The 71,413-nt window shown below is 44.9% G+C and overlaps 3 protein-coding genes across 9 annotated transcripts; 1 reads left to right on the top strand and 2 right to left on the bottom strand.

Annotated features, from left to right (window-relative positions):
• The first annotated feature begins 16,684 nt into the window (after window positions 1–16,684).
• On the top strand, window positions 16,685–20,227 carry LOC136508016 (putative methyltransferase At1g22800, mitochondrial). Of its 4 annotated transcripts, XM_066502615.1 has the most exons (11): window positions 16,685–17,086; window positions 17,220–17,358; window positions 17,610–17,749; window positions 18,079–18,148; window positions 18,257–18,321; window positions 18,447–18,525; window positions 18,740–18,827; window positions 19,150–19,214; window positions 19,315–19,404; window positions 19,587–19,723; window positions 19,815–19,950. In XM_066502615.1, exons 3-9 carry the CDS (start codon window positions 17,715–17,717, stop codon window positions 19,402–19,404), a joined length of 492 nt encoding a protein of 163 aa, XP_066358712.1. In that variant the 5' UTR covers window positions 16,685–17,086; window positions 17,220–17,358; window positions 17,610–17,714; the 3' UTR covers window positions 19,587–19,723; window positions 19,815–19,950. The 4 variants fall into 4 exon arrangements, with proteins under 4 accessions (XP_066358712.1, XP_066358709.1, XP_066358711.1 ...); XM_066502612.1 differs by lacking the exon at window positions 17,610–17,749 and having other exon boundaries at window positions 19,815–20,227; XM_066502614.1 differs by lacking the exon at window positions 17,610–17,749 and having other exon boundaries at window positions 19,315–19,370.
• A 291-nt stretch (window positions 20,228–20,518) lies between these two features.
• Window positions 20,519–31,008, bottom strand: LOC136508015 (probable serine/threonine-protein kinase At1g09600). 4 transcript variants are annotated; one of them, XR_010771832.1, is made up of 10 exons: window positions 30,274–30,611; window positions 29,453–29,860; window positions 29,092–29,376; window positions 28,697–29,014; window positions 28,347–28,574; window positions 28,148–28,248; window positions 27,952–28,054; window positions 21,387–21,716; window positions 20,812–21,226; window positions 20,526–20,590 (listed from the first exon to the last, which is right to left on the bottom strand). XR_010771832.1 is itself a non-coding variant. In XM_066502608.1 (10 exons), the coding sequence occupies exons 2-10, from the start codon at window positions 30,298–30,300 to the stop codon at window positions 21,083–21,085; spliced, it is 1,944 nt and encodes a 647-aa protein (XP_066358705.1). In that variant the 5' UTR covers window positions 30,301–30,476; window positions 30,897–31,008; the 3' UTR covers window positions 20,703–21,082. The 4 variants fall into 4 exon arrangements, 3 of the variants coding, with proteins under 3 accessions (XP_066358707.1, XP_066358705.1, XP_066358706.1); XM_066502608.1 differs by lacking the exon at window positions 20,526–20,590 and adding an exon at window positions 30,897–31,008 and having other exon boundaries at window positions 20,703–21,226; window positions 30,274–30,476; XM_066502609.1 differs by lacking the exon at window positions 20,526–20,590 and having other exon boundaries at window positions 20,703–21,226; window positions 29,453–29,913.
• Window positions 31,009–31,709: 701 nt separating this feature from the next.
• On the bottom strand, window positions 31,710–34,008 carry LOC136508013 (pentatricopeptide repeat-containing protein At1g71460, chloroplastic-like). Its single transcript, XM_066502607.1, has one exon. It carries the CDS (start codon window positions 33,985–33,987, stop codon window positions 31,900–31,902), a length of 2,088 nt encoding a protein of 695 aa, XP_066358704.1. The 5' UTR covers window positions 33,988–34,008; the 3' UTR covers window positions 31,710–31,899.
• Window positions 34,009–71,413: the final 37,405 nt, after the last annotated feature.

The following is a 71,413-nucleotide window of genomic DNA, read 5'->3' as shown; positions in this document are numbered from 1 at the left end:
TTTTAAGAAAATAGGCAATAAATAATCGAAAGGAAATGACAAAGCAACACATATGCATATGCAATGCAATACTTGAAAGTAATTCTAGTTGCTTGTCAAGTTTGATCCAAGGTTAAGCTTCTTCAAGTGCATTACTAAAAATTAAACATGTTGTATATTACAATGCAATGCAAGGGACGACACAAGCTCATTTTCTAGTGAAGTTACTAAAATCAAGCACATCGAGCTCATTCCTCAACTGACAAAATGTAGCCTTATCTAGCAGTTTAGTGAAGATATCCGCCAATCGATCCTCGATCCTTACACCTTCTAGTGATATATCATTTTTAGCAACATGATCTCTAAGAAAGTGATGGCGGATATCTATGTGTTTGGCGCGAGAGTGTTGAACCAGATTATTATCAAGCTTTACCGCACTCTCATTGTCACACAAAAGAGGTACCTTTTCTAGAACTACACCATAGTATAGCAATGTTTGCTTCATGTAAAGTATTTGTGCACAACAAGCACCCACGGCAATGTATTCCGCTTCAGCGGTGGACAAAGCCACATTATTTTGCTTTTTGGAGGACCAAGACACTAGTGATCTACCAAGCAAATGGCACCCTCTAAATGTGTTTTTTCTATCAATTTTGCAACCAACATAATCTTGGGACTTGCTTAAGCCCATATAGTGCCTTAGACAACCTATAAACATGATTAGGATATCTAGGGTCTTCAAACCTGGAAGGTTGATCAATATGGACTAGTTCATTTATGAATCCATTTAAAATGCACTTTTAACATCCATTTGATATAATTTCATTTCATGATGCGATGCATATGCAAGGAGGATACGAATGGCTTCAAGTCTTGCAACCGGTGCAAAGGTCTCTCCAAAATCCAACCCTTCAACTTAAGAGAACCCATTTGCAACTAGTCTTGCCTTGTTCCTCACTACAATGCCTTGATCATCTTGCTTGTTGTGGAATACCCACTTTATTCCAATGACTCTTGCACCTTGTGGTCGCTCTTCAAATGTCCAAACTTCATTGCGAGTGAAGTTGTTCAGCTCTTCATGCATGGCATTAATCCAATCGGAATCTTGAAGAGCTTCTTCTACATTCTTAGGTTCAACACAAGGGACAAAAGAGTTATGTTCAATAAATGAAGCAAGTTTTTGAGAGCGAGTCATTACACCCTTTGAAGGACTCCATATGATAAGATCTTGTGGATGAGCTTGTAGTAGAGGTGAATTTCTTCTATCAACCACTTGAGGGGGAGGTTGTGGAGCATCAACATCTTGAGCTTGTGCCACCATTTGATCATGAGAGATATGAGTATCTTTATTTTTTACTCTCCCATCTTTATCACCGTCTTGTGGCACGATTGATGAAGAAGGTGGATCAATCACTTGTACATCATCTTCATCATCTTTAGGCTTGATGTCACCAACTGGAATATTCTTCATGGCCTCCCTCAATGGTTCATCACCTACATTATCAAGATTCTCATGTGCTCCTTGGGAGCCATTAGATTCATCAAATTCCACATAATATGTTTCTTCAACCAAGCTGGTGGTATGATTAAATACTCAATATGCTTTGGACTTTGATGAGTAACCTACAAGAAAGCCAATATCAGAACGTCTTTGAAACTTTCCTAGGTGTTGCCGCTTCTTGTAGATGTAGCATTTGCAACTAAACACTTAGAAGAATGAGACGTCCGGCTTCTTCCCATTAAGCAACTCACAAGGTGTCTTGCCAAGAAACTTTTGAAGGAATAGGCGGTTGGATGTATAACATGCAGTGTTGATAGCTTCCACCCATAGAGCTTTGGGTGTATTGTACTCATTAAGTATTGTTCTTGCAAGTGTGATAAGTGACCAGTTCTTTCTCTCTACTACACCATTTTGTTGAGAAGTATATGTTGCGGAGACATCATGCTTGATTCCAACTTCATCACAATAAGCTTTAATGTTTGTGTTGTCAAACTCTTTTCCATTATCACTTCTTATCTTCTTGAGCTTCACTTCAAATTCATTTTGTGCTCTCTTGGCAAACTTCTTGAGACATGATGCAACTTTGGTCTTGTCATGAAGGAAGAACACCCAAGTATATCTAGAGTAGTCATCAACAATCACAAGACAATAGAGATTTCCTCCCAAACTCTTGTAGGTTGTTGGTCCAAATAGGTCCATGTGTAGAAGCTCTAGCACTCTTGTTGTTGACATGTAAGCTTTTGTAGGATGAGTGTTTGCAACTTGTTTCCCGGCTTGACATGCACTACAAACCTTGTCCTTCTCAAATTTCACATCCTTCAACCCTCTCACCAATTCATTCTTCATTAGCTTCTTGAGTGAGCTCATCCCAACATGAGCAAGTCTTCTATACCACAGCCACCCAAGTGATGTTTTGATGAATAGGCATGTCTTCAAGTTGGCATCTTCGGAGGTGAAATCCACTAGATATAGGTTGTTGTATCTAAATCCCTTGAATATAACTTGATCATCATCTTTATTAGACAACCACTTCCTTCTCGGTAAATAAGCATTGAAAGCCAAGATCACACAATTGACCAACGGATAGCAAGTTGAAGCTCAATAAAGCAATATATAGCACATTTGAGATTGAATGATCATTTGATATTGCCACTTTGCCCAATCCTTGAACTTTGCCCTTTGAATTATCACCAAATGTTATCCTTTCTTGACCATCTACTTCTTCATCTAGTGAGGTGAACATACGAGGATCACCGGTCATATGTTGAGTGCAACCACTATCAATTACCCAATGACTTCTACCGGTCTTGTATTTCACCTACACACAAGAGATCAAGCTTGTTTAGGGACCCAAACTTGATGAGCGCCCTTGACTTTCTCAACAAGTGACTTTGCAACCCAAATTTTCATAGGCATATTCTTGTTGGGAGGTCCTAAGAACATGACTTTCATTTTTCCACTAGAGTCCTTTCTAAGCATGTAATGAGCATTGAAAGCAAAGGGTCTAGCATGCTTGGGCAAGGGTTATGGTGGTGGAGTTTGACACTCATGGGCAAAGTGACCTTCTTGTCCACACTCAAAACACCTCTTTGGCTTTGGCTTGGACTTGTGTTGTTGTTGATGTTGAGCTTGAGCCTTCTTCTCTTGATTTGCCAAATACCCAATGCCACTTCTATCCATCTTCATAATGGTCATGAGTAGCTCACTTTGGAGATATTGGCCTCTTGTGAACTTGCTCAAGCCGGTCTTGAGATGTTCTTTCTCCAACTTGAGCTTCTTGTTCTCTTCTTTAAGTTCATCATGATTTTTATCCATCTTGAGTCTCTTGTTCTCTTCTTTGAGCTTCTCATTCTCTAGAGCTAGATCACAATCATGGTCAAGGTTCTCTATCACAATTGTGTTGGTGGTTGATAGCTTTTCAAGATCTTTCTTGAGCTTCTCATTCTCATTCTTGATCTTGACATACTCATCATAGTTGTCGGACTCAACCACTTTCTTGCCTTTGCTACTAGAACCTTGCTCAATGCTCTCAATAATCAAATCATCACATGATGTAGCTATATCAATCTTAACAACATGGTTAGTAGCATTATGTGGCTCATTGGATAATAACTCATGAGAGACAACAAGATTATCATGATTAACTTTGAGATTGGTATACTCTTATTTTAGCATATTGTAGCTAATGGTGAGCTCATTATGTATCCCCTCAAGTTTATCATATTTTTCTTTAAGCTCCTTCTTAGATGATTTGAGCTCCTTGAGTTTGGATGACATAGTTTTATTTTCTTCTCTAAGCTCAACACTAGCTTTTTTTGCTATGTCATATTTAGCTAAGAGTGAGTCATTCTCAAGTTCTAGCTTTTCATTTTTAGCTCTTGTCTTTCTAATAATTTTAGTATATTGGTTTAGCAACTTGACAAGATCATCATATGAAGGTGATTCAAATTCATCATCACTATCACTATCATCATTGCTAGCATGATCATCACCACTACTATCATCATCATTTTGTACCTTTTGTTCACCCTTGGCCATAAGGCATAGGTGTGTAGAGAATGATGGCGGTGGTGTCAATGAAGATAGTGAAGAGTCAATCACAATAGCGGCCACCTTCTCATTCTCACTATCATCATTGGATGAGCAACTTGATGAATCAATATCCGTGAGCCAATCATCGACGATTTATGCCTTGCCATCCTTCTTGTATGGCTTGTTTTTCTTCTTCTCATCATTATCTTCATCACTTGAGTCATCTTTCTTGCCCTTGTAGTTCTTCTTGTACTTGTCTTTCTTGGGCTTGGGGCATTGATGAGCTAGATGACCAAGCTCTCCACAATTATAGCAATCCATCTCAGAGATTGGCTTCCTTCTATTGCTAGTGAAGAACTTCTTCTTCCTGCCATCAAACTTGACACCGTTCTTGTTGAGCTTCTTAAGCATCTTGGCGGTTCTTCTCACCATGAGAGCAAGACTTGCATCATCAATTTCATCATCACTTGAGCTCTCATGTTCAACTCTTGCTTTGCCCTTGTTCTCTTGGCTAGCCTTGAATGCTAAGTCTTTCTTCTTGGTGGAAGAAGAGCCATCTTATGGTGTGATGTGCATATACATCTCATGTGCATTGATCTTTCCCAATATTTGAGTTGGTGTAGCGGTGGAAAGATCACCTTGGTAAAGCACGGTCACAATATGCCCATATTTGTCAATGGGGAGGACACTCAAGATTTTTCTTACAACATCGGAGGGTTGCATTTGTGTAAGTCCTAGCCCATTGACTTCCTCTATAAGAATATTCAAGCGTGAGTATATCTCATTAGCACTTTCTTTAGGAAGCTTCTCAAATGAATTAAGCTTTTTCATAACAAGATGATAGTGTTTCTTACGCTCACTCTTTGTTCCCTCATGGAGCGCACAAATGTCTGACCATAGTGTATGGGCGTCCTTGTGGTTCCGCACACGGTTAAAAACATCTTTGCAAAGGCCTCTAAAGATGGTATTTCTAGCCTTTGCATTCCATTTCTCATAATTTACTTCATCGCCTTGAAGGTGTGTGGGATCCTTAGGTTTTGGGAAGCCTTGTGAGGCGGCTCTAAGAATTCCAACATCTAAAGCTTCTAAATAAGCCTCCATGCGGGTTTTCCAATAAGGAAAATCATCTCCCTCAAAGATAGGAGGAGGTCCATCCCCATGGGACATCTTCTCTAGGCGATTAAGCCTAATTTAGCGAGCACGAGGCTTTGATACCAATTAAAAGGATCACGATGCCCAAGAGGGGGTGAATTGGGCTAATTCTAAATTCTTTGCAATCATTAAGTCCTACACTTAGCCCACTTCACCCTTTATGCCTAGAATGTGATTCTATTAAAATATCGCACAAAAGTTTTGCACCCTAAGTTCCAATCCTACTCTAGCATAGCAATTCTAGGAATGTAAAGCCATTAAATGAATTGTTCAAATATAAATGCTTAAAGTAAAGAGAGGGAAAGGAAAGCGGCGATGTTTTACCGAGATATTGGAGAGTCGCCACTCCCAACTAGTCCTCGTTGGAGCACCCGCGCAAGGGTGTAGCTCCCATTTGATCCACATAAGGATCAAGTGCTCTCTACGGGCTGATTCTTCAACACTCCATCACCGTGAATCGCCCACAACCGCTCACAACTTGAGTTGGGTCATCCACAAGCTCTGCCAGATGATCACCATACTCCCAATCACCACTGAGCCATCTAGGTGATGCGGTCACCAAGAGTAACAAGCACAAACTCTCACTTGACCAAAACAAGCCTAATGAGAAGGGTGGATGCACACTTGCTACTCTCCTTGCACTAATGAGGCCTTAATCTTGGATTCTCAAATCTTAGTCACCTCACTAGGCTCTTGCTCTCCTTTGCACCCTCAAGGGTATTTCTCAGCTGAATAAATAGGCAAGAGACCTCCCTTGGACGAGTGGAGTAAGTATTTATACCCCCTCATTCAAAACATAACGTTTGGAGGCTAAGTCATCACTCTACGGGGTGACCGGATGCTCCGGTCAGAGTGACTGGATGCTCTAGCCAGTTATCCCCGCCACTATGTTAGAAAGAGCCATTAAGTTCTGACCGGACTCTGACCTATGTCTGATCAGCACTGGCCGGACGCGTCCGGTCACGAAAAATGCTCGCTAGAACCTTACTGATGTTGACCGGATGCTGGCACCCAGAGTCTGGTCACTTCGTAGTTTAGATTCCGGTCAGTTACCAGATCTTGACCAGCGTTCGGTCAGCACTGACCGGACGCGTTCGATCTAGAAACTCCCTCTCTAGAACCTCTCTGGAGTAGACCGAACTCAGGCACCCAGCGTCCGGTCACTTTTCACTTAGCATCCGGTCGCAACCAGACGACTCCATTTGATCAAATGAACTGACCGGAGTCACCCTTCAGCGTTCGGTCACAACCAGACCAACATCCGGTTAGTCATTTGACCCTCCATTCACTTCCAACTCAAAATCCTATGTGAATGAAGTTTACTCCAATTGATCTTAGGGCTACTTCTGAGCTAGCTAGTGCTAGATTTGACAAGTGTGCACCACACCTAACTCACTAGACTCACCTAGGTCAAGCTACTAGTCCATACCCCCTTAATAGTATGACCAAAGGAAAAACAAAGTCCTAAACTACTCTTAGTGTCTCTTCAACACCAAATGACACTTAGAACTAGTCCATCCTTAACCTTGTCGTCCATCATTTGAAAACCAAAACAATTTCCATCGATAGGGGCATGACAACCATGATTGCCCAATCAATTGCCATTACCATGACCTAACTTAAATTGCCTCTACAAATCATACATTAGTCATAGTAATCTCGTATCATCATTAATCATCGAAACCTAACTAGGGACCTAGATGCTTTTAGCTCCAACAAGGGGGAGCATGGGGGGAACCCTGACCCGGCCGCAGATGACGCCAAGGGGAAGGACAATGGCTTTCCAACATCAGATGGCTACCTCATGATCTTCAGAGGATCGGCGGCCTACGACTCCAAGCGTTGTCAGAAGCTCGCGCGCCGCGAGGTCTACATGGCTGGGCCGGCCACGCCTGCCTACCTCCGGCGGTCAGAGTCTGCCATAACATTTGATCGGACTGACCACCCCAAGAGAGTCCCGTAGCCAGGTAGATATCCACTCGTGGTCGACCCGATCATTGGCATAAAGCGGGGCACCAAGGTACTGATGGATGGAGGCAGCAGCCTCAACATCATGTACGCCAAGACGCTTGACGTCATGGGCATTGACCGGTCGCACATCCGACCGACCGGAGCACCCTTCCACAGCATCATGCCTAGAAAGCAGACCGTGCCACTTGGGTAGATCGATCTGCCCGTTACCTTCGGGGATCCGTCCAATTATAGGACAAAAATCCTCACCTTCGAGGTGGTTGGATTCCCTAGAATCTACCACGCCATCCTGGGACGTCTATGCTACGCGAAGTTCATGGCCATCCCCAACTACACCTACCTAAAGCTGAAGATGCTGAGACCGTGCGGGGTCATCACTGTCGACGCCTCCTTCTAGCTCGTCTATGAGTGCGAGGTCGAGTGCTGTGACCACACCACAGCAATCGTCGCCTCCGCATCAATAGGCTAGCACTGTGCTGCCAACTCCCTACCTGACCACTGTCCAACGTCAGTCGACTGACACATCAGTTGTCTGGCACTATACCGCCAGTCCCTATATGGCCTATGTCAAGGAACCTTTTGACCATTCCGTCCGCTTGGATGGGATGGAAGACAAAAATGGTGGACGACGCCCGCACGTATGCTGCAGCGGCCAACAGGACTCTGGTACGACGCCGCTGTCACCACGATCTACAGGGTCAGCGGGACCCACACGAAGAGAAGGACGGCACACCCCCAAGAGCCTTATTTCTCTTTCTTTTTTTCCTCTTCCCTTCTCTGGGTTAGATGATGGTGAATCTCTTTAGTAATCACACAATCAAATCTTTGTAGAATCAATGAAAACCCTTCCCGCGATAAAAAATGAAAACCCAACCAGGCATAATATAATAATCCTCTCTTCAACGAAAGGAGCGATGAACGAACTGGGTAGGAACACCCAAAACACATCAAAGCTCAGGTCAGAGTAGCAGAAACTATAAAACCTGGTCATGACCTCAGTATGTACAGTCGATACTATTATGCCCCCTGCCCTGGATTTTTTCAGCCAAAAATGTGCAAGGCAACTATATATAGTGATCTCCAATAAAGTGTTCCTTGTCTATAAAAGGGAAGGCATGACATCGTTCAACGAAGGAGATCGAGGGACCGCTAGATTGAGTAGTAGAAACATCGAGCAACCGAACCACAGAGACTTGGGAGCTCCTCCCTCTCTCGCCAGTTTGTAATCCCCTACTACGAACTCAATGCTAGTAACACAAGCAGCTTAAAATTGGACGTAGGGACATTCGGCCCGAACCAATATAATCATCGTGTCCTCTTAGCACACCATCCGGGCCAGACGCGTAATATACAAATTTACTAGTTAGTGCTTACTCGAAACACCGACAAACACTTTATTGGAGATCACTATATATAGTTGCCTTGCACATTTTTGGCTGAAAAAATCCAGGGCAGGGGGCATAATAGTATCGACTGTACATACTGAGGTCATGACCAGGTTTTATAGTTTCTGCTACTCTGACCTGAGCTTTGATGTGTTTTGAGTGTTCCTACCCAGTTCGTTCATCGCTCCTTTCGTTGAAGAGAGGATTATTATATTATGCCTGGTTGGGTTTTCATTTTTTATCGCGGGAAGGGTTTTCATTGATTCTACAAAGATTTGATTGTGTGATTACTAAAGAGATTCACCATCATCTAGACTGAGTGGCTGAATCTGACGGCTGTTGGGTAGGACTAGGACAAATGGACAACCGATCGATCCTTATGAAAAAAGAAAGTGTTACCGACTAAATTGACTAAAGATAAATGATTGACATAAGAAAGTCAGGTTTGTGGTTACATATCAAAGGTAGGCCGGACCCAATCCCCACCATGACTTCAGGCTCTACATACACACCATCAGAAGAGTTTAGTTGCTGACTTTGATGTCCTAGGAGAGGGTAAAGTTTCAAAATTTTGTCTCATGAACTACCCTGGAGATCACAGTTTATTGACTGGGTACTGTATACTTTACCGACGAGGTATGCATTTGAAAAGTAGGATAAATTTCTTTTCTTGCCATTGCAATTTTACAAAATCTCTTATTTGCCACTATTAATGACACATGGCCCATGTCACTGACACATGAATGCAAAATAAGGGATTGCAGATTTTATAATGCAAATGGAGGAATAGGATTAAATAGTTTGATTTTTTTTTGCGAATAAAGTAGTTTGATTGCCTGACAACTAATCATTACTCAGTACACACTTTGACATGTAAGATCTAATTCACCGGACTTTAACATGTAAGAAATCCTATATATGTGTACAAATGTACTAGGCCACTAGAAATAATTTATTTATTAACATAAAGCTGCATCCAAAATGAGTCACATCATTTCAACTTTATAGCCATGGGACTAACACTACTTTCTTCAGCACTACTTCAGCAGTACTTTTTGACGAACGAATAAATCAGTATAAGCCAAATTTCAGCGAAACGAACATGTTCTTGTTTTGGTTGAACTTTGGAATCGTGACATTATTTTACAACAAAAGGATAGGTTTTGTAAGCAATTATTTACAATTTGGTCACTATATTGCAACAATATAGCAATCCCCACCTCCCACCAGTTTGCATCAAAATTTTGGACTGTCAAATAACCAGAATGCTCATCGGGATTTTGGGGAAAACTGTTCATGCCCATGCTGGCCCCACGTTCTAGCAAGAGTGGCTACAAAGATTCATGTGTTTTTCATTAAATGGAAAATAAGATCCACCCTCTCACGGTCAATGTTGCCAAACAAAATATAGGTTTTTGTGACTGAGATTCTTACAATCTAGCTTTTTATAATCCTTGTTTAACAAATAAATAGCTTAGATATTATTATTCTTCCCCTCACCCACTACTGAAGGGGCGCATGAGCCCAAGAGGAGGAAAATGGAGTCACTTAATAACTAACACCTGATCGAGCTCAACTTCTCCACTAGAAACAACATAAATGAACTAGCATTATGTGCACCTTAGGTTTGTCTAGTGTGCTCTATCTTAACCAATCTATAAAGAGTTTTGTAACCTAGAGATAATCCTACAAGTAGCTTATGTTAATCTAGGAAAAATGAAGGCCACACAAAACAAGCACAATGCGGTAGCTTAAGTGTGTAAGGTAAAGAGCAAGTCAAGAGAGGGCAAACTCCTGGAGATGAAGATTTGTCTTGTGATATTGGTTATCAAAACACAACCCTTAGTCCGCGTTGGTGCTCCACAAAGGATATGATCCGGGTCACCATGCCTTACCTCAGGCACGGTGTTGGGTAAGGAACAGAAGCCACCGCTAACCAAGATGGGTGTCGTAAGCCACCAAGGCTCTAACACTTGTCACCCCGCTCTCCTAGTCACTAATGTGTCGTCTACTTTGGGAGCTTCTCCACCAAAGCAGAGTCTCCTCATCTCCCATATGCCAAGTGACGCAAAAACAGTGGTAGATCCAGGACAAAAAATGACCTATGGCGAACTTTGGACCGCTAATTTTTTCACAAAGCGATTTTATAGAAATATAGAAGATAATAGCATGGAAAACAACAATATACTTATATATATATATATATATATATATATATATATATATATATATATATATATAAACCATGTCACAGTCTCATAATTGATGTTTCTAAACTCTAAAAGGTGAAACCAAACTATCAATTAAAGTATCTCTTCAAGCCTACAACTATCAATTAAAGAAATTCAGTAAAGCAATTGCTGAAGTACAGGCCAATCAAATTCGCAATAGGTTCAATCAATTTCACTTACCTTTTCTCTTTTTCCCATTTGTGTTGCTGCTGCATCAGAACTATCCATCGCTTAACTTTCCAGCAGCAGCAGAGCAGCGTACTCCTAGCAGGCTAGCAGCGGCCAGCAGTGCATACGTGCAAATGTGCAATCGCCGTCGCCCGTCGGCCGTCGGCACAGGCACACAGCAGCAGGGCAGGAGGCGCTGAACTGAACGGAGGTGAGAATGGAAACTGCAACGACGCCTACGACCACGGAGCTAGACGCACAGGCAGACCTTCTACTACATGGGTTTCATGCGGACGGGTACAGGCCCAGCCCAGGTGCGGTCAAGACTCGAGTGAAAATAACGCTTCGACAGTTCGACCTTCGTCTTCCTCGGCTTCGTGTTCTTCTGGTGCCGCCGGCCATGACTGAGGGAGCGGCGAGGGGGGTAGTCTCACCGGCGGGGAGGTTTGGCGTGTTATAAACGATAGGCAATATAAACGACGAAGAACAGTAGATCAAACACAGGAGACACGAGATTTTAACGTGAAAAACCCTCCCAAGGTGGAAGGGAAAAAACCACGGACACCAGCCAGCAAATCTTCACTATATCGGGTGAAGTTACAAACGACGGAGATTTACAACTTGGGGATACCCTAACCTAGGGGCCTTCTCGTATACAAGTCTATGATGCCTATGAGGGAGGTGGTCCGTATATATAGGAAGAAAAAACCCCACACCCTCGTCTATTAGCAATACGGAACTAATAGATGGTGTAGTCCCTCTTAACGCTAATGGGCCGTTTCGCCTCGGCCCAAGCTTGAATTTGGATCATAGCTCAACAAACTCCACCTTGAGACAAATTCCTTCTTGTAGCATAAAACGAACATTCACCCTGAAACAACAAAGAAATACTTCCGGTGCCAAATAGTCTCTTGAGCTAAACAGTTATACCAACTAAGCTTGAGCAAAGCTCAAACTTAGCAACATGAACTGGCTTTGTCAACATATCAGTAGGATTATCATGCGTGCTTATCTTGCATACCTTTAGCTTACCTTGCGCGACCACATCGCGAACATAATGGTATTTGACATCAATGTGCTTCGTTCTCTCATGGAACATCTGATCTTTAGTGAGACATATAGCACTTTGACTGTCACAAAATAAATTAATGCAAGAATCATCTCCACAAAGCTCAGCAAATAAACCTTTCAACCAAACTGATTCTTTACATGCTTCAGCAATAGCCATGTATTCTGCTTCAGTGGTAGACAGGACAACAACGGACTGCAATGTTGTCCTCCAACTCACGGCATAACCATCAATAGTGAACATATAACCTGTGAGATATCCCCTCTTATCCAAATCAGCAGCAAAATCTGAATCCACGTAGCCAGTGAGTCTCTTATCAGTCCTGCCAAACTTCAAATAGGTATTTGTTGTACCACAAAGGTACCTAAAAATCTACTGAACAACCTTCCAATGTTCTTTACTAGGATTAGCCATGTATCTACTAACCAAACTCATAGCATATGATAAATCAGGACGAGAGCAAACCATGGCATACATCAAAGAACCAACAGCACTAGAATATGGAACTCTTGACATGTACTCAAAATCCTCATCCATACTAGCACATTGTAAAGCTGATAATTTGAAATGAGGAGCAATAGGAGTATTAACAGACTTTGCATCATGCATGCTGAAACGATGAAGAACTTTCTTAATGTAACTTTGCTGACTAAGAAATAACAAACCAGAATTTCTGTCTCTTGTAATTTCCATACCTAGAATCTTCTTAGCAGCACCAAGATCCTTCATCTCAAACTCACTACTCAACAGTTTCTTCAACGTAGTGATTTCTTTCTTGCTCTTGGCAGCAATCAACATATCATCAACATATAACAGCAAGTATATAGGTGATACATCAACAAATTTAATGTACACACAGCTATCAAATTCAGACCTCTTAAAACCATGTGACATCATAAAAGAATCAAACCTTTTATACCATTGACGAGGAGACTGTTTCAAACCATATAAGGACCTCTTTAATTTGCAAATATGATCCTCCTTACCAGGTACTATGAACCCTTCTGGCTGGTCTATGTATATCTCCTCCTCGAGCTCTCCATGTAGAAACGCAGTCTTTACATCTAACTGCTCAAGCTCAAGATCTCGCATAGCAACAATACCAAAAAATGTACGAATTGAACTATGCTTTACAACTGGAGAGAACACATCATTATAATCAACACCAGGAATCTGACTGAAACCTTTTGCTACTAACCTTGCCTTAAATCTTGGAGGCTCATTAGGAGACAAACCCTCCTTTCTTTTGAAGATCCATTTACAACGAACGGCCTTCTTGTGTTTAGGCAAGCGCACAACATCCCATGTGCCATTTTTCTCAAGAGACTGCATCTCTTCTTGCATAGCGGAAATCCACTTCTCGCAGTCACTAGAAACAACAGCTTCAGTGTACGTAGCCGGCTCATGAATGTTCTCAACCTGTTCAGCACAACTAAAGGCATAATGAACAATATCACATTCCTCAATTAAACGTGGACGAGGTCCACAACTCCTCTTTGTTCTACGATCTGCAATAGACTGATTTTGAGGCTACAAAATAGGATGTGAGTGCTGAACAATATCATAAACATTGTTATCAACAATTTTAGTTTTCTGATCATCTACGTGCTCCACCTGCATGCTAACATGTTCCTCCTCATCAGAACCAATTGGTGAAACATCTGTGGACAAGCTGTCATTAAACATAATGGATTCATTGAAAACAATGCTCCTGCTCATGAAAGTCTTTTTAGTTTCAGGATTTCATAACTTATATCCTTTAACTCCAGAACCATAACCAAGAAACATACACTTAATGGCTCTAGGTTCTAGCTTTCCATTATCAACATGAGCATAAGCAGTGCAACCAAAAACTCTCAACTGTGAATAATCAGCAGGCATACCAGACCATACCTCAATGGGAGTTTTCTTATTAAGTGGGATAGAAGGTGACCGGTTGATCAAGTAACAGGCAATGTTAGCAGCCTCAGCCCAAAAACATCTGTTCATACGAGCATTGGATAACATGCAACGAGCCCTCGAGATGATCATTCGGTTCATGTGCTCAGCCACACCATTCTGCTGAGGAGTGTACGGGATGGTGTGGTGTCTAACAATGCCTTCTTCCCTGCAGTAATCATTAAAAGCATCCGAACAGAATTCACCGCCATTGTCAGTACGAAGCAATTTTACCTTCTTTTCAGTTTGCCTTTCTATCATAACTTTCCACTCTTTAAAAGCAGCAAAAGTATCATCTTTATTTTTTAGAAAGTAAGGCCACACTTTTCTAGAGTAATCATCAATAATGGTAAGCATGTAATGAGAACCACCATAAGAGGGCTTACGAGACGGCCCCCATAAATCAGCATGTACATAATCAAGTGTACCTTTGGTGGTATGAATAGATACATTGAATTTTACCCTCTTGTGCTTACCAAAAACACAGTGCTCACAGAACTTCATCTTACCCACAGTGCAGCCATCCAGCAGGTCTCTCTTAATCAATTCTGCCATACCAAGTTCACTCATATGCCCAAGACGCATATGCCAGAGATTAGTTTTACTTGGTTCATCATTAGAAACAGCAGCAGCAGTGACAGAACCATGTAAAGTACTTCCTCTAAGAACATATAACTTTGCAGAGTTCATATCACCTATCATATAAATAAGAGAGCCTTTTGATACCTTACACACTCCACCTGAACCAGAGTGTCTGTACCTCTCGGCATCAAGTGTGCTGAGGGAAATGAGATTTCTGGCCATCCCTGGTATGTGTCTCACATCTTTCAGTGTGCGTATCATGCCATCATGCATCTTGATCTGAACGGAGCCAATGCCCACAATCTCACGTGGGTTGTTATCTCCCATACGCACGACATCTCCACTCTGCACAGACTCGTAAGAACTGAACCAATCTCTGTTAGAGCATATATGAAACGAGCATACAGAATCAAGTATCCATTCATCACGACCAGCAACACAACCAGCAAAAACAACCAGAACATCTCCTGAATCAGAATTATCAACAGCGGAGACAACAGAGGCCTTACCATCACCATCGGATTTATTTTTCGGTTTATACGTACAGTTTCTTTTCTCCTTATTCTGCAGCTTCCAACAATCCTCAATGACATGAGTATCTTTCTTACAATACCTGCAGAACTTATCCCTGCCTCTGGACTTAGAACGGCCTTTACCATTCTTGCTCTTGTCTCGATTATTGTTGTTGTTGTTGTAGGTTTTCTGCTCGGGCCTGCCTCTAACCTACAACACTTCGTCCTTGGAGGACGACACATCAGACTGAACCATACCTTTCATCTTCTCTCTCGTCTGGAGGTCCTCATATACTTCCGCAAGAGTTAGTTCATCATGGCTTAATAGTATGGTATCTCGAAAATTTGCAAACGAAGTAGGCAGTGAGCATAACAGTAGAAGAGCTAAATCTTCATCATCATATTTTACCTCCATCGACACTAGGTCGGCAATGATCTCCTTAAAGATCGATAAGTGGTTCATCACCGAACCACCTTCTTGCAGCTTGTGCGTGAACAACTTCATCTTCACGTGCATCTTACTAGTTAGATCCTTGGACATACAGATTGATTCCAGCTTGAGCCAAAGTTCTACGACAGTTTTCTCCTGCAGCACTTCTTGCAAAATATCATTATATAGATGAAGTTGAATCAGAGACAGAGCCTTACGATCCTTCCGCTTCTCTTCAGTGGTCCATGACTTCTGCCCTTTTCCTCCAAAACCGTCCAACGCCTCATCAAGATCCGAAGATTGTGCCAGAATCGCCCGCATCTTGACTTGCCACAGTGCAAATCTCGTCTTGTAATCCAGCAGCGGTAGATCAAACTTCATCGATGCCATCGCGAAAACCCTAAAGTCAAACCAAGCTCTGGTACCACTTGTTATAAACGATAGGCAATATAAACGACGAAGAACAGTAGATCAAGCACAGGAGACACGAGATTTTAACGTGGAAAACCTTCCCAAGGTGGAAGGAAAAAACCACGGGCACCAGCCAGCAAATCTTCACTATATCGGGTGAGGTTACAAACGCCGGAGATTTACAACTTGGGATACCCTAACCTAGGGGCCTTCCCGTATAATGATGCCTATGAGGGAGGTGGTCCGTATATATAGGGAGAAAAAACCCCACACCCTCGTCTATTAGCAATACGGAACTAATAGATGGTGTAGTCCCTCTTAACACTAATGGGTCGCTTCGCTTCGGCCCAAGCTTAAATTTGGATCATAGCTCAACATGGCGGCCGCCAGGCCTCGCCAGATTGGTGGATCCGCCACTGCACGAAAACCACATGACTTTGTGACTTGTGATCATGAGGGTGTCTGGTGGGGTCTTTCCTCGAGATTTTTTTTTTGCTTTTTTACGGTGATAACCATGGTCAGTCAAAACCTGTGGTGCTGGAAGGTTATGAGCCAGTGATGATAACATTTCTGCAATAGTGCACGCAAGCACACACTTACCTTAGTTCACCAGTAATTAACTAAATACTACTCCATTCGATTGTAAGTCGTTTTGGCTTTTTTATGTACATGATTTTTACTATGTGCCTAGATGTATATTATATCTCGGTACTGTAAAAACCAGATGTTTTGCTCATTTAAAAAAACATAATTATAAAAAAGAATATAAAAAATGGTTAAAACAAACAAAGTAGCCCAGTTAAGACTTTGTGCTCGAGAAAAGCCCAATAACGAGGCCCAAAAGGCTCCCAGCAATCGTGGCAGCATCTCCTCCATCGCCGGTGCTCCCGAGTCCCGATGGCTTCCTCGGCCGCCGCCGCTCGCCGCCTTCTCCTCCTCCGCCACCGCCATGGTCACCTTCTCCCCAAATGCCACTTCTCTTCCTCGTCCGCTGCCGACGGCCTCGACGACAGCGGTGGCGGCGGCCGTGTCAAGATCTTCGACCGCGACCTGAAGCGCCGGCACCGGGACCGCGCGGCGTGGGCGATGCGTGAGACCGACGGGCTCGTGGATGCCGTCGCCGGAAACCTCCTCGACCGCCTCTAGGACTGCAGGAAAGCCTTCCCCTCCGCGCTCTGCCTCGGGGGCTCCGCCGGTGCCGTCCGCCGCTTGCTCCGTGGCCGCGGTGAGCCACCTTGCATCCTGCTCCGAGTCTTCTTGTGCGCTTCTTTATTTTGTACTCGTCACCAGATCGCGCCATGCCGCCATCAAGATTCCACCAATTTTGCACGGAAATGAACTGAATGCCTTTGTCGCAGGTGGAATTGAGAGGTTGATCATGATGGACATGTCAGCCGACATGGTGAAGAAGTGGCGAGAGTCAGAGAATGCCACTGGTGACGAACCTGAGACGCACTTTGTTGTCGGTGATGAGGAGTTCCTTCCAATCAAAGAGAGGTGACTTCACTTTCTTGGTGGTTTCAATTTCATGTACTGTATTCATGATATTGAGAGGCTGTTTAGTTCCAGGAAGTTGGAATTTGGGGCTACTGTAGCACGTTCGTTTTTATTTGGCAATTAATGTTCAAACATGGACTAATTAGGCTCAAAACGTTCGTCTCGCAATTTTCCACCAAACTGTGCAATTAGTTTTTTTTTCGTCTATATTTAATGCTCCATACATGGGCCGCAAACATTCGATTTGACAGGTACTGTAGCACTTTTTGGGATATTGGGGTGGAACTAAACAAGGGCTGAGAGTAAAATGTACAAAACCCACAACAACTTTGCCGAGATTGCAATGTACCTCCTCCATGGGGTCTGCCAATCAACTGCCAGCTGTACACAGGTGATATTGTGCAGTTGAACGACCACGACTTAAAATTTATAACATATAGAATTGAATATGAAAAAAAATCAGATGTTTATCTTTCCAATTCTCATGCAAAAAAGAAACAGTATTCTTTCCTTCAGCAGTTCAGCTTTCAACTTCTCTCCTCCCACCTTGCTTATAGATCATAGCATACATGATGCATGAGAAAAAAAATGTAATTGCTTCATGCTTGTGTGATTTTTTATTCTTGTGCCTGAGTGAGTCACTTGTAGTGTCAAAAGCATAATTATAAACACACAGGCAGATCTTGCAACACTCATTAGTGTGGTTCATGGGTTCTGAAGTTCACAGGATTTGATAATAAGCTGTCTTGGACTTCATTGGACAAATGATCTACCTGGAGCAATGATACAGGTAACCTGAGCCAGTTTATATTACTATGTTCCTATAATGGTCAGTTATTTACAAAAAAGGAATACCTTGACTATCGATAGCTGGTTAACTGTTACCTTTTCCTTGCAGTGTAGGCTAGCGTTGCAACCTGATGGCCTTTTTCTGGCAGCAATTCTTGGTGGAGAAGCACTGAAGTGATAACCTGTCAAATTGTAGACAAAACTTGAATTTTCCATTTGTTGTCATTTTTTTTACTTCCTTATCTTGCCTTGATTTTTTTACTTCCTTAAAGGCTATGTTGTTGTTGTTGTTGTTGTAGGGAGCTTAGAATTTCATGCACAGTTGCTCAAATGGAACGCGAAGGAGGCATCAGTCCTCGAATGTCCCCTTTAGCACAAGTATGGCTACTTTATGTTCTGAATTTTGATAAGGATATTTGTTTGTACTCCCTTTACATATTTGTTGTACCACTTCATGGTAAAGTCACTATTTCAATAGACTATGCAGACTTTTACCACAGTCAGAATGAATCTTACATGCATACAACTACTCTATCTTATCCTGTTATATGTCCATTTGTTTTAACTGTGGCTTTTTATTGCACTTTTCAAGGTCCGTGATGCAGGAAACCTTTTGACAAGGGCAGGTTTCACCCTTCCAGGAGTTGATGTTGATCAGTATACCGTTAAATACAATAATGGTTTGTAGAAAAATAAAACCTAAATTTCTTATAGTGATGTGTATTTTTTTTTTTGAAACAAAATAGTGACGTGTATTGTCCAACTTCTCTTTTCCTTACAATATTACATGATGGTAGAATAAACGTGTATTTCAACTTTTATGCTTGGTTTTTGTGTGATTGCTGTACATCTATCAGATAGCAATAGTCCTTCCTACATTCAGTTTAGAAATAATATATGCTATAAGAGTTCACCCAGTATCAAAGAAATATGCTGACTTTGATTATGGAGATTTATGGGTTACCTACCCATGCTGATGTTTTTGCTACTTTGGTCAACTAGCTTTGGAACTTGTTGAACATCTTAGAGCAATGGGGGAAACAAATGCTCTCTTTCAAAGAAATCCTGTGAGTATCTTACATATCATACTCGCTTATCAAAAAGTGTCTGAATCTAATTGTTTTAGTTATCCTAGTAATTGAACTTGGAATGATTTTGTGTTATCAGGTGTTGAAAAGGGATACAGCCTTGGCAACAGCAGCAATTTACCAGTCAATGTTTGGGTTAGAAGACGGATCTATTCATGCAACCTTTTAAGTTCTGTACTTGCCTCATTAGAGTAGAGCACAACACACTTTACCTTTATTTGAACCTGAACTGATTCAGCAAAATCCTTTTTTTCCAGCAAAATCGAATTGATCTGGGCTAGAGATAATTAATCCCTCTAAATGATACACAAACTGGGCTACTGATTGCCAAATATTTTCTTTTTTGCGCAGGTAATTTACATGACTGGCTGGAGGGAGCATCCATCACAGCAAAAGACTAAGAGAAGGGGTTCTGCGACCATATCATTCAGTGATATACAGAAACAATTTGGTCCCAGTGAGAACTGAGCCTCACTGCTTCAAAAATGGTAGGTGAATACCGGCACTAGGTTCATTTTTGTTATTTTTCACTATCTCTTTGCAACTGATCTCTCTGCTAACTTAGTTTTCTGTTACCAGTGTTCCCAAACCCTTGATCTAAAATTAAAAAAAAAAACACTTGAGGAAAGAAAAGAAATCCTCTGGTGTCCCCACCCTATGGCTTTGTATTCCTGAAGGTTGACGTTTGTGGTGGGCTTCTGTTGGCTGTGTCAATTTTCTATGGAAAATCACTCAATTCGTATCAGTCGTGATTCTTCTGCAAATGTCAGTGCATAGAGAACCGATGTTGCCTGTTGTATGAACATACTGAGTTTGATGGAATCTAGAACTTGTGAAATTCATCTGTAGTGTTACTCCATCCACAATGTTCATAGCTTAAAACAGTTCGCTAGTGGTGTGCTACAATGTTACAAGACACCACCACTGTTGTGGTAAATCTGTGAGTACAAAGAAACTGAGATTTATTTACTCCCTTAACAAATGTGTTCAAGTTTTAGCTGGTGATATGGCTTAGCAATCCTTTTACATAAACTTCCAAAGCTTCAGAATTCAGAACCTGATGATAATACTCTAAATGTGCATACGAAACAGTGACTTTTTTTTTTGAGGAGCCACAGCAATGGTTTTCTTCCAAACTTTCAATTTCGAAATGCCGATTCCACCTTTTCAGATTGTAAGTTTTTCCACTTACTATCTGATGCTCGTGATAGACTGATAATTAGCATTGACTCCTCATTCGATAAGAATTTAAGTATCCTTATACACATCATGCTGTTCTAGCTGCTTCATCCTCATGCTGCGATCAGGTCTTGAAGAGCCATGAGACTGTTCGTTTGAAGTTTCAAATCCAGCTCCTGTTATTTTTCATAATCCAGAGTTGTCAGAAAAATGGATGAACAACTTTACAGTGGCAACATTATAACTGCATCAAAACTTACAAAAAAAAACTAAATTCTTGTGCACCTCTTTACAAAATAATGGGGGAAAAAAATCTATTGACCCAGGCTCTGCAATTCCCCTTCACGATTTCTCTGCACTCTTCAATTTTAAAAGATGATCCTACCTATGAACTTACTGATATTTGCGATGTAATCCACTCATGCTCTGTTATATTATGATGCTTCCATCTTACTAATCTTCAATGGTATTGACCAATATAGCCTGACCATGTTTTCTTTTATCCTAGCCTGACCATGTTACATGTCACAATTCTTGCAACAGCTCGATATGACAGCTTTGCTGATGAGTGCTATTTTGGCATTCCTAGTGCTAAAACGGTCAGCCGCACCATTGAACCCTGCTTCATCTTCCCCTAGGACCTTCAGCTGCTCTATGTTCTCTCCTAGCTATTTGCTTCCCTTAGAGAGGCGCGCTTTGCGCACCGCTTCTTGGATGTGCCTCTCATGCTCCTTGAGCATCTCATCGATGTTCCCACCTGGTGGCATCAATGGCCCAGAGTAGTGGATCCTTTTGTACTTTCTTCCATGGTCCTGATCACAACAATTCACATACATAAGATACAAATCGAAGTGAAATGAAAGAAATGCCTAGTGTAGTCTGCATTCCTAACAGTAGAGTACTAACGTACCCACACCCACACCCAACCCCCCCCCCCCCCCCCTCAAAAAAAAAAAACAGTAGAGTACTAACCTCCTGCTGGTCCTTCTTCTGAGAAGAGACAGGCCTATCTGCTTGCTGGTTGTGATCAGTAATCTCAATACCATTCCTCAAATCTGCAGCGTCATACTGCGGTATATTTGAATTTGATGATCCTTTCTTCCTCGCAACACGAACAGAGCTGTAAACATGACCGAGAACTGAACGATGATCGGCGTAACCCCCTGTGTTATTCCATGTGGTTCCACATTCAGGAACCTGCATTGAGGTTGGCAATGCCCGCGGTTCTACCCGGAACCCTGGCACACTGTCCTCGGTGTTGAACTTCTCACAGGTGCTCTTCGAAGTGTTATGTGTGGGTTGCTGCAAGGTGACAACAGAGGTGGTTAATGCACTCCTGATTGTACAAGTCTATAGGAGATGTTGCGTTGATATGGTTAAGACGCCATTCTTTGAGTAACTGCTCTTTAATCTTGCTATAGTTTTAGGCATTGAACTCTAACATTTGTTGCAAACATGAACTAGAACACAAGTGAATTGGGGGCTGCCAGAGGGCAGCTTGGACAACAGGCCGCTTGGATTGTATTGAAAGTGCAGGCGATAACTTGGTTACAAAGAAGATGCTAACCACTGCATATATAGGCAAGTGGTGTACCTACTACCTGGCATATTCTAACTGCCTAAAAGCAGATGCTATAATTCTACTTGGTTGCCAAGGAACCTGAAAACTACCTTACAGTGAATAGTAAATAGTAATAGGTAACTAGATACAGAATGGGGTTCAGCACTAGGCTAACACCCTCAAGTTGTCCCCCTTAGCCTTGTGCATCTTGGGGATGGTCTGCTTCAGGCCAATTCTCCCCCTCATCTCTCCAAATTTGGCCTTGCCCAGAGACTTGGTGAGAATGTCTGCAAGCTGATCAGTAGTGAAAATGTGATCGGCCTTGATGCTTCCATCTTCCAGGCAGCTGCGGATGAAGTGGTACTTGATCCTGATGTTCTTGCTTCTCTCATGGAAGACTGGATTCTTGGCCAGGGCGAGGGCAGACTTGCTGTCCACCTCGACGTGTCTGCCGAGGAGTTCAGCTAGCAGCCTTGAGAGCCACAGAGCTTGAGTTGCAGCAGTAGAGGTGGCAATGTACTCAGCTTCACAGCTGGAGAGCATCACCACCTTCTGCTTGATCGATTGCCAGCTGACCAAGCAATTGCCGAGGATGAACAGTGTTCCGCTCGTGCTCTTGCTTGTGTCGATGTCGCCGACGAGGTCGCTGTTGCAGTAGCCGACGAAGCGAGCTGTGCCGGGCGCCTTGGTGAAGTGCAGACCGTAGTTGAGCGTGCCAGCAACATAGCGAAGGATGCGCTTGACAACTCCTTGGTGCTCCACCATAGGCCGCTCCATGATCTGGCTGACGAAGCCAACGTCGAACGGCAAATCGGGACGAGTGTGCACCAGGTAGCGCAGACTGCTGATGAGGCGCCGGTAGTGAGTGGGGTCGACCTCTGCGGCCGTGTTGTGCTTGCTAAGCCTTAGCCGTTCCTCCATTGGAGTATGGGCAGGGTTGCAGCCAGCCATTCCCTCGAGCTCCAGAATCCTCTTGGCGTAGTGGGTCTGCCGAAGAGTGATCCCGGTGGCATCTTGATGCACCTCGACGCCGAGGTAGAAGCTGAGGAGGCCGAGGTCGTTCATGTCGAAGGTCTTCTTCATTTGAGCCTTGAACGCCTCCACTTCTCGCTCTTCCGCGCCGATGATGATCAAGTCGTCGACGTAGACGCCGACGAGTAGGACAGAGCGTCCACTGCCCCGCCGGTACATCGCCGCCTCGTGAGCGCTTTACTGGAAGCCCATCTCCTTGAGTGTGGCGTCTAGCTTGGCGTTCCAGGCGCGCGAAGCCTGCTGCAGACCGTAGAGAGCCTTGCGGAGGCGGTAGACCTTCCCCTCTTCTCTGGCGACTGCGTAGCCTGGTGGCTACTGCACGTACACCTCCTCCTTGAGGTCGCTGTTGAGGAAGGCGGATTTGACATCCATGTGGTGGACGCGCCAGCCTTCTAGAGCCGCCAGCGCAACTCCCAGGTGCGGTTTTGCTCCACCGCCTTGAGCTCTTGCTCCATTGCCGCCCGCCATGCCGGATCATCCTTGGCCTCGGCGAAGTTGGCAGGCTCGCCGGCGTGCGTCAGGTGCAGCTCAGCAAAAAGGCGTTGAGGCGGCGGGGGTGGAGGATGATCATCGATGATGTTCGTCATGGTGCGGTACCGCAGCGGCTCGTCGTCGTAGTAGGCGTCGAGTCTGTCTTCATCATCCTCCAGTGGAGTGGCGAACTCCACTTGATCACCAGACTCGACTGCCGCCGCCGGTGAGGTTGGTGAAGCGGTAGGCGCAGCAGAAGTTGCTGGTGATGGTGCCGGCGAGGTCGGCTGGGACGTTGGTGGAGTAGCCGTTGCCGCCGATGTCCCTCCGGGCTCCCCGGACTTGGTGATGGCGAGAGATGATGGCGCCGGCGATGTTGTTCCGGCTGCCACTAGGGTAGCACCCTGTGCTCCCACGGCTCCTCCAGGTACCCAATACTCGACGACGAAGTCACTTGCCGCCGAGGCCGAGCTGCCGGCGTCCGGAGTGGACCAATCCCAGCCGCGCCCTTCATCGAAGACGACGTCGTGGTTGACCTTCACCCGCTGCGTCACCGGATCGAGGATGCGGTACGCTTTGGCCCCTTCCACGTAGCCGATGAAGACGTCGGGCTTGCCGCGGTCATCAAGCTTGCGGAGCTGGCCCAGGTCCTTGGTGTACGTGACGCAGTCGAAGGTCTTCAGGTGACTCACCGCCGGCGTGCGCCCGTGCCAAGCCTCGTAGGGGGTCTTGCCTTGCAAGCTCCTTGTCGGCGAACGATTGAGCAGATGAACTGCCGTCATCACCGCCTCCCCCCCAATACTTGGCCGACATCCTCCTTTGCTTCAGCAGCGCCTGGGCGGTGGCCACCATGGTTCGGTTCCGGCGTTCCACCACGCTGTTCTGCTGAGGCGAGTGAGGCGCCGAGAAGTGGCACTGGATGCCCTCTCCCGCGCAGTAGTCGGCGAACTCCGCAACGTTGAATTCGCCGCCGTTGTCGGTGCGCAGTACCCGGAGCTCGCGACCACTCTCTTTCTCCGCTGCGGCCTTGACCTTCTTCACGGCATCCGCGGCGGCATCCTTGGACGGCAGCAGGACGGCCCACATGAAGCGGGACGCGTCGTCCACCATCAGGAGGAAGTAGCGCCGCCCGCCTGGAGTCGCCAGCGTCACGGGCCCACAAAGGTCGTCGTGGACGAGCTCTAATTGCTCCTATGCGTGGTACTAGGCCTGCTGAGGGAAGGGGCGCCGGCGTTGCTTCGTCATGACGTAGGTGTCGCAGATCTGCTCGGCGTGCTTGATCACTGGCATGCCGTGCACCATGGATTGCTTGCCGAGCTGATGCAGTGCCTCGAAGTGGAGGTGGCCGAACCGCTCGTGCCAGCGCCAGGCTTCGTCGTCCTTCCTTGTGGCGAGGCAGAGCGGCTGCGCGGCCTCAAGATGGAGGACATAGAGGCGGCTGGGCCCGTGGTTGACCTTGACGAGGAGGCGCCCACGTCGATCCCAGATGCAAAGCACGCCCTTGTCTATCTCCACCTTGGACCCGCCCTCGTCGAGATGGCAAATGCTCATGGAGTTGCGCAGCGCCGGGATGAAGTAGACGCCGTGCAGGACTCTGTGTTCGCTGGTCTTGGCTTGGAACATGATGGAGCTGACGCCTTGGATCTCCACCCTTGACGCGTCGCCGAACCGCACCAAGCCACGAACAGAGTTGTCGAGGTCGGAGAACAGCTCGCGACGGCCGGTCATGTGGTGGGTGGCGCCGCTGTCGAGGTACCAGCCGTCTAGCTTGTCCTTGCCGGAGCCGGTGTTCAAGAACGCCAGGGCTCGAGGCTCGTTGATGTCGAGGCTAGCGTCCGCCTTAGAGCAGATGATGGCCGACTCTTCATCCATCTCAAGGAAGCCGTGGGCGAGGAAGAGAGCTGCCTCGTTGTCATCCACCTCCGCGACGTGCGCTGCGCCGCCACGCTTGCGTCAAGGCTTAGGGCAGTCCTTCGCCCAGTGGCCAGCGCGATGGCAGTTGAAGCAGGTGTCGTCGCGGTTCGCCTTGCATTCGCCGCCGGCGCCACCAGCCTTCTCTCCTTGCCCACCACGATCGCCGCGCTCTCCCTTGGGCTTCGTCTTCTTGCCTCCGCGTGGCCACCGACGGGGTTCCTTGGACGAGCTTGACGAGCCGGAGCCGTTCCCGCCCTTCTTCTCCTTCTGCCGAGCGAGCCACTGCTCCTTAGTGAGCATGAGCTTCCCGCCGATGGAGATGGGCTCGGGCGCAGACTCCTCCAGATCATCCACCATCTTCAGCCTCCCGGTGACCTCGATGGTGAGGTCCTAGAAGTCAAGAAGAGTCTCGATGGCGATCTTGAGCTGGGCGTACTTCTTCGGTGCCGCGCGAAGAAGTTTCTCCACCGCCCGCTCCTCGTCGAGGTCCTTGTCGCCGTGGCGGGCCATCTGCTGCTTCAGCGCGGATAGGCAAAGGGCGAAGTCCTCGATCTACGCTCCAGGACGGAAGGCGAGGTTCTATCACTACTTGCGTAGCTACTGTAGCATGGCGCGGCGGACGCGGTCGACGCCGATGCGCGTCGCGGCGAAGGAGTCCCACGCCTCCTTGGCCGACGCCTTGTCCGCGAGCGGAGCTCTCATCTCCGACGGAACTCCGACGATGATGGCCTCCAGCGCACGCCGGTCGTCGTGGTACGAGAGGTCGCCGTACTCGATGGCATCCCAGAGCTGGCGCGCCCGCATCTTCACCTTCATCAACAAACTCCACTCGTGGTAGTTTGTCTCATAGTTATTAGGACCGGACCGGAAATCGAACCGGTGAGACCGTCGGTTCACTGGTTCACTGGTCCAACCGTTAAGAACCGGTTGAGCCGCCGGTTCGATAATTTTGGACCGGATGAATTGAACCGCCTACAAATACTTCAAACCGGTGTAATATAATGAAATATAACCGATAATTAGCAACATATAGTTGATCATATATACAAATAATCTAATAAAGAACACAATTATTTAACCATTTTCCAGCTAATCTAGCTACAATTATATATAAAAAAATATGCATGAAAAGATAATATATAGAGAGCTTACTAATTGGTTCCAAAAAGACTTAAATAGTAATTTAAATACTCATAGTTATCAAAATAATCTCAAATGTTGAAATAGAGTGTACTATTGGGAAGAGCTCACCAAAATAATCAAGATGGATATATTATTTATTTAATTAAGAGAGCTTAATTTTTTTGAAAATTAAAAATGCGGCGTCCAAAGTCAAGAAGTGCATGAAGCGTGGCAGGCAATGTACACACGCACACGTCACTCTCCAAACGTTCACAGCCCACACACGTCCTCCAAACGTTCACAGGCGTAGGCAGCAGTAGCAGCCAGGTTGGGCCCAGCGGCAGATACGCACACGGGCAGCAGGAGACAACAGCGCACGCGCTATGAGACCAGAGCTCCAGACCGGGACGGTCCAGACAAAACCGGCCGGTTCACCGGTTCCTTAAAAAACCGGCCGGTTCAACCGGTTTTTAGCGGTCTGATTGCATGAACGGTCTTTTAAGTGAACCGAGCCAGTGTAGTCTCTGGTTCGGTCTTTTACCGGTCCGACCGCCGGTCCGGTCCGGTCCAAATAACTAGGGTTCGTCTTCGTCAGCATCGGCCATGGCATCCCCGTGCCGGAGTCCTTACACACCGTCTGCACGGCCGCTGGCGACCCGTGACGGTCTCCGCGTCCGCGACGGTGCTCCGGAGATGGCGACGGCGCTCTGGACTCCGTGACGGCTCCCTGGGCTGCCGCTCCAACTCCTGACGCAGCGCAGCGGCCGTGTTGGCCGCTTCCTGGGCTGCTGCCGCTGCCTGCCTGGCCGCCTCGATCGCCTGCGCGACTGCGGCCTCTGCCGTGACCAAGCGCTGAGCACAATCGGCCTCCGGGCGGGGGTTGATCACCGCTGCGCCACCGGCGTTGGCGGCGGCGGCTGCTGCTCTCAGGGCGCGCTCGCTGGAGGTGGACATGGCTCCTGCTCTCTCCTAACCAGGCTCTAGATACCAATTGTTGCAAACATGAACTAGAACACAAGTGAATTGGGGGCTGCCAGAGGGCAACTTGGCCAACAGGCCGCTTGGATTGTATTGAAAGTGCAGGTGATAACTTGGTTACAAAGAAGATGCTAACCACTGCATATATAGGCAAGTGGTGTACCTACTACCTGGCATATTCTAACTGCCTAAAAGCAGATGCTATAATTCTACTTGGTTGCCAAGGCACCATGATCAACTTGGTTGCCAAGGAACCTGAAAACTACCTTACAGTGAATAGTAAATAGTAATAGGTAACTAGATACAGAATGGGGTTCTGCACTAGGCTAACACCCTCAACATTAGAAGTATAGAGCTTATAGAGCTACCAAAATTGTTCTCTAACCGGATTCTTTTTTCTATCCTGATTTGTAACAAAGTCTACTAAAGCAATTTGGAAGGACCATCTATCAGACTCACCTTAACTTCAGCAGCAATATCAATGGCGCGACTGGCTACATGATTCTCATTTCCAGGTTTGATAGATTCAGCTCCTCGCCCGCCAAGTGCCACATTTCTTTGCCTAGATGAACAGAATTAGGAAGACCAAACGTCAGCATCACAATGAACCCCAAATCAACAGATGGAAGGGGAAAATAAGGTCCACATCATGTACCTCCTCGCTTCTTCTTGCCTAAGTCTAACATCATACTCTTTGCTTGGTGGGAGTTTTGGAAGGCTTGAAGGGTCGCAAGCAAGTGGTTTGTTTCTGAAAAACTGAAAGAGGTTGAACCATGCATGGCATTAGTGCTACATATCCAAACACAAGTTCTGGGAAGCCTCTCAGTACACGAAAGGTTAAGTGCAAAACTTACATCACTTTGAAGAGCTGAGGCAGCTGTTCCACGAACTTCTGGTTCTAGTGAAAGCAATGAGTCTATGAGAAGTACAGCTGAAGGGGGTAAATCTTTGAGAGTCTCGGTAACACACCGCCTATATTGCTGCTGAGGCTTGAACATTGCTGTTTCTGGCACCTTTGATTTCTTGCAATAATTCTCACTTGGGGAGCCACATAGCTTAAAGATCTTGTGAATTTGCTCCACCTAGCATAATTGGGCTCATTATATTAGAGGTCAACCAATAAAGACAAACAGAAGCTGCAAAAAGAACCTACAGTTTATTACTATTGATGTCTGAAAGCAAAATACTAGCTAGTAGTCTATACCTCAGTTCTTCCTGGCATGATTGGTTTGCTAGCAAACAATTCTGCCACAATGCATCCTGTGCTCCACATATCCACCGCAGCACCATACTCTGTGGCACCCAGCAAAAGCTCCGGTGGTCTGTACCATAATGTCACAACACGGCTTGTCAGTGGTTGCGGATTGTTGGGATCATATGATATTGCCAAGCCAAAGTCTCCAATCTTGAGTATTCCATTGCTGTCAATTAATAGGTTTGAGCCTTTGATATCCCTATGTAGAATCCCGTTTTTGTGGCAATGATCGAGGCCATGAAGCAGCTGCTGAACGAAGCATTTTATCTGATATTTGTGTTATAGTTTTAGTTCATGTAACTTTTCCAAGTGATCGATCGATGGAAGAGTAGTATGAAAACCACCTGCGGCTCAGTGAGCTTGAGGCCTGGAGTTGCAACAAGACCGGCAAGGTCATGTTCCATGTACTCGAAGACAAGGTAGAGGTTCTGCGACACACGAGATGTTACAATCCCTTCAAGCTTTATGACATTCGGATGATCCAGTCTTCGAAGAATGTGGATTTCTCTAGCCATAAAGCGCACGCTTTCAGTATCCATGTTGACAAACCGCACCTTTTTTAGTGCAACAATCTTCCCAGATTCGAGATCCCGGGCTTTATACACAATACTGTAAGTTCCTTGCCCAATCTGCGACATAAAAGAATCTATGCAATTATTCAAGTAATTTGCATGCAGTGAGAAAGTTATTCACTCAGTAATTTACCTTGGCCAATTTCTCAAATGAATCTGCTCGCCGAGGCAACCAGCCTTCTACTGCTTTAGGTGCCACATTTATGAGCCAAGATGGCCAACCAGTAACTACATGCTCACCAGAGAGCCCGTTCAACTCTGCATTGTTACCACTGCTGATCCTAGCATCTAAAGCTACTACTACTTTTTCTCCACCAGACAATTTTTCTTTGGTCTTTGCATTAAGCACTGCTGTACCGCCATTGTTCGAAACTGCATCAGCAGCAGAGTCACTTTTCCTTGATGGTGTTCTGCGTCCAGAAGTGGCATTGGCATCATCTTTGGCGCCTTTGGAGCAAAGGCAGCCCATAAGATGCAATGCCTTCTTCTTGAACGAGTTAATTGCACTGAGACCAATTTTTGCAGTTTTTCTTGCTAATCTCTGCAGTTGACAACAAATGACCATTGCCTCAACTTCCCAAGCTTGCTACAACCCTGATTGTATTCGTAACCATACAATTACCGAAAGAACATCAAATGAGTTCTTTATTTTATGCCTTTCCTGTGATCTTGAGAAACAAACTACAAGTTTCTTCGACATTTTTGGGCAGAAAGAACACAGGCCTATTCTCTAGGGAAAAAATTAGGTGAACTGGCACAGATTGTATAGATATTGGAGAGAAACTGAAATGCGCGAAAATCATGTCAAATTGAACCATATTGTAACAGTTTGAAGGCCAGCAAAAACGTTTGGAATTATATGAATCAGACTAATATATCAAAACCATGTAACACGCAAATTATTTGCAATTCAAATAATTTAATATGAATCACTAGATGTGATAAAAACTTCACCTTGGGGAGGAGCAGAACTCTGACCATATGGACAGTAAGTTGATTGTGGGCAATGATTAGCTCTTTGAAAATGTGATCAGGAGCAGGAAAAACCAGCCAAATATGATGAAAATTGTAGCTTGGTGTAAAGGCATCCCAGCAACAAGAACCAAGAACCAGGTATCAATCTGTTTTTTCTTCTCAGTAAACCATTGTGACACCAACTCCCCATTTCGGTCATTGGACAGAGAAGAGTGAGTGCAAGAAACAATAAAAAACAACAAAGTTGGATTGCAAACAACAGATAGGGATTTCACAGCAAGGGAGTTTCATAGAGAAATTTCTTTATTTTTTCTGTCTCTAAGGCAATACTCGAAAAAAATTTAAAAAATCTCAAAAGGAAACGAACCAAACCATTAGAAATTACTAACGACCAGGTGTTCAGAAAGGAATGGATGGAAGATATTGTGCGAGCTAAAATTAGCTAATGGTTATGCTTCTTATCTAAAAATAGTTACCAGTCATGTTTCTTCTCTTTCATACCTCTTTTGTGTATAGGATAGGAGCAAAGGGAAACACAGTTGGTTGTTTGATTACCATGTCATGGAAAAGATAAAAAACAACAGATGGACAGGAATTACTACCTATTCATTATTTATGTCGAGCTAGTATCGTCTTAGATGCTTGTGAGAATTGGTGCATTGTTACACCCACGTATTAGCATTCATTTTTCTGCTGAAGATTCCTTTATCCCTGTGAAATCAAAACATAATATCATAAGTAATTTGTGCAACATTCTGGAAGCATATGAAAGGTGTTCAGGACAGCAACTGCGCAATATAAATTTATGAATATTCAAGCGAAAGAAGATTCTAAACTTTCTGAGGGCATCAGGTGAATCAAAGAATGAGAAATCTCGTCCTGCTTGTGTATACAGTAGAATTTAAGTCCGAAGTCTTGAATACAACAAACCAAATATTTGAGATGGAAAGGATTCCTATAACCATTGAGCCCCACTCAAATTGATGTATGCCAAGCTAGTAACAAAGTCCGGCACATGAATCCTGCCACAGAAAAGGATTGTGTGACACTGACCTAGCTCCAAAAGATGCAAGAGAGCTACAGAATGACAGTGAGGAACCAGGGAGGGAGAGAGAGTAATGTCTAGAACCTATAACAGTAAAGCTCTGTGACTCATTAGTGTCCTTTGGCAGCGCCATGGACCATCAAATTTTGTCTATGTCCTAACCTCCAACAACTTGGCTGTGGGTAATGGGGTAAATGGTTCCATCTAAAAAACTATTGTAGCAAAAGAAGGTTCTGTAAATTGTAATGTGACTATATTAAATTAGACATTTGCAGGGCAACTTTGTTGCTTTTAGCATATTATAAAAAAGGACTCCTGAAAACAGTGTATAATCGAACAATTGATAGTGCTAAAAGTATTATTTCTCCTTCAAAATTTGCTACTGCACTGATGTCAAATTAGTAAATTACACACCCAACAAGTGATGGCACTGTCAGTTGGTCAGAAAGAATGTTGCTTTGCAACAGGTTTACAACCACAAAAAAGGACTATCAGTATCTCTTTGAAAAATCATACAGCATATATCAGTACAATGTAGAAAGAAAAGAATCTGTACAAAATCAATCCTGTTCAGAGTTCAAAACTGGAGTTGGTAAATTAAACAGAGTAGATTTCAGGTCAGCAAAGCGCTGTGCTTCAGAAATCCTGCCAGCACCAGTAAGGAGGCGGATGATGCAGTCAAAATTCTCTTGGGATGTTTCTAGGTTGTATTCTTGCACCATAGAGTTAAAAATTCCAAGGGCTTCATCGTGCAACCCTGCGGCATCGCAGATTTTCAGAACCACATCGAATGTGGCCCTGGTAGGAACAAATTTGTTTGACAGCATCCAAGTAAAGAGATGCAGCGCCTCCTTATGGCGTTGGTTGACTGCATAAGCTTCTATTATCGCAGTGCAGGTCATGGATCCCTTGGACTCTGTTCGATTAAAAACCCTCTGTGCTGCTTTGAGGTCTCCACACCTACCATACATGTTTACAACTTCTGCTGCAACTAAAGGGAGTTGTTCCATCCGCAACTTTAGCACCTGACCGTGCACTTCCTTGCCGAGTCGTAATGCTCCAATATCACAGCAGGCACTCAACATCCTGGTGATGGCAACAGCATCAGGCCTGCGGTTTGTCAGCAGCATAGATGTGAACAAATTAATAGCAGTTAATGGGTCTCCATTCTTGAGGTAAGCATCAACCAATGCAGTCCAAGCTTGTACAGTCTTCTTGTCCATATCATGGAATACTCGGTGAGAGTATTCCAAGTGATCACATGTGCCGTACATGGTGATCAGTGATGTGCATAACGTGACGTTGGGCAAGAACCACCTCCTTAAAGCATATGCATGGAGCTGCTTCCCCTCCCTCAGGGCTTTCAACTTTGTGCAGACTGGGAGAACAGTCCCCACAGCAATGAGGTCTGGCCTGATTCCTTCTTGCTGCATCCAAGCTATGCACCTCAGTGCCTGGTCTGACCTACCATTGGATGCATACCCAGACATCAAAGCTGTCCACGACACAGCATTCCTCTTCTTGCTGCTATAGAACACTCGCCTACCTGAGATCATATCACCGCATTTGCAGTACATGTCAACCAAGCCCGCCTGGACCTTTGCAACATCTTTACGATCTCCGAATTTCTTCAACACAAATCCATGAACCTCTCTACCCAAGTTGCGCACCTGCAACTCTCCAATGACGGGCACAATTGACGTGAGCACCACACAATTCACCTTGACCCCATCCTCCACCATCCACCGGAAATGCTCCAAGGCCTCCTTCTTCATCCCCTTGTGTGCGAACCCAGCAATGGCTGCCCCCCACGCGACCACGTCCCTCTCAGGCATCTCCTCGAACACCCTCACTGCGAGCTTCACCTTCCCGCACTTGAAGTAGACGTCCATGAGCCCAGTCATGAGCATCCCGGGCGCGCCCGCGAAAGCTTTCTTGACGAGCGTCGCATGAGTGGCGGTGGCCATGGTCATCGACGGCCTGGCGCTCCCGGAGATGGACTTGAGCACGCAGCCGTACGTGTACTCGTTGGCGTCGCCCCCCGCGGCGCGCATCTCCGCGAACGCGTCGGCGACGGGGCCCGCCGCCTTGCCGCGTCCCCGGCGGACGTGCCCGTGCAGGAGCGCGTTCCACGAGTAGGCAGTCGCGCTCGCGCCGTGCTGCTGCATCCCGTCGAGCACCCCGCGCGCGTCGTCAGTGGCGCCGAGCGCGAGGTAGAGCTCGACGAGCCTGGCGAGGAGGAACTCGTTGGTGTCCAGCCCGTGGACGCGGAGGTGCGCGTGGATCTGGCGCGCGTGCGGGAGGGAGCGGCAGGCAGAGAGGAGCGCGGCGAAGGCGGAGGCGGTGGCCGGGACGCCACGGTGGGAGAGGTGGTCGAGGAGGGAGAGCGCGGACGGTAGCCGCCCCGCGCGCGCGAGGCGGCGGAGCTCGGCGGACAGCGCGGGGGCGTTCTTGGAGTCCGGACGGAGCTCCGCCTGGGAGGTGCGGGGGGTGGAAGCGGCGCCGACGAGCTGCGGGCTGGGTGGACGCCGCGCGGGGAGCGGGTGGGTGAGTGGTTTGGGAGGGGGGACAGGCTTGGTAGGGAGAAAATGGGGGTGGCTAATTGCTGCGAGGGAGGAGGAGGCTGCCGAAGACGCCATGGATGGCATCGCCGTCGCCGGGCGGGGAGGTTTGGGCGTCGCGGTTTATGGAGGGGAGGAGGTTTGGTTTGGAATCCCAAGCGGATCAGATATTAACGGCAATAAGAAAAAAAAATCAACAGATGTGTTTTTTCATTCAGAAACGGGAAAAAACTGCTCAAATCAGAGAAAATGAAAGTGTTTAGCTGTTACATTCATTCAAACAAGAACACACGAATATTTATATATTGATCTAATTACGTATATATAAAAAACAAGCATGATAAAAAACCATGACATACTCTCTTCAAGAGAGAGAACTATCTTCTCTAGCCCTGCACGTAACTTTGTCTTCTATTGGTGCTTGTCCCGAAGGGGATGCCATCAAAAAGAAATGTTCTATGACCACAAATCTCGAGTTTCTCTTCGATTAGGAAGCGCAATGATATCACTTGTTCATGTAGCGGTAGAAGTGCTGGGTCTTCATTCAAGACACCTTCTTCCAAAGGTTAGATAGCAATGAAATCGTTGCTCGTTGGCCATGTCAATTTCATTCCAATTGATGTTGTCGCTTTCCCTACTCAAATTAGTAGTAGCAACAGCTTTTGAATCTAAGATACCATGCACAACATTTAGATGATGGCTTGCGGTGATTTCTTCTTGCTAATGAGATCAATACCATGCATAGATGTATGGCATTTCCAACCTATGTAAGCTCAGTACTACTAATAGTAATAACAAAATAGGAAGACTACTATTAGCAATGTTCCAAACGGGGATGGTAATTACAAAGCAATTGGAGAAATATAAGGGTAATGGAATGCTATGCCTCCATCCTGAGAACCGATAGCACCCACCAACATAATATGTAGTGGTATTAGTTGCACTCGTGCTGTAGTTGTTTAAGATATTTGGTACTACTCATGGAGCCACAACAGGTACTTATGGAGGGGCCGTCACATCTAAGGCAACAATGTTTCCACTCATATTGTTCCTAAACAACCCTAGACTAATGTGCATGTACGTCATAAGTGGTATTATTCTACTCACAGTGGGTCAGGGTATGGTTATGATTGGTTTCAATGGCTACGCTTGTCGTGGTATAAATATCAAGGATAGAGGCATTTAACAAACACATGTTGGTGGTAAAAGGAGGAGGACGACAAACAAAGGGACAAATATTGGGGAAATTGAGGATTAAATTGTTGCATATGGTATTTTCTCACAAAGAGGTTGATAGGATTTCAATGGCTAGCCTGTCACCTATCATGGTACTTCTTAGAAGGCCTCAAGTGAGGAGAGTTCTACTCCTCTTGATCTATGCATATGACATCATTTATAAAAATCATATGACTCAATGGAGACTCAGTAATACCAGAGTCTATCATATCAATAGATTTATGGTAGTTCACACAAAGCCCTAAGGTCCCAGTAGCTTGAGAGTATAGAAATTGCACTCATTCATTGCCATATAATAACCAGTTTAATAATCTGATTTAATACACTACTAGAAATATCCACTTCTATGACGATTTTCTTAATGACAGTTTCGAAACCGTCATAGAAGATCGCTTTTTATGACGAATATTTCCGTTTCATCATAGATCAGTGATGACGATCCTGCAACCCTCTCTTTCTATGACAAAATCAGACATCGTCACAAAAAAGGTCATAGAAGAGCGCAGGATTTCATCACATATCACTCGCGACGCTCATCTGTGACGATCTCCTTTAAAATTGTGATGAACAGGACTTCGTCATTGAACTAATTACACATCTGTGATGAACAATATTCAATCTGTAACGAACAGCTTCGTCATAGATATCCACATGGTACTTTCTCTATCCGACGTGTACCTGTGGGACCTGCAGTAACTCATCCGTAACGCTTGCAATTCATCATAAAAGTCTCCGCTTGATCATTTCTCCATGTGATGTGTACCTGTGGGACCCTTCTCCATCCGACGTGTACCTGTGGGACCTACAGTTACTAATCTATGACGCTTGCAATTCATCAAAAAAGTCTCCGCTCGGTCCTTTCACCGTCCGACGTGTACCTGCAAGACCCTTCAACATCCGACCTGTGGGACCCAACGACTTATGTGTCACATGTACTTGTGGGACCGTTCTCCATCTCCATCCGACCTATGGGACCCGGCGGCTTACGTGTCACGTGTATCTGTGGGATCTTTCTTCATCTCCATCCGACTTGTGGGACCCGATGGCTTGCGTGTCACTTGATGCTTGCAATTTGTCATAAAAGTCTCCGCTCGGTCCTTCTGCATCCGACCTATGGGACCCGACGGTTTATGTGTCACGTGTACCTGTGGGGCCTTTCTCCATCTCCATCCCACCTGTGGGACCCGATGGTTTGCGTGTCACTTGTACCATGTGTGTCGTCGGGGTTTAATTTCTCAAAAAGGTCTCAAACCTAGGAGTCGAACCCAAGATCTAGACCATTGCGCTAGACGCCTAGATGTGCTGACATATCTTTGGAGTCACTGTAGTATGCTATTGGCTGTGTGGATGCCCTACAGGTTGACCTATTGGATATATCCCTTGCAAGTGAAAACAAATCTGTGTCCGCTGGACTTATGGCGGCGACGGAGGCAGAGGCAGAGGATCCACCGTCTGCTGTGGTGGCTTAGGTGTCCTTTTGGTGGCGTGGCAGGGCTTTCCCGGTGGAGCGTGGTGACATTAGCATCCGCGTGATTAGGTGTGTGCCACGGCAGAGGCGGCTTGCAGTCGAGCCATGCCAGTTCATAGAACAAAGGTATGAGTACCTTCTTCTGTGATTATAGGACTCCATTTTATGTACACAATAAAGTAAAGAACACATAAAAAAGGCTATTATGTATAAATTTCAATTGAAATCAATGCTTTTGTCACACAAAAATAGAAAATCAGACTGTCCCACGGTATGCTATGAACAAATGCACAGATTAGTGCTCTCGAACACTGTATGTTTTGTTCTAATGCTAGTTTTGCCATTGTCCACCCAATGGTCGAAACTCTAACGGACTTTGCATACTTTTGCTGCAACAGATGGACAGATCTTGGATTCCTAATGGGAGACCATTCTCGTCGATGTTCATGGCAGGAGTTGAAGACTTCATAGAATTGGTGCAACAAAGATACCCGAGGCAAAACATCCCTTGCCCATGTACATGTTGTCTTAACCAGGTGATTAAAACTTGGGAGCAGGTGAAGGAAGACTTACTTATACACATAATGTCACCCACATACACCACATGGATTCATCATGGGGAAGAGGGAGGAGGTACTAACATTATAGAGCCATCAGATGTGCATGGATCTCATCATGATGGTTGGATTGCGGAGGAGGAGGAGCAGGAGGACCGCAACGATAACATATTACCAGATTTTGATGAATTAGTTCAAAACCTGTTGACATATGAAGAGCGGGCTAGAAGAGTCCCAAAGTTTGAAAGAGTGTTGGATGAGTTGAAGCAATCAGTTTCTTCTAGATCTACCTTCTCAAGATTCTCCTTCCTTGTCAGGTTGCTCTATATCAAGTCCCACTATCGAGTTAGCAACAACTATTCTGATGCACTATTGGTGTTGCTGTCAGATGCATTCCCTAGTAGCAACATACCAAAATCATGTGAGGAGACACGTAGATATATTTGAGACTTGGGACAAGGTTATAAAAGTATCCATGTGTGCAAGAACAACTGTGTGTTGTTTTGGGGTGTTCGTGAGGAATTGCAAGCGTGTCCAAAATGCAAAGAGTCTAGATGGGGAGGATGCAGATGGTAGTAGGTGGGTTGCTCATAACATTTTGAGGCATTTTCCTCTAATACCGAGGTTGTAGAGGATCTTTGTTGCTCGAAGAACAGCAACGGACGTCGAGTGGCATGAGACTAAGCGAGAGAAGAATACCGGTGAAATGAGCCATCCAGCAGACGGGGAGGCATGGCAGGACTTTAATAGAAAGCACCCAACTTTTTTAGATGATCTAAGGAACTTGAGGCTTGTCGTCGCCACAGATGGTTTCAATCCATTTGGCAACTTTAACTCGACATATAGTATTTGGCCTATTCTTGTAACGCCTCTGAACCTAGCACCATGGGAATATGTGAACCCATCTAATTGCTTTATGTCTCTACTGATCCCAGGCCCAACCTCTCTAGGAAAGGATTTTGATGTATTCTTGGAGCTTCTTATAGAAGAACTGAAAGAACTATGGAAGGGTGTCGACACTTTTCATGTACTACATCGTGATAATAAGAAAGGCTTCACTCTGCGCGCTGTCATGCTTTGGTGCATACACGATTTTCCAGCATTGAGCACCTTGTCAGGCCAAACTACAAAAAGGTTATTATGCATGTATTTATTGTGACAAAAATCCATTGTCAAGGAGACTAAGAAAGAAGCTAGGCTATCTTGGACACCGTCGTTACCTTCCTAAGGATCACGCTTGGAGGAAGAGCTTGGATTTTGATGGAAAACATGAGGATAGAGATGCGCGGGAAAAGTTCACCTTATAGGAGGTCCTTAAGGAACTCGACAAGGTGAAAGATGTATGCCTAGGTAAGCATGGTGGAAAAAGAAATGAAAGCATGGAGAAGAGCCAGTGATTTATAATAAAAAATCTGCTTGGTGGGGGCTATCGTATTGGAAGGACCTATTGCTACCACACAATCTTGATGTCATGCACATTGAGAAGAACATATGTGAAAACATTCTTTGGACATTGTTGAAAGTGGAGGGCAAGACAAAGGACACAACGAATGCTAGGCTATATTTGCATGATATTAAGATAAGGCCTCAATATCACGGCGTGTAGCAAGGCACCTCGCTTAAATTCCTAGAAGCTCACTATGTCATGACGGAAAAACACAAAGCTGAATTTTGCAAGTTCCTTAAAGGTATCAAGTTTCTAGATGGTTATGCAACCAACCTGTAACACCCAAAAAAATTTACTACAAATTAGCAATTAATTCTTAGCATTTATTAAATTTTCTAGGTATTTTAACTTAGGCCAAATAATTAAACATTGGTTAATAAAAATAACTATAAGGTTTAGAAATATGTTTGTTGCATTCATACCGAAGCATATTATTTTTGGTTGAGTGTAGGGCTAGATGATTTGAAGTTGAATTCAAATTCCATTTGAATTTGGCTTAGAATTGAAAAATAGATTTGAAAAAGAATTTGATTTTGAAAAATTTACCTTTCTTCATTTTCAGCCTAGCTCTAGATCTGGCCCGGCCCTCTTCTTCTTTTTCCTTCCTAGATTCAGCCTGCTGGCGGCCCAGCAGCCCTCCCTTCCCCTCCTTTCTTTTTCTCCTACGCTGGCCTGCTCGCTCCGGCCCGCTGCTGCCTTCTCGCTTCCTCCCATGCATGCACCACACGTGGCCTGCTTCGGTACCACGTGGCCCAGCTCGGCCTGCCTCATGAGCCCACACCCGAAGCACCGTGCCTGTCCGCTCTCTCTTTCTCACTGCGCATGGGCCCCACGTGTCAGCGCCTTTCCTTTATTCTTCCCCAGCGTTTTCCTTTCTCTTCACCAGCGCACCTTCCTTCTTCGGCGCCCGCCGATGGTGCGGCCATGCAGAGCAAGCGGCCGCCGTCGCCCACACATGGCAGGAGACCAATCCTGCCTGCTCCCCTTCCTTTTCCTGCGCATCGCCTAGCCTTTAAAGCTCCACGCCGACCCCTTCCCTCTCCCATCCTCTGCTCTTGCCTTCCAGTCATCGCCGCTGCAGTTCTCCCTCACCCACGCCTCAATCGCCATCGACGTCACCACTCCGAGCTCCACTGAGACCTCCCGCAGTCGTAGGTAACGCCAATTTTGCCATTTTGGTCACCAATGTTTGGTTCTCACCTAACCCACGCCATCGTCATCTTTCCAGTCACCGCCGCCATCGATGACCTACCTCTAGAGCCCGTCTCGGACGCCGAGCTTGCTTCCTACGGACTCGGGGTGAGCTCCCTATCCTTCCTGTGCCTTCCATTTGCTATTTCATGCTCTAGAATGCCGTACCGGCGACCTCCAGACCCGTCGGCCATGGCACCGCCACGGAACCAACACCCCGCCACGTCTCCTCACCTCGGTAGCACCTCCATCATGTTCGCAAGAGACTACAGGTCGATTAGGTGTGTTTGGTTATCTCGGGAATGGCCGGAACCACCGTACCGGAGGTTCGCCGCCATGGTAGCCCTGCCGACGGCCATGGAATGCTCGTCAGCGGTGCTATGCAGTGGGGCAGGACTCACCCGTGCCTCATGTGCCATCAGATCGGCACTGGACAGGTTAGATCCAACCATACCGGTTGGATCATAACCGATCCACCATGGACCCGTAGACCTAGCCACAGTGCCACGTCAGCAGGGTCCACCGAGCCATGTGGTGCACCGATCCAATCCCAGCGTGCCAAGTGTCAACTAGTCAGCACCCAGGGTCAACATCCAGTCAAGCCGCTTACAGATTTGCAGAAAAGCCCTTCTGTTTTTGTAGAATCAACCCGTAGTCCAGATTAATTCAAAATAATTGCATATCAGTCCTGTTTTTATTCGTTTAGGCCCCTGTATTTTCCAGAATTAGTACATGTTGTCCTATAACCATGTATATTCATATTTTTAATTGTTTTAATTCAAAAATAGGTTCAGTTTATTTACAGGAATGCCATTACATCTTATTTCATGCATAACTTTCATGTTTTAAGTTTGATTTGAGTGATTCTTTCGCTCACGTGTTCGTAGCAGTACATAGAATAGATTTATAAGCTTTTCAACTTATGTTTTTACTGTTGGTATACTATTCTAATAGAAGTCTATCTTGTATGCATGTAATGTTTGGAATGATGCTTGATTGGTGATTTGGAACATGATTAGAGGGTGAGCCATTTGAGGTGACTGAGGACCCACAGCAGGATCAGCAGTACTTCTAGGACAACTTTGAAGAAGGCAAGTGTACCAAAGGCTCCTTGTTACCTATGAACTATTACCATTCATATTCATGCATGTGTCTAATTTGAAATACTTTTAAGGACTTTACCTAGATGATTATTTGTACCACATATCCTTGATACCAAGGGTTTTTGGGTAGACATTTTGGATAGGTGCTGCAGTGCTTAACATAAAATAATTGTTAAATATGACTAAAGGCTATATGCAATGTGATAAAATGGATCTTTTTAGCAATAGATAGGGGCTAGAGTACGAGGTTGAGTACTCTAGTGCCTCTCTATAAGGACTTAATCCTAAAGTGGCAACCCAGGAGGTTCCGTACAACCCCAAGTGTCATATGGCTCTGACTTTAACCTGTTAACTAGATTGTACTAGCTTGTCTGTAGCTTTAGTAAGGGTAAGAGGGTATCTTTCCTTTTTCTGCTAGGATGTGTGTACCGTGCTGTGATGCCCACGTGTGCCACTCCTTAATAGCTATGACTTATTAGTGCGACTAGCTAAGGGTTTCATAGTGAAACCCTGCCACACTTCCTGGGAAGAGGTGTAGTGGGCCTTGCAAACCCCGACATTGGGAATCACGGCTCGGTGGGTAAAGATGTACCATTTCTGTAGAAATATTTAACCTGTTATAACAGCTGTGCTCACGGATATGAGCGGTCTAGATCCTTCAAGATTAGTGGTTACTGTGGATGGTGGATGGTTGGGAATTCAGATAAACATGACTATACTTTAATATCACTTGGGAATTGGGACTGTTCATTAAAGTAGTGATTCAGGATGCTAAAATTTGATCAACTAAAATTGCGAACCGCAGTCAAACAGTGTCAAGCCTTTTGAGCCTCATAGATCCCTTTGATATACTTGCTAAGCATGGTGAGATTACACTTGCTTTACATCCAATGAAAATTCTAGATGGGTAACAGATAATGGATATGAAGAGTTATCGGAGGATGTCCAGGACTACTAGGGAGACGTTCACCAGTTGGAGTCCCTGTGGCAGTTTGGGCTAGTTTTTCCGCTGTGATTGTAATAATATTGCCATTGAGCAAACTTTGTATTAACTTTATGATGAGATATGCGATGTAATAAGTACTTTACTTTGATATTGTTGCAATTTGTGATATATGTGTGTGTTTGGACATCCTGGACGCACATGTATGAGTACTTGGTTTTGCTATGCAAAATTGAGTGCGATAAATTGGTATCAGAGCTATAACTGGCTGTAGGACGATCAACCTAGTTAGAAATGGATGTTTCTAGGATCACATTATCTTTATTTTACTACCTTTAATTTGCTATAAAATTTTTGCTTATATTCTGTTCTTTATCTGTTGCCAAAAATTACTTTATTCTAATACTCAACCTTTTCATTCTTATAGATGGCCCGCACCAAGCAGACCCCATGCAAGAGGACCATCGTGATGCCCACCAGGAGGACCAGGTTCACATTGGGCAAGCGTGTCCCGGCACATCTGGTGGAAGCTCTGAGGAACCTAGAAGAGGAACCGCCTATGGAGGTGCCCATGGGGGAACCTCTGGAGGACGTGCTGGAAGATCCAATGGATGAAGAAATAGAAGAGGGGCCCATGTTTGAGGAGCCCATTGAGATAGAGGGGTCTGAGGAGGATCCTATGGAGGAGAATGAACAAGGTGGTCAGGAGGGAGCTCGTGACCCCGATGATGGGGATGACTCTGATGATTATAATTCTAATGGAGGTGATGATGGTGGAGATGGTAATGGTGGTAATGGTGGTGATGGTGGTGATGATGGAGGAGACAGTGGAAATGGGGGTGATGATAGTGATGATGATCACAATGCATGATCATAATGAGATAGAGGAGTCTAAGGAGGATAAAGCCCAAATCAATAAGGTAGCTTGGTATGTGCTTAATAACTACGACGAGGTTCAACCATATGTGGAGTAAGTATGATTTTTATATGCTAATTTGTTGTTTCCTATATTACGTACGAAATGTTTCCAATAATAATGCTTATATGTGTACAGAAAATACAAACAAATTTTAGAGGAAGAAGGGGCAAGTGATGATGTTGCTAGTAGGTTAGCAGCAGAGTTTCCAACATGGTTTAAGTCTCATGTATGTGATTACCATATTTTAGTTTTGTTAGGCCGATCATTTTGGCAGAATTATACGATAGCTTAGTGGTGATAGTGGTTTCATGTTTGTGTGCAGATCGAGGAGCTGTGTAGAGAGAAACCAATAGAGGTCGGTGAAGGTTTGTATGCACTATCATGTGGTCATGATACTCGAGTCTGGGTCTATGAAGCTTTCAATATTAATGGAGTCCGGTATAGCACTGTTGACTATGAGAAATCCCTACATACATAGAACAGTGGTGTCATGACCGCCGTCACAAATGAAGGCCAATCAGTGGAATTTTATAGTATCCTTGGAGAAGTTATGCAATTGATGCATAACTCCATACAAAGCCATGCGACGGTGGTTGTTCTGCGCTATGACTGGTGCAATCTAGCTGGCACTACGAAGTCTATAGGCATTGACAATGATAGACATTATAGATCCATCAACATTAAATCATTTTGGTATAAGGATGACCCTTTCATTCTTGCGACACAGGCAAGGAAGATTTTTTATCTATAGAACACCTCCTTGGGCAAAGATTGGCGGGTCGTGCAGAAGTTCAAACATAGGGATATGTATGACGTGAATGAAATAGAGCCTGTAGTGCACCAAGATGATCATTGTTCTAACAACGAGCATGAAGTCCTGCTGGGTGATGGTGATCAGGTTATGCACAAAGCTAGTCATGGTGGACAAGGCACTATCATTCAGGCTAATTTAGAAGACCTTCTAAGAGATAAGAGGGAAGTAGTTGGCATACTTGAAGGCAGCAAGGATGATGATGAGGATGAAGATGATACTGGAAACCAGTATTGTAGTGACAATAGTAACTATGGTGGCAGAGATGACACATCTGGAGATGACGATGACTTGTAGGAGATTTTATGTATAATCTTTGGGAAAACATGTATTCCAAAACTGCACTTTGCTTTGGCTTTCTGGCTTTGTATTCTCAACATGTTTGGTATGCTGAGTTGTTATAAACTTGTGCTTCAGCGGACACATAGGCTTTGTCCACTGGGGTCAGTACTGCACTATGCGGACTGTCTGTTATACATTGCTATTCCATTCAACTACAACTAGTACTTGTTATAGGTTTATATACACTGCATAAGCCATTGACATAAAGCATTCCTTTCACACAGCTTGCTTCAACCACTATGGTGAGATCATTAATCAGTTTGACCAGCATGCCAAGTACGTATACTGATATGTGTCTGGTTTACCAAATCGAGGCACAAAGCCACCCTTGCGTGGTTTCCAATAGTGAATTGAAGCCTCTACAGCTATTTCACTCCAAAAACATAGTAACAGCAGTCGAGGGGCAGACTGAAGAGTGAAGAGGAGTTGCTTTCGTAAGTAATTTCTCTTGGTTGGTTTTTGTAGAGGCATGCAGCAGCTAGCTAGAGATGGCTACACTTTTTATTATCCGACAAGAGATCAAATGGACAGCGGCGGACTTTCTAGCATGTGTAGTAAAAATGCAACAGCTATGCCTCCTTCATTGTGCATTAGATCAAGGCAACACTTGTTCAAATGAACTCCTTGCTGCATGGTTCTTGCAAACTCAACAAATTTTATCGAAGACATGAGTTGGGTTCACCACAACACTACTGATACGTTTTTTGTTCACCAAACCGAGACATAAAGGTAACCTTGTGTAGTTGGCAAGAGTAAGAAGTGAACGGCCTGGTCAGATGGATGATGATTGGACCATCAAGTGCGCATGAAGATAATGGTAAACGTTACTTTATGAACGCCGATCTCCTGCGACTGGACACCGGCGCTGCCTCCACCGACAACAACCCAGGGTAAGCCATCGACCCCAACTTTGTTGAACCACTGGAGGAAGCGTGGACTAGAGCCGGTCCACCCTTCCTCGATGCGGACCTGTAGCGATTCATGGGGACGGCCTTCATGGCAACTGATGGGGAGGCAGAGGTGGGGACTTTGTGAGGCCAGGTGAGGGCTTTTGAGCAATGCAAGGTTGACTGAAACAATTGGAATTGGGGTGAGATAAAGATTTATTTATTCCAAACCACTGATGTCGCCTCAGGTGCCGTCGCACTACCTTAGGAATCGCAATCGTATCACACCGGGGAAGGCATGTGCGACCGGAGATACATGAGTAATGGCGTACCCAACCAATGAGACGGCACGATGATACCAAATGTATGGCCGTTAGACTTTCTGTCTAGGCGAGACTTGTTCAGATGAACTTCTCGCGGCATGGTTGTTGCAAGTTCAACAAATTTTATTAGATACATGCAAACAAGATGAATTGGGTTCACCACAGATCAAAGCCACTCATGACTACTACTACCACTACTGATACTTGTTTGGTTCACCAAACCGAGGCACAAAGCAACCCTTGCATGGTTGGATTGAGATATGTCCGACCCGCTCAGGTTTACAATGCTCGGACCATCATGTGCGCACAAAGATAATGGTAAACGATACTTTGTGAACCAAAATGTTTGCACAAATGCACACATTACATCTATAATAAGAGGATATCAGTGCTACTAGATAGAAAGATAACGGCAAACCAGACCATATATATGTGGATTACAGCAATGATACGAGTTCAACATATATATAACCATGACTTTAGCTGCCATAATAATAAGAGGAGAGTAGTGCCATCCAACTACTTAAAGTCACCCAACTACTACCTAGACATACTATTTCTAACTATAGATGATTAACATGACTTCAAGCTAATTCTAATGGCACCTGGCAACAAACTAGTCCTAACTACATATGTTGACATGACTTGATACTACTAATGAGGAGTGTCATCCCACACCTCTATGCAAGTCATGCAATAAGGGCACCAATAGGTGCGAACAAAATCCAACGCCTGCAAGGTAAACTAGCCTTGGTTGAAGCCAGCAAACCTCTCCACCATGACGAATCGGCGCGGCCGGACGATCCCTTCAGGCCATCCAGCCCTGGTTCCTTGCCAGGGCACGATGGCAGGCAACATTCTTATCATTGGTGTAGGTGCCATCTAGGGGGGGCATGTGCCCTCACCAGCACATGTGCCCTGGCGTCAGCCTCGGCCCAACCACGGGCCTTACGGCTGGGACAGATGGGGCACACAAAACCGCCATACGGGCTGACGTGCAAGAACAAATTTGGGCCCGGGAGAATAGGCATTGTGTACCTATGTAGACGATCATCCTTCGAGTTCGTCGGGGCATAGCCTAGAGAGCCATCGGACTCTGCCTCATCCTCGGTTTAGATGTTGGCCATGGCCTCAGCCTCGGCCAAGATGTTGGCCTCATCGTCGACCTTGATGGATGGCGAGGGGGACTGTGGTGGTGTAGGTGACCCACCCACGTGGGTAGCGGATCCAGCAACGGTGAGCGGACTCGGTGACGGTGAGCAGGACCACACCGAGGCCGACGGTGGTGAGCAAACCTCTGGTGCCAGTGGCGTCAACATCGTCGCCAAGGGCGATGGGAAGAGTAACATCATAAGAGATGGCGTGAGTCTCGATGATGGGAACGCCAATCTCCTAGGACTGGACGTCACCACCTCCACCACCGACACCAACTCAGGGTGCGCCATTGGCCCCGCCTCCATCGAACCACTAGAGGAAGCGGGTGAAAGCTCTAGTTTGGTTTTGGTAAATTGATGAAACCCTAAGTGCTAACCTAGTTTATTAAGTGATCATGAGATAGGTAGCACACTCCAAGTGGTGAAGCAAATGATGATCATGACATGACGACAACGATGCCATGGTAATGATCAAGTGCTTGGACTTGAAAAGAAGAAAGAGAAAAAAGGCTCAAGGCAAAGGTATAAATAATAGGAGCCAATTTGTTTTGGTGATCAAGACACTTAGTGAGTGTGATCACATTTAGGATTGATAGCCATACTATTAAGAGGGGTGAAACTCGTATCGAAATGCGGTTGTCAAAGTGCCACTCGATGCTCTAACTCATTGCATATGCATTTATTATCTAGTGGAGTGCTAACACCCTTGAAAATATTTGTGAAAATATGCTAACACATGTGCACAAGGTGATACACTTGGTGGTTGGCACATTTGAGCAAGGGTGAAGAAGATAGAGTTGAAAAGGAGTTAGTCAGGCTAGTCATTCAGTGACCGGACGCGGGTCTCGGTTGGACCGGCGCGTCCGGTCAGTGGCAGCTGAGGATGTGCAGCGTCGGTCGTTGACCAGATGCTAGCATTGATGTGACCCGATGCTGGCTGGGTGCATCCAGTCGCACTGGTGTGGCCCGCGCAGAGGTGACGCTGAGTGATCGGATGCTAGGTGAGTCCGGTCGAGCATGATCAAACGCGTCCGGTTGTGATTTTTCGTTTCTGGTACCTTACTAGAAACGATCGGACGCTGGTGCTAGAGCGTCCGGTCAGTTTGAGCAGCGCGTCTGTTCATCACTTAACCATTGAGAACGGATGAACAGTGTTTCAAGCCGATGACACATGGCAAGTATCGGGCGACCGGACGCTAGGGTCCTGCGTCCGGTCGATCTGACCGAAGCGTCTGGTCACCCCGAGCAGTGCCCGGTGAAGGGGTACAATGGCTCTATTTCATGGGGGCTTCTATTTAAGCACCATGGCCGGATCAAGCTCACTCTCTTGGCCATTTGCATTAACATAGCAACCTTGTGAGCTTAGCCAAATACCTCCCACTCATCTCCATCATTGATTCATCATCTTTGTGAGATTGGGAGAGAATCCAAGTGCATTGCTTGAGTGTTTGCATCTAGAGGCACTTGATGTTCGTGTTTTGCTGCGGGATTCGCTTGTTACTCTTGGTGGTTGCCACCACCTAGATGGCTTGGAGCAGCGAGGATCATCGAGCGGAGGTTGGTGATTGTCTCTGACTCCAATCGTAGTGATTGTGAGGGGTTCTTGACCTTTCCCCGGTGGAGAGCCAAAAGGTACTTTAGTAAATTGCTCGTGGCTTGTGTGATCCTCATGTTGTGTTGGTTGTGCAGCACCGTATTGAGGGTTTGGCGTGTGATGCTAATTAGCGCGTGAACCTCCAAGTGAGTGAATCGCCACAACGAGGACTAGCTTGCCGGTAAGCAAGTGAACCTCGGTAAAAAATCATTGTGTCATCATTTGATTCCAAGGTGATTGGTCTTCATTGATATTCATACTTGTGATTGATTGGTTCACTCCTCGACACGGCGGTATAACTATCTTGCTCTCTCTATTTACATTACCGCAAACTAGTTATCAAGCTCTTTAGTGTAGCTAATTGTGAGAGCTTGTTAGTTTGGTTAGTGTGCCTCTTTAGTTAGCCTTTGAGAGCATGCTAACTTAGTGTAGTGCCATAGTCATTGTGTGGTTAGAAACTACATAAACTAAAATTGTGGTAGGTGGCTTGCATTTTTAGTAGGCTAGCGCAACACTTGCTTCACCTCATAATTGTCTAACCGGTTTGTTAAGTGTTGTTGTAGAATTTTTAATAGGCTATTCACCCCCCTCTAGCCATTAGGACCATTCAAGTGGTATCTGAGCCAAGGTCACCATGATTTGAGGCTTAACAACCTTCGGTGTAGAAATGGCTCAAATCAACAACACAAAAAAGCCACCCCAATTTGATGGCTCCAACTATCCCTATTGGAAGGCTAAGATGACAACATATATCAAGTCAATCAATAGGAATGTTTAGAAGGTGGTGGAGACCAAGATTAAGATTGAGGATGAAGTGGCACCCACCGCCACTGAAGAGATGCTACTCTAAAATAATGACATTACTCTTAGTGCCATCCATGATGCTTTGGATGAAAGAACATTTGAGCAAATCAAGAATATTGAGAGAGCTCATGAGGCATGGAAGAAATTGGAGGAATCATTTGAGGGCACTCAAGCCATGAAGGGTGCAAAGGCATACATTCTCAAAGAGAAGTTTGCAAGCTTCAAGATGAAGGAGGATGAGAGTGTGCTGGAGATGTTCCATAGGCTTCAAGTGCTTGTCAATGATCTCAAAGCACTTGGAGAAGAGGTGAAGGACAAGGACTTCTCCCACAAGTTATTGATATGTTTGCCTTCAAGATTTGGCACATTGGTCACTATTCTAGTGAGGAGTAGTTTAGACACCATGACACCAAACCAAGTGTTGGGAGATATTATGACCGATGATACATATAGAGATGATGATGAGAAGGAAGAAAAGAAGGAGAAGAAAGATGAGAAGAAGAAGAGTGTGGCATTCAAGGCCACATCATCCAAGGGCAAGGCAAAGCAAGAAACATCAAGTGAAGATGATGGCTCATGGGATGATGATGATGATGATGAGAAGATGGCTCTCTTTGTAAAGAGATTTGGCAAGTTCATGGTGAAGAAGGGCTATCGTGCTAGAAGAAAGAAGTCTTCATCCAAGAACAAAGAAGTGTCAAGAAGGCGCTTCAATTGTGGAAGCAAAGATCATCTTATTGCTCAATGTCCATACAAAAGTGACAAAGATGATGACAAGAAGAACAAGAAGAAGGACAACAAGGAAAAGAAAGAGAAGAAGGACAAGATGACCTTTAAGAAGAAGAAGGGTGGTTCATATGTGGTCACTTGGGATTGTGATGCTTCCTCAAGTGATGATGATGATAGTGATGATAACAAGACCACCAAGAAGAAGGCACTTGCAAGCATTGCTATCAATGAGAAGCCTTCTCTCTTTGACACTCCATCATGCTTCATGGCTAAGGCCACTAAGGTACAAATTTGTGATGATAGAAGTGATGATGAACATGATAATGAAAATGATAGTGATAGTGATGATGATGAACCTACTAAGGATGAATTATTTGACATGCTAGAAGATGCCAAAGAATACTTTGACATTAAGAGAAGGGAATGCAAGTGCTTTAATAAGAAGGTAAAAGCCCTTAAGCAAGCCCTTGATGAGCTCAAAGCAACTCATGAGAGGCTAGAGGAAGCCCATGAGAAGCTTGGCAAGGCTCACAAGAAGCTTGAAAAAGCTCATTCCTCTTTGCTTAATGAACAAGATAAAAAGAAGCATGTTGAAACTTGTGATGTAGGCTTAACTTGTGATCTAATTGATGAATCACTATCTATGCCTATCATTGTTGCTCCCACTAACCCTTCTTGTAGTACTTCCACTTCCACCTCATCTAGTAGTGATGGTTACACTTGTGATACCTCACTAATGGTTGAGAATGAGAACCTCAAGAAGGAGGTCAATAAGCTAGTGTTTTCCTAAATGCTAAACGGTAAACAGTCGGTCACCTACCGTTTAGCTATTATTCGGGCAAAATGTCCCATTAAACGGGCTAAACGGCCAATTAAATGGGGTAAACGGGTGATTAAACGGAAACGGCGCACCACCATGTAGCGTTTACATGGTGTTTAAACGAGCTAAACGACCGTTTAGGCGAACAGTGCAATAAGCTCACTCACACCTTGGCTAAGGCCTATGGTGGTAAGGACCGCTTGCTTATGTGCTTGGGTAGCTAAAGAGCTTCTCTCTACAAAGTGGGATTGGGCTATATCCCCAAGAAAGGCAAGACGGCCTTTGCTCCTCACAAGACTAGTTTTGTGAAGACCAATGGTCGGTTTTGCACTAGTTGCAAGCAATAGGAAGGTTTGGAAGGTGGTGGAGACATAGGGACCATTCAAGTGGTATATGAGCCAAGGTCACCGTGATTTGAGGCTTAACAACCTTTGGTGTAGAAATAGCTCAAATCAACAACACAAAGAAGCTACCCCAATTTGATGGCTCCAACTATCCCTATTGGAAGGCTAAGATGACAACATATATCAAGTCAATCAATAGGAAGGTTTGGAAGGTGGTGGAGACCAAGATTAAGATTGAGGATGAAGAGGCTCCCACCGCCACCGAAGACTGGAGCCGGGCAACCGATGGCCTTCATGCAACCAATGGGGTGGCATAGGTGGGAGGCGAGGCGAGGGCATGTGGGCAATGGAAGGTGGAATGAAACAATTGGAATTGGAGTGAGGCCAAGCTTTATGTATACATAGGGACGCTAACGCTTCTAAGGTAAGATACTCCATAAAGTTTTTGAAATAGTACACAGGGATGCTAGGGCTTCTAAGGCAAGATACTCCATGAAGATTTATTTTTCTAGGAGGTGGTTGCCGTCGCGCTCCCTCGAGAATCGCAACCATATTACACCAGCGGCTGCAAAAACAGAGCACGTCTCCTCCATTTACGCCAATGAGACAACGTTAGTCTCGGCATGACAAAATCAATTATGCGGCCAGCGAACTTTCTAACATGCGCAGTAAAATTTCATAATTTGTGATCGACTACACTCACTCGTCATTTCGTCCAATATTATTATTGCTTGGCTTTTAATTTAATTCATAAAAGAAAGTAACATTTTTTATAATGTATGACATGGGGCCAGGAGTACATTTTCACAAATGCGTACGACACATATACTATCCGACACATTCAAATATACGGTGGCAGGACTTTCTTGTGTGTGTAGTAGAATTTTTAACACCTATGGCTCGTTTGTTCTGCATTTAGACCAGGCTTACTCCTCTCAAAGAAACCTTGCATGGTTGCCGACACCTAAGTGAGTAAAAATGCAACATCTATGCCTCCTCCATTGTACAATAGATCGAGCCTAGACTTGTTCAGATGATTTCCTCACTGCATGGATGTTGCAAGTTCAACAATTTTTATCACACATGCAAATAAGACAAGTTGGGTTCATGATGGATTAGAGCCACTCATTTTGAGCATGATCAGAGTGACTCATGACTACTACCACTACTGATACATGTTTGACTCACCAAAGCGAGGCACAAAGCAACCCTTTCGTAGTTGCTAAGAGTGAGATGTGTCTGGCCTGGTCAGATTTACAATGCTTGGACTATCACGTGTGCAATGAGATAATGGTAAATGTTCCTATGTGAATGAAAATGTTTGCACAAATGCATACGACACGTATATGGAGTACTATCTGATGCGTTCAAATATACAACGGTAGGACTTTCTAGTTGCCAAGACTTGCTCCTCTCAAAGAAACCTTGCGAGGTTTTCGAGAGCGAAGTGAATGTAGGATGAAAGCTGGATAGGAGTGAATCGAGAAAAACTATAAGAGATTTTGACCACCATGACACGGTTGATATTTGAAAGCCTGGTATGGTAGTCATAGGTCTTTTCACTCATATCCAAGCAGTCACAATAGTCGAGGGGCAGACTAAAGAATGAAGATGAGTTGCTTTCTTAAGGAATTTCTCTTGGTTGGTTTTGCAGAGAGATGTAGCGGTGGACTTTCTGGCGTGTGCAGTAAAAATGCAACATCTATGCCTCCTCCGTTGTGCATTAGATCAAGCCAAGACTTGTTCAAATGAACTCCTCGCTGCATGGCTATTGCAAGTTAAACAATTTTTATCAAACACATGCGAATAAGATGAGTTGGGTTCACCACGGAGCAGAGCAACTCATGACTACTACCACTACTGATACGTGTTTGGTTCACCAAACCGAGGCACAAAACAACCATTGCACGGTTGCTAAGAGTGAGATGTGTCTGGCCCGATCAAATTTGAAATGCTTGGACTATCATGTGTGCATCGATATATTGGTAAATGTTAATTTGTGAATGAAAATGTTTGCACAAATGGGTACGACACGTATACTATCTAACACATTAAAATATACGGCGATAGGACTTTCTGGTAGCCGAGACTTGCTCCTCTCAAAAAACCTTGCGCAGTTGCCGAGAGCAAAGTGAATGTAGGATGAAAGCTGTATAGGAGTGATAGGTCTTTTCACCCCTTGGGTGCCATCACACTCCCTCGAGAACCACAACCAATCATACTGTAGAAGGCATGTTCAACTAGAGATGCTGGAGTATTGACGTTCCCAAGCGTACACTAATGAAAATAGAGCGCGTCTCCTCCATTTATGCTGATTAGACGGTGTCAGTCTCGATGCTAGTTTTTACATGTTAGCTCCTCCACACTGATGCCCCAATAGTGTGTGCACTCCTTGTGTTTGTGACAATGCCAAAAACATAGAAAAAGAACCCCCACACACACACGAGAGGAGAACAAGAACAGAGACATACTATACCAGCAAGGATTCTTCAGGACTGCCAAATTCTCTAGTTGGCATGGTAGGGCTACAAGAAGACAGGACAGGACCGAGCCAGAGTGACCTAGAGTGCATGAAGATACTTCTTCCTAGATTATATACAGAAACATTAGTAAGTGCCCATTTTCTATGTGCTAAATCTGGTCTGCTAGGGTTTGCCATTGGGATTGAACTTGTCCCTCTATCTAGCTATGTTGATCATTGTGCACGTAGAAACTGCCAGCTACAATGGCTCGGCCATCAGAGGTCACCGAAAACTCGAGCTTTGTCTAGACGATGAGCAGAGCCTGGCCTGGTGGAAGGTGGAGGTGTTCCCCAATGGCGGTCACTTGTACCTTTGCCGAGGATGGAAGCACTTTGCCCGTGCCCTCGACCTCCAAGACGGGTTCTCTCTTGTATTGCAGTATGACGGCCGGTCAGAGATTAACGTCAAGGTCTTCAACCTTACCACCTACTTCAAGTAGTACCCACACGACTTCGAGGCCAGCGGTAGTCAGGTCTCCCTACCCATCGCGGAGCTGAGGAGTTTTGCAGTGATCCTGAAGAAGTACCACATCAAAGCGAAGTATCTGGTGACCACTCGCGCGAGATGCAGAATGTACCGATGTTGCAAGTTACCAGTGTTGTCTTTTTAATCAATCTTTTTTGTGCGAGGCGAAGAACATTCCAATGGACTTCGAGGTAGAGCACTACTACCAGTAGTGGGAAGCCATCGAGCTACAAATGGCTAGACAGTCCTGGTTCATGGGCTTGGAGAGGAGCCCCACAAACAACAAAGTGCGCACGCCGTTCAAGTTTAGGTGGGACGAGTTCTACGCAAGCAACCACCTCAACGTCGGCGACATCTGCTTCTTTAGTGTGATCTGTGAGGCCACCTACAGAAATGACAAGGATGAGGAATGGGAGGAGGAGCAGGAGTACGATGAAGCTAAGCTCAAGGTGGAGGTGCGCAAGATGAATGGCGGATGGTTGCGGTGAACTTAGTGCAAGAGCTAACACGATCTGTATTTTGTTGTTTCATCAAAAATATTATCTAGCCTGTCAAGATTTCCTAGTTATTGGATTGTCTTAGGCCTTGTTTGGATGGACTATGACTAGTTAGCCAAGGCTAAAAAAAGCTAACTAATTGTTGGGTTCTATAGACTAGAACTAGTTGTTAGCCCCTGATAGTTGGGTTCTATGGACAAGTTGGATATCCCCTGATAGTTGCCAGCACTGTATTTCAATGTTCATTGACTCGTAGTGATCCGAAGTGTCTATATTTTGTAGGGTCGGACTATCTTAGGGTCTTGAAAATCTCAACAGCTATACACCCACGTCCTCATATCAGAAAGGGTGAACTTTGACGGTTGTGATGCCCATGGTGATGCGACGGACGCGGCCCAATCTCAATTCAACCGCATTGACGCAGCAATTACTAATCATCCTCCATCCAGTGTATGGAACTGCCGCAACACATTCCCGTACTTAAGTGAAAACGTTAGTAGTGAACAATTTCTTTCACCTCCCACTTTGTTGTGACATCCATCCACACGACTGTCGCCGCTTCCCATGGCCTCCGATGATCCCATCAATGGCAACATCTAGCATATGGCACCAGTAGAGAACAACACTAGCGTAGTCCCTCATGCCATGGTTGTTGATGCTGATGGTGTAGCGATTGCTAATGCTTGTGGTGCCGTGGTTGTTGATGCTGATGGCACCACGGTTGCCAACGTGGATGCCATGCCCATTGCTGCCATCGATTATAGGCGACCCATGTCATTTGTCTCTAGGGGCATGGCATCGTGGTCCAGCCATTTGGCTCTATGGGATGTGCATCGAGCGTCACTTTGTCCGATGACACCGCCACCGACCGCTATGAACAGCTTAGCGGTTCACCAGATAATGGAACGCATGGGCTACAGTGCTAGCCATGGCCTTGGACCGCACCACCAAGGGGATGCCAACCTCATCTAGGTGTGAGTGCGCCACAAGTATTCGGGTCTCAACACCAACCACGCCAATGCCTCCTCCATCATCCCTACATCCAATAATCCCTCCAATGATTCAACCTTGTCCGATGACGAGGGCGCAAGCAATTTGAGTCTCATGATGATGAGGTCATGCAAGCCCCAAGCCCACAGAAGAGCCACACCGAGGTCCTCTTGGGTACGGTCAGTGAGTTCATGAAGTTGCTAACTGAGTATCCCTCCTATTAGATGGAGATGTCCCTACCGAACATAGCATGCAAGATGTTGGTCCCTATCCTGTAGGAGACATTCAAGTAGTTTGTGTGGTACGATTTGCTGGAGTAGCTGAACAGGAAGATGGAGGCAGTGAGCAAGCTTAATTTCATACTCTTGGGTGATGGGTCTGTCTCCTCACCGTATGCCGAGCTGCTCATTGAACTGGTGGTCAACCCCATTATGAAATGGTTGAAGGAGACGTGGACTCCCACTAGGTTCCCATAGCAGGAACAACTGGTACAGTTCTTGCATAGCCTATCGTTAGAGTTCCCTCATGCTAGCGAATTTCTGCATGATGTAGTCTTGCCCAGACTGTTCGACGCTGCTGATAGGTATGACATGTTCTGGGAGACTGTTCCAGTTAATGTATTTCTGTAGCCATGGATGTCGACCATCGACCGGGACTTGCTACAGCCGATTCTCACCAAGGTACTGAATGCGTTCCAGAAGTTCATGTTGAAGTGTAGTGGTGAAAACGCGGACAAAAAATACGACATTGTGCTTCCATTAAAGCAAGTGGCTTGGACTGATGATTGGAACGAGTTTGTCGATGGTGTCATCATGCCTTACCTGAAGCACGGACTTGGAAATGTATACAACAAGCCACCGCCAGGAGGAATGGCAACTATGGACACGTAGGTTGACCACCTGATGAGGTGGGCGTCCAAGGTGTCACCCTAGAAAATGCTTGACCTCCTACAGGGTGAGTTCCCTAGAGAAGATTGGCAGGGTGCTCTGTGTAGGTGTTTTTTCATGGCAGATTGCGACGACAAGATGGTGCGGCAATATGAGCTCGCTTTCGGTGGGACTGATTGATGGATGCCATTCGTCGACAAGCTTGTTGTAGCGTGCTTGGCATCCCAATTCATTGCCATTAGTGTCGTCCCGTTGAATGAAGGGTATGATGTGTTCCACATGCTCATCACCAGGTGGAAGCCGGCTATGTCGCTGGAGTCAATGATGAAGAAGGTCCTAAAGCGCTTCATGGAGAAATGGTCGGAGGGGCTGTGCCGCTGGATGTTCAATGTGCAACCCACAAAAGAGGGGTCGTGGCCTGGTGCCTAGAGTGGATGTTGTTCCTGACGCCGGATCTGCTTGCCATCGATAGTGAAATGCACAATGGCCTCCAACTGATCCATGAAAAATATGAAATATCATAGATAACTTAGTAACTTATTAGTGTATTTCTATTCTAAATGCTTGCACCTACGTCAGGCATTATAAATGTTAATCATTGGCACAATGTGTATTACTCTTTTCTAAATGCACACACGAGAAAGTCCGGACCCTACGTGATTGTAATGCGTCGGACAATGATTGAATGCTTTCACCTGCGTTAGGCATTGTATAAATGTTAATCATTGGCACAATGTGTACTACTCTTTTCTGAATGCACATGCAAGAAAGTTTGATACTATGTGATTGTAACGTGCCGGACAATATCTATTACTCTTTTTCTGACTGCTGCAACCTGTTGCTTGGAAATCCACAACAATTAAATATGTATTAAATTTACACAAAACCCAGAGAGCCCAGTGTGCCTAGTTTAGCCATAAATCTATGAGAGAGGTACTAGAGCGAGATAATATCTCTTCTCTGTCTTCCTGTTGTACTCCTTTGCCTTCTCTCTAGCCTCGAGCGACTTGCATCTTCGGCCGGAGTGATGGACCATGGGAAGCGCCCGACGGATAACCCTTCGGAGGGGAGCGGGCCTCTACCGCATCTTCGCTCCCATTTATAGCGCCTTGGGTAAGGCGGTCATGTTCTTTGTTGTCGAAGTCATTTCATTCTGATCTCCTTAATCTTTTTAGGGCCATTTCTCACACCGCGATGCTAGAGGTCGAGCGGTTCTCTGATGCCACCCGCTCTTCGGATGCACGCCCTATGAAATCGAAGGGTCTTCTCACCCTAGCCACCAAGAAGTCCACGAGCCCCTCCTTGATCGAGATGTGGCTCGCTACCCGCGCTTCGACCCTAGGCGCGAGGTTAGTCGGCTCGAGCTCTGCCTCGATGCTGTCCTAACTGCCCTTGCCACCTCAGAGCAGGAGACTACCCTGCCCAAGCAGTTGCTGTCGATGCTTAGGCTAGGATGATCAGTAAGGTTTCCTTCATCAAGAAGCTCAGATCTATCCAAATGTCCATGACCTTGTTTTGATGGTTTTTCATGTTGTCAGCCCTAGAGGAGGAGTTGTTCGCTCTTTGAGAGGCAGCCCTCGTCCCTATCAACGACGTGAACCCAGGGGGTGTCCAGCTTGGGGACCGTCTATGGGCCATGCTAGCTCATGTTAGGATGGTGGCCCTTCGTAGGGTGCGCCATGGGGCGCGATTAACCCTGGCCATGATGTAGCTTTGTTCCGGCCATGATCTCCGCCTGCTTGAACCTAGCTTCCCAGTTGGCGCCGATGAGCACGAGTAGGAGCAGCTCATTGGTGACTTTACTGCCACCGCGGAGGCCATTGTGGTGGCCACGCATGTGGGAAACATCGTCCTCGAGGTCTCCTTTGACCCGTAGATTGTATCTAGGGTCATTCCAATCTTAATGATAGGCTAGTTTGTTACTTTAATTTAATTCAAAGAGCAACTGATGCATGTTGCTTTTGTCTTTCACGGTGTTTGCTTCTTGTGCTTGGATGCGATCGGCTTGTGCGGTCGACATGAGGTGATTAGGAGGTCATGGGCCAGATCTAGCCTCCCCTCTCAAAAGGGAGTTAGGTTTTAGGGAAGCTTCCTTCCCTCTTATGAAACACCGTAAGTAACTTAGTAACTTTGCATATTTCTCTTCTAAAATCTTCCACCTGCGTCAGGCATTATAAATGTTAATTATCGGCACAATGTGTATTACTCTTTTCTGAATGCACACACAAGAAAGTCTGATGCTATGTGATTGTAACACGCCGGACAATATCTATTACTCTTTTCTGAATGCGCACACAAAATTTGATTGCGCATGAAAGAAAGTCTGCTACTCTATGATTGTAACGCGCTGGACAATAGATTTTGTGCCCGGGTGACTCCTCTTATGAAACACTGTAGGTAACTTAGTAACTTGCAATGGGGTTGTTCGACCCTGTAGTTCTCTCTTAAGAGGAACGACTCGAGTTGCAACAAGGTAGTCAGACTAGATAGATGTCGCTCATATTGCACATAGATGTTAGGTTTCATTTATAGTGGCAACATAGCGATAAAAATGGTTCAACATGTACAACTTATTACAGAACCATAAAATAGACATTGTGTCATAAGCAAGACTTCAATTATTACATCAAGAATCGTTTTAAATCCAAATTTCGATGCCTACGTGGCAACATAGTGATAAAAAGGGTTCAAGATGTACAACTTATTATAGAACCATAAAATAGGCATTGTGTAGCAAGACTTGAATTATTACATCAAGAATCATTTTGAATCCAAATTTTGATGCCTCTGTTCCCTCACCTTCTACTATATCCCTCCCTTCGACTGTCGAACTATCACCAATCGCTTGTACGTCCCTTCCTCGGTAGGGAATCAAGGTGAGTACGCATCCAAAGCATGTGGTGATGACGACGAAGCAGGCATTGAAGTCTTAATGATGATGTTGAGGTTGAACTCGCCTGATGAGTATGCTAAAATCTCATCGTCCGAATCTGATGTCTCATCATGCTCAGTGGCATGGTTACCTGGATGAATGGTGGACTCTTCGGTCTGCTGAACTGAAGCAGTAGTATCATCAAACCATGGGGTCAACTCAGCTCTATTAATGGTAGGATTAGTAGGCTCGGTGGTCGCATCAGCCTTCGCAATTATTGGGGAAGCCCTAGGAGGCTCTATATGTGCCCCTATGGCGTCGCACACAGTATCTGGCCCCTCGACCTGATTCGGCAGAGAAGGTTGATCAGCTGCCTCATGAGTTGAAGCTGAACTCTGCTTATGCTAGATAGTAGTAATACTAGCATTAGCCGGTTCAGGCATCTCGATCATTGGAGAAGCCTCGAGAGGCTCTGTATGAGTCACCGGGGTGGCTTGCACCTTGACCTGAGGGGGCGAAGAAGGTGGATCACCTGCCTCATTAGGACCTGAAGCTGGCTCAGGTATCTCGGGCGTTGGAGAAGCCCTAAGGGGATCTGTATGTGCCTCCATGGCGACTTGCACCTCGACTTGACGGGGTGAAGAAGGTGGATCACCGGCCTGATTAGGACCTAAAGCTGAACTCTGCTTATGTAGCATCATCACAATGGGTAACTATGTGTGAACAGTTGTATTATTAGGACCAGTCAGATAACCAGCAATGGGGTTGACCTAACTACCACATTGCAACTAAAGCATCTGAAAGTCAGGGGCCTTAAGCCCTATGGCACTATATAGTTGATTAAAGCAACCGGTGAACACATTGCACATCAGGTCGATTTTTTGGCCTTGTTGGTTGATGGCCTCACAAAAAGCATAAGATTGCTGGCTCATCTGCTCTTTGAGAAGGACCACACTCTCCGATTGCTTATCAATACTTGCTTTCAAGCACCTCTCTTATCGTTCCATATGCTTCTGGTTTTCTTCCTGGCCGATAACTAGCCTAGCAAGTATCTATCCAAGCTCTGACGGTTGTTGAACGGACACTAGAGGCGGTGCCTACTTGGCTAACATCTCTGTAGTAGGTGGAACATCATCCATTTCTTTGTCGGCCACACCACCGGAGGACGACCCTCCCTCATCGTGGTCATCTGATGTTGGGTCACAATAGTCGCTATCATTGAAGTCTGAATCTTGCATTTGTACATTCAAGATTCCTCCAATCCTAGACTAGTGCTCTGCCTCCTCTAGGGCTGCATCCACCATTTTTTGTCTTTCTCTGTCCTGTATGGGTAACAGCTCTTGAACGGACCTAAGGGCACGTTGTCCATGACAATGATCATCCAGACTTGCTGGCATCTAGGTCATAACCTTGCAGGTTGACTCATTGTACAACGGCCCATTCTTTTCAGAGTCAATTGTGTGTAGCAGATAGCTGATGATGTGAGGGTACATATGCTGCCGTCCAGTACTAATAGCATCAGCTATCTAAAAGTGCATCTAGCCCTTTAGTGGGTTTTGGATGATTGAATGACAACGTGATTAAAGGACTAACCTGTTTGCTAAGTGTGGACAGGCAATAGGTTATCTCACAGGTACTTAATGAAAGCCAAAATGATGTGTTGTTGTATAAACAATCTAGTTCAAGCACAAGACAACAATGCAAATGGAATTCATGCGAAGGCTTAGTTATTGTGGGATTTCCGTGTACTATGTGAAAGCAAGCTTGTAAGAATTAATTAATGAGACATAAGGGATTGCATATGGAATGGTCTCATATTTGAAGCTTGCTAAATTGAAATAAAAAGGATAACAATACATGAATGGATGATTCAACACAAGATGTGACTTGATGGCTTGAGATGGTGAAGATAGCAAGGAAAGGCTTCGAGGTACTAAGCAAGGGTGAAGGGCAAGCGATGGTTTGGCGGCCAAAGAACCTAGCTAGGGTGAAGAAGGAAGTACTTGCATTTAGTTGAGGTACTAATCAAGCTATGATGTTCATGTTTATGTGGAGGATCAAATCACTATTGGAGTATTTGATGGAAGTGACTTGATACATTTGGGATTATTCAAAATTTGATGAATGGAATCAAGTCACATGCTCAAGATGGCTATGCTCAAGTGAAAAGATCAATATCAACATGTTAGCACCCTTACTTGATGAAGATTGAAAGAGACGGCATCAATTCAAAATAGATCAACTCAAGTGGTATAAATTCATTTTTCCTTTTATCTTGAGTTTAATAGGTATGCCGTACTATTAAGAGGGATGCATCATGTTGATAGATAGTGTTTCATAAGTGCTCAAGCCAACCCATGTGAGTTTTGAGTATTTGAGCAACAAAAGAGCTAACTTTATTTTTGCTGGTCTGGCAATACCGGTCGTGTCCGGTATTTACCCAGCAGTGCTAAAATTGTTGTTCTCAGGTTGGTTCATCGGGAGTTCCGATGTAAGTCGGGAGTTCCAACGGTCGGGTGTTTTAGCAAGGGTCGGGAGTTCCGACATCTCGCACTTTAACTAACTTGGAGGGTTCATTGTCCTGGTCATACCGGACGTGTCCAGTATGCATGACCAGAAGCCAATGGCTAGTTTTCAAAAGCCTTGAGGGTCCGGAGTTCCGACATGAGTCGGGAGTTCCGATGGTCGGAAGTTCTAGCATGTGTTGGGAGTTCCGACACCTCACAAACTTCAACTCAGTTACATGGTTTTCAAAATTGCTGAGGGTCGGGAGTTGCGACGTGAGTCGGGAGTTGCGACGGTCGGGAGTCCCGGCATTCATCGGGAGTTCCAACGCCACACAACTTCACTATAACTTAGTTACCGTTGGCGCAGTGTAAGTCGTCCGGTATGCATACCGGACGCGTCCGGTATTGCAACGGCTATAAAACGGCTAGTTTTTCCAAGGGGGCTATAAATACCCCCGAGCCTCCACCTTTGGAGGCTGCTGATTCTACTAATACACACACACGTTTTTGAGCCTTGCCAACTCTCCCAACCCTCTCTTAGTGAGTGATTGATCAAATTTGCCAAATCAAATTGTGGGTTGAGTAAAATTCAAAAAGAGAGCAATCCAACCACTTGAGCACTTGTGCATATTGTTAATCTCGTGATTCGCATTTGTTACTCTTGGACTCTTCGGTCCTAGACGGTTAGGCGTCATCGGAAAGCACCCGAGAGATTGTGGTGTGCCTCGAAAAGTTTCTAACGGTCGATTCCGCCGCCTCGGAATCATCTAGTGGAAGGAGGAAAAGAAGTTGGAAAAGACTCCGGCTAGAGTGACCTTTGTGGTACCCTCTAGGGCTAACCTTCGCTGGGTCACCCGTAGCCCCCTCAACGGAGAGTAGGACTCGAACGAGTCCGAACTTTGGTAAAACAAATATCGTGTCTCAATTTGCATTTTATTCGATATTTGTGTTGCTCTAGCTCTTGTGCAGGTTCTCTATGTTTACTGTCATCTCGAGTAGGTACCTGTAGTTTGGTTTGAAGATAGAAATCAAAAGGAGCAAGTTTGGGGCTGCTCTGCAGAAATCGTGTATACCGGACACGTCCGGTATACCTACCGGACACGTCCGGTATTAGAGCTCAGTGCTAAATTTATTTGATCCTTGCGCTAATCGTTGTGATGCAGGATTGTGGCTCCTAGATTTATTTAGTATCTTTTACATACTCTGTGGCTAACTTGTGAGGGGTGGTATTACTTTTGTTTGGAGTTTCCATTTTGGAAACACCATTTACTAATCATTTCCGCATTTAAAGGTGTTAATTTTTAGAAATGCCTATTCACCCCCCTCTAGGCGGCATCCTAGGTCCTTTCAATTGGTATCAGAGAGAGGTTCTCACCTAAAGCTTCACCGCCATGAGAAAAGGATGTCAACGCCTATCGAGTTGGAGCCGGTGCTTCTCCAAAATGATGGTTCAAACTTTCTACCTTGGTCAATACATGTACTCAATGCTTTTAGAGACAGTAGTCCTCTTGTTGAGCATATTGTGGATGCAAGCATACCTCTTTCTATAGTTGATTGGAGCAACTACACAAATTTGTCAAAAGAGGAAGAGATATGCGTGCAACTCAATGCTCAAGCTATTAATATTATTTTGAGTACATTGAGTGTAGAGGTTCAAGATGAGGCAATCTTCAATGGACAACCACCTCCGGAGAGTGCTCATCTCATTTGGACTAGACTTTTTGATTTATTTGGAAAATCCAAATGTGATGATGCACTTGAGATCGAGTCAATGGAAAGTATGTCCATTGTGTCATCATACAGTGAAGAAGCCTCACAAGACCTCAAGAGCGCCGAGCCAGAGCAAGAAGTGCAAGCAGCGCATGACCTGTTGTCTGCCTGCATGTACCGGACGTGTCCGGTATGCCTACCGGACGTGTCCGGTATGGCCGAGGCGGCAGACCAGCAAGCAGCTGTTTGCAACGATGCTCAAGCCCGGTGGTGACCAAGTGATGAGTCAACCTTAGTATCTCATGATACTCATCACTTGTGTCTCATGGCCAAGAAAAGCAAGAAAAAGAGTAACAAGAAAGATCAAGAAAAGGAGAAAGCACAAGTAGATGATAAAGATGAGAGTGATGTTGAAGTTGAAGACAACTACAACCTTGATCATCTCAACCGCAAAGACAAGTTCATCATCATGAAGATAGTTGAAAAGAATGATGAGCTTGAAGAAGAGATTGAGAAGCAAGAGCAATCACTTCAAAAGCAAGAATTGTTTCTCATCTCCAAGATGGAAGAACTAAAGGCTCTAAGTGAAAGGTATGAAAAATTGTCAATTGAGCATGCTTTAGTTACTAACTCCTCTTCTAGTGTTTCACAACTAGAGAAGGAAAACTTTGAGCTCAAGGCAAGGCTAGATGAACTATCAAGCAAGTATAATGTGCTACAAGGAAACTATGTTCATCTAAAGTGCTCTCATGAGGAAGTAGTAGAATCAAGCATCATGCTTGAGGTAGCTCATGAGGTTGTGATCACATCGGTAAAATTTTCTCAACCTCTTACACATTCACTCACTAGTACACCATCTTAATTAAATATTTCTTGTACTAATGAGTGTGCTCCTCAAGCAAGCCAATCTTCGATTGAGCTAAATCTTATAGAAAACATAGAGCTCAAAGAAGAACTGCAAAGATTAAAGAAAGATGTGATTCGGTTGAAGGGTAAGGAGAAAGCACAACCTTCTCAAGATAACCATGATAACATGGTGAAGAAGCTTGAGAAGGGTTCAAACCTTGCTTCCTCCAAAGCCCAACAAAAGAATCACATCTCAAGCAAGGCCAACACAACCAAGAGCAAGAAACATGGAAAAAGGATGTGCTATGGTTGTGGATTGTATGGACATGAGTGGGCTATGTGTCCACACAAGAGTTGGGCCGACAAGGTTGAAGCCGCCAATCAAAAGGCTTCTACCAAGGAGGCCAAGCAAATGAAGAGTGATGGACAAAGTGCTTGTCTCATGAGCAAGAAATTGGGGCATCCTACCAAGAAATGCCTAATGTACAAAGAGGCAAGAAAGGAAGCCCAAGTTGCAACAAGAAGATGCTATGGATGCAATGAGATGGGCCATAAGGTTGATAGATGTCCATACAAGCAAAACAAGCATAGAGCAAACAAAGGCCGCATATGCTATGCTTGTAGAAGAAAGGTGCATCTAAGCTATGAATGCCCAAATGGTAACTCACCTAAGCTGAACACATTTGTTTATAATGATATGCTTAGGAAGACCACAAATGGAGTTAGCATTAGCAAGGTGATGTGTTCACCACAAACTAGTGCTAAAGTCATTTGGGTGCCTAAGCATTTGTTGACTAACTCAAAAGGACCCAACAAGAGTTGGGTACCAATGTGTGCTTAGGTTAATGATGTAGGTACTTGGTGATGAGATAAAGCTCTCGGGGTGGTTGAGCAAGCAATTTGACAATATTCACTCAATCTATCAACCAATTCTTATGATAATCCCTTATATGGTTGACCCGAAGATAATTCAATGAACATATCATATATTTCATCCTCACCATTGGTAACAAGTACCTAAACCTTTTAGGATAGCCACTTTGTTCGTTTCATGTTCTATAGCTCACAAATAGGTACATTTGTGAAATAATGAAAGTGGCTAATTAGATTCAATTAAAAAGAATTTTACTTTGCCATATGATGCTTTTCACAGCTCTCTAGTAAACCAATTCATTTGTTGAGGTGCAAGTTTACAATAAATACTAGAGCTAAACGAAGAATTACAAGCAGTGAATTAATTGGTTCTGTCCTGAACCTATCGGACGTGTCCGGTATGGCTAGGGATAGAAAGAAAGTGTTTCTATTCTGTGTATTCCGGACGTGTCTGGTATACCTACCAGACGTGTCCGGTATTGTAGGAACCAGAACACTAATTAGATAAGCAACTAAGTTTTTGACCCATATATTTTCATATATCCTCAATTTACTCAGAAGCTTGTGGTTTACCAAATCTAAGTGGATTGTGAGCATCTCTTATACTCAAATTTACTTATGGCAATTTATTTGGTTGTGGTTCAAAATAGAAAATTGACTCCCAAATTCTTAATAGAATAAAGTGCTTGTTGAAAGTCATTCAAATTACATGAGGCACTTATTTAGGGGGAGCTAAGTTTCTATTTTTCACCATTGTGGACTAACAAATTTATCTAGCATTCTTTGTAGTTCTTTGGATGAAAATGTATCTAGCATGATTATTTAGCAATTGAGGTCAACATAAAGATCATCATGCTATTTATCTTCTTAGTGGTATTCTTGTGGGCTCAAGGCAAAGGATGTGTTTACATACATACATTGTAAGTGCATCTAAGGCCCTTTATATGTTAGAATGTGCATTTGTGTGACATAGGAGAGATATTTTTCAAAACCCATAACTAGCATGTGTAGGTGGTGTGAATTTGAAAAACTATTTGAATCTTGGTCTTTGTGACCTAGCCTTGTCATGTGATGATTATAGCTCTCCTTGATTATTTGATTGGCTAATCACACATGACATGGCTTTCTTAAGTCCACAATCTACTATGTCTCACTCTATCTCTCTCAAGTAAGCGAAATCTTGTATATGCCAAATATTTGGAAAAGAGAAAATCAATTTATGACATTGGATAAGGAAAGTGATGATACTCGGTTTGGATCAAGATTATATACCTTTTTGGACTGAGAAATAACAGAAAAGGGGATTGGAAGAGAGAAAACACCTTTTGGAATTATTTGGGCCAGCCCGCGTATATCGGATGTGTCCGATATGCTACCGGACGTGTCCGGTATGAGCGGGACTATAAAACCAGACATACCCCTTCGGCCTAAACTTGTCTGTCTCCTTCCAACCAACCCTGCCGGCACTCTTCTCCTCACCTAGGGCGACCGAGACTTTCACCAACAAAAGAGAGAGAAGGAGATCGCATTAGAGAAGGCTTCCATCAAGATTGAAGGCCCGGGGATTTGGATTTCTCATCGCCTTCTCATCTCTTCTCTCAAGGTACCCTAATCACGAACCTCGTCCGATCTACATGGTTAATGCTTGATATTGAAATTCCTTTGGTCAATATGCTGCATTGGTGATATAGAAGCAATGCCCAAAGTTTGGAATTGATCTGTGATGGTTTGAATCGAGGAACCCTGGTTAGGGTTGCTGGGCGCCCATATCGGACGTGTCCGGTATGCTACCGGACGTGTCCACTATGGCCTAGCAGAGCAGACCCTCTGCTCCCTTTTGATTCAATCCATGCATAGAATTGTTTGTTAGGCTTAGCTTCTTTTGTATCTACGTTTTGCAAACTCATTGACAGTTGTGTGTCAAAATGGATGTAAAACCATGGATCAAAGATTCTACGTCTAAATTGCAATTCGAGATTAAATTTTGAGCATGTATCTGAAATTTCTTGAAAATCCTTGGATACAGGACAACAGCCATGAGTGGACGACAGGAGCTGAGGTCCAAGCACAGGCATGATCCCGCACTTGAAAAGTACAAGAAGGCAAGATAGGAAATGCATCCTGGATTCAAGCCGAGTAGCAGGAGGCCTCCCAGAGCTACCTCTAGTGTAGCACCTCAGTATGCAGAGGGGTCCGAGAGCTCTTCTTCTAACACTGACACTGATGAGTTTAGAGTGGAGTCCAGAGAAGAAAGAAAGAGGAAGAGCACTCACAGATGATCAGATGGTGACAGCTCAGATGAGGAGCAGGAGATTGAGGAGGAGGAGCTAGTTCCTCTAGTTCAGCACCATCCTGGTCAGGGGATGCATTATGGTCTCCTTGAGACACGTTTGCCCAATGTGCCATCTTATGTTCCCAGAGTTGACTATTGGGGAAAGGGTATGACCAGGAAAGCTAGAGATGAGCGAAGGGTTGATCCGAGAGGCTTACCTAAGATTCAGTATGATCACCGCTTCCAGACAGCTTTTCACCTTGACTTCTACTCTAGTGTGATTCTCACTAGGAACCCAGTTATTGCCAGATCTCAGTGGATTGACTGGCAGTACGTTAGAGAGTTGCAGAAGGCCTCAGTTGATCATGCCATTGCTATTTGCCAGCGCACTGGGGTTTATGAGATCATGGAGTTCCAGCATGACTGGAACATAGAGGTAGTAGCTCAGTTCTATGCTACTCTGTTCGTTGAGGAGGGTGAGAGGCGGATGCACTAGATGCTTGAGGGCTAGTGGTACAGTATAGATTATGATGTGTTTGCCGCTCAGCTTGGCTTCTCAGAGGATGACCTCCAGAGAGACAGGATTCACACCGAGCAGGTGTTACCCCCTGAGCAGCTTGCCTATATGTATCCACCAGGAGGTGAGAGAGGAGCAGTGGGGAAGGTTCTAGGTCTTCACCCTACCTACAGATACCTAGATAGGATGTCCAGGAAGACTATTGACTGCAAGGGTGAAGACAAGGGCAACATTACTGATTATTCCAGGAACCTACTCCACAGGATGGCACCTGATGCTCGGCCCTTCAGCATGTTTGACTTTATTTGGTCCGAGATCAGGAGTGTGGGAGAGAGGCCCCTCAAGGGCTATGGTTTTGCTCCTTATATCATATATGATTGAGCAGGTGATAGGGCACACATTCGAGTATGATAAGATTCACAAGGCCCTAAAGATTGTTGCAGATTTGCCTGAGACAGGGTTACCTCCAGTAGGTCCAGGAGGAGGAGCAGGTACAGCTGAGGCAGATGCACCTAAGAGTGGTGCAGTAGCAGGAGCTTCACCTCCACCATGTGCTCCTTCACGTTCTTCTTCACGCCACGGCAGTCCTCTCTCGCCTATCTGTAGGCTTTTCAGCTCCATATTTGGGATGTGCTGGGACATTCAGACTAGGCAGTAGAAGGAGAGGGAGGCTAGGAGGAAGGATACTCGAACCTTGAAGCAAATTGCTTCTAGGCTTGAGCTTGATCCTCCTAGGTCTCCACTATTAGATGAGGTAGCTAGTGAGCCTGAGACTGAGGAGCAGCAGCAGGCCAGATACAACAGAGAGTATGCTGAGTTCCTTCAGAGACAGCAGCAACAGGCACATGAGCACCCTGACACTCTACCACTTCAGGCTCGTGTGCCTACTCACTCTCAGCCATGTCCCAGTACTACAGACGACTATGCTTCAGATTGGTGGAGTGACCTCACTGGTGGTGGCGGCTACTACGGGTCTGGTGGCTATGACCCATCTGGTGTAGGTGGTTCTCATCCAGCCGGTGTTACATGCTCAGATGACGAGGATGCTGGTAGAGATGATGATGATGATGAGTGATCTCAGCTTTCAGTGACAGCTTGTAGCCCCTTTGTCCTTAGTATGTCATTGTTGGACCTTTGTGGTGATAGATGACAAAGGGGGAGAGAGACTGATTAAAGCTTCAGGATAGTTTCATTTGCTTATCTTTGTACCTGAAGATATGTACTGCAGGCTGTAGTTTCTTGTTTTTGAGCTTCATTGATGTATCTTGGATTTGAGATAGATTGTATCATATGAGAGATGAGACTTACTTATGCTTTATCTATGTATCTCTTGAGACATGATCTTTTTTTATATATTAGTGGCTTGTGGACTTGAGAAAATGTGTAATGAGTGCTATGTGTGAATTACATGTGTTATATTTATTTTCATAAGGACTATGCATGCTAGAATGAAAATATTTGATGTGATGCCTTTATATTTATTCTTGTGTGATATATCTTGTCATATGCATCACGGTTTCACTTTGTCACACACACATGCACCCCACGGATGCAATGATTTAGGGGGAGTCTCCTATATGTTTTAGTATGTGCAATTGACATTTGAGGTCATTTTGTGAATTCTAATCTTAAGCACATATTAAGGGGGAGCCTCTCATAAATCATTGAACCCAAAAGTTTAAATGTTTATATTCTTTTGTAAGCTTTAATCAAGTTGTCATCAATCACCAAAAAGGGGGAGATTGAAAGTGCATCTAGCCCTTTAGTGGGTTTTGGATGATTGAATGACAACGTGATTAAAGGACAAACCTGTTTGCTAAGTGTGGATAGGCAATAGGTTATCTCATAGGTACTTAATGAAAGCCAAAATGATGTGTTGTTGTATAAACAATCTAGTTCAAGCATAAGACAACAATGCAAATGGAATTCATGCGAAGGCTTAGTTATTGTGGGATTTCTGTGTACTATGTGAAAGCAAGTTTGTAAGAATTAATTAATGAGACATAAGGGATTGCATATGGAATGGTCTCATATTTGAAGCTTGCTAAATTGAAATAAAAAGGATAACAATACATGAATGGATGATTCAACACAAGATGTGACTTGGCTTGAGATGGTGAAGATAGCAAGGAAAGGCTTCGAGGTACTAAGCAAGGGTGAAGGGCAAGCGACAGCTTGGCGGCCGAAGAACCTAGCTAGGGTGAAGAAGGAAGTACTTGCATTTAGTTGAGGTACTAATCAAGCTATGATGTTCATGTTTATATGTGGAGGATCAAATCACTATTGGAGTGTTTGATGGAAGTGACTTAATACATTTGGGATTATTCAAAATTTGATGAATGGAATCAAGTCACATGCTCAAGATGGCTATGCTCAAGTGAAAAGATCAATATCAACATGTTAGCACCCTTACTTGATGAAGATTGAAAGAGACGGCATCAATTCAAAATAGATCAACTCAAGTGGTATAAATTCATTTTTCCTTTTATCTTGAGTTTAATAGGTATGCCGTACTATTAAGAGGGATGCATCATGTTGATAGATAATGTTTCATAAGTGCTCAAGCCAACCCTTGTGAGTTTTGAGTATTTGAGCGACAAAAGAGCTAACTTTATTTTTGCTGGTCTAGCAATACCGGACGTGTCCGGTATTGATACCAGACGTGTCCGTTATTTACCCAGCAGTGCTAAAATTATTATTCTCGGGTTGGTTCATTGGGAGTTCCGATGTAAGTCGGGAGTTCCGACGGTCGGGAGTTCCGGCAAGGGTTGGGAGTTCTGACGTCTCTCACTTTAACTGACTTGGAGGGTTCGCTGTCCTGGTCATACCGGACGTGTCCGGTATTCATACCGGATGTGTCCGGTATGCATGACCAGAAGCCAACGGCTAGTTTTCAAAAGCCTTGAGGGTCGGGAGTTCCGACGTGAGTTGGGAGTTCCGACGGCCGGAAGTTCTAGCGTGTGTCGGGAGTTCCAACACCTCACAAACTTCAACTCAGTTACGTGGTTTTCAAAATTGCTGAGGGTCGGGAGTCCCGGCATTCATCGAGAGTTCCGACGCCTCACAACTGACGCGTCCGGTATTGCAACGGCTATAAAACGGCTAGTTTTTCCAAGGGGGCTATAAATACCCCCAAGCCTCCACCTTTGGAGGCTGCTGATTCTACTGATACACACACATGTTTTTGAGCCTTGCCAACTCTCCCAACCCTCTCTTAGTGAGTGATTGATAAAATTTGCCAAATCAAATTGTGGGTTGAGTGAAATTCAAAAAGAGAGCAATCCAACCAGTTGAGCACTTGTGCATATTGTCAATCTCGTGATTCACATTTGTTACTCTTGGACTCTTCGGTCCTAGAAGGTTAGGCGTCATCGGAGAGCACCCGAGAGATTGTGGTGTGCCTCAGAAAGTTTGTAATGGTCGATTCCGCTGCCTTGGAATCATCTAGTGGAAGGGGGAAAAGGAGTTGGAAAAGACTCCGGCTAGGGTGACCTTTGTGGTACCCTCTAGGGCTGACCTTTGCTGGGTCGCCCGCAGCACCCTCAACAGAGAGTAGGACTCGAACGAGTCTAAACTTCGATAAAACAAATATCATGTCTCAATTTGCATTTTATTCGATATTTGTGTTGCTCTAGCTCTTGTGTAGGTTCTCTGTGTTTACTGTCATCTCGAGTAGGTACCTATAGTTTGGTTTGAAGATAGAAATCGAAAGGAGCAAGTTTGGGGCTGCTCTGCAGAAATCATGTATACCGGACACGTCCGGTATACCTACCGGACACGTCCGGTATTAGAGCTTAGTGCTGAATTTATTTGATCCTTGCGCTAATCGTTGTGATGCAGGATTGTGGCTCCTAGATTTATTTAGTATCTTTTACATACTCTG

The sequence above is a fragment of the Miscanthus floridulus genome, chromosome 15 (genome assembly GCF_019320115.1).
Source record: "Miscanthus floridulus cultivar M001 chromosome 15, ASM1932011v1, whole genome shotgun sequence".
Lineage (NCBI taxonomy): Eukaryota > Viridiplantae > Streptophyta > Magnoliopsida > Poales > Poaceae > Miscanthus > Miscanthus floridulus.
Note: the sequence above shows the minus strand (reverse complement) of the source record. Positions and strands in the feature narration are given on the sequence as shown.

What these genes read in the sequence shown, in the direction of transcription:
- LOC136508016 (XM_066502612.1), top strand. Translation starts at nt 17,240, where the DNA reads ATGATGGACATGTCAGCCGACATGGTGAAGAAGTGGCGAGAGTCAGAG. An exon ending in TACCTGGAGCAATGATACAG is followed by an intron (nt 18,149 to 18,256) that starts GTAACCTGAGCC and finishes TTTTCCTTGCAG; the next exon opens with TGTAGGCTAGCGTTGCAACC. An exon ending in TACCGTTAAATACAATAATG is followed by an intron (nt 18,828 to 19,149) that starts GTTTGTAGAAAA and finishes TTGGTCAACTAG; the next exon opens with CTTTGGAACTTGTTGAACAT.
- LOC136508015 (XM_066502608.1), bottom strand. Translation starts at nt 30,300, where the DNA reads ATGGTCAGAGTTCTGCTCCTCCCCAAG. An exon ending in TCAAGCTCACTGAGCCGCAG is followed by an intron (nt 29,015 to 29,091) that starts GTGGTTTTCATA and finishes CACAAATATCAG; the next exon opens with ATAAAATGCTTCGTTCAGCA. An exon ending in AGAAGAAGGACCAGCAGGAG is followed by an intron (nt 21,227 to 21,386) that starts GTTAGTACTCTA and finishes TGTTGTGATCAG; the next exon opens with GACCATGGAAGAAAGTACAA.
- LOC136508013 (XM_066502607.1), bottom strand. Translation starts at nt 33,987, where the DNA reads ATGCCATCCATGGCGTCTTCGGCAGCCTCCTCCTCCCTCGCAGCAATT.